Source organism: Lissotriton helveticus, chromosome 11 (assembly GCF_964261635.1).
Source record: "Lissotriton helveticus chromosome 11, aLisHel1.1, whole genome shotgun sequence".
NCBI lineage: Eukaryota > Metazoa > Chordata > Amphibia > Caudata > Salamandridae > Lissotriton > Lissotriton helveticus.
This window is the reverse complement of record NC_136072.1, coordinates 198,258,268-198,330,356: the sequence shown is the minus strand read 5'-3', so window position 1 is coordinate 198,330,356 and position 72,089 is coordinate 198,258,268. Positions and strand designations below refer to the sequence as shown.

Sequence of the window (72,089 nt, the reverse complement as noted above, 5' to 3'; positions counted from 1 at the left end):
GCGGCACAGAATGCTGAAATGTGGTGGCATTTTCAGTAAATTCTAAAAATAGTTCTAATCCATCTCATAAAAACATTTAACATACTGTGTTAAAAATTGGTTTGCACAGCACTAGTTTGTCACTCGGCCCTTCACTTTTCGACACTAGCTTCAACGTAGAGATATAATGGGGAAATAAGGTCCGTGTTCCCCAAGGCACTCCTCAGGATCTCACGCGGAATGCTTGCTGAGTTCCAAGGGAACTTTGAGGGGAACCCAAATGCTATATAAGCCATGGGCAGAGGAAGTGTGGGTTAAACACTATTCCAAGTGGTGAATGGGTATGGCCTTTAGTTATGTCCAGTGTACCGTGTGCAGGGGGTCTGACTTAGGGCCATGCCCAGCAGGTGTGACTTCTGCGTTATGGTGGAGCAGCATCGCCCCACTAGGTGGCAACAGATTTAAACATATAAAAAATAAAACAATAGTAAACCAATTTTATTATCATTTCATTTTTCTTCTTACCTTCTGCAGGTTGCCAGCGAGCTGCATCATAGGCATGGCGGGGCCATTCAATCTATTTTCAACTGTGGGCAGGAGGGGTGATAGGCACTGCTATGTGGCAATGACTGTTTCATTGGCCGTCTTAGGCCAGCTAATCCATCATGCGCACTTAGCATTTCTCCACCTGGCTGTGTTGCACAGCCGGGTCGCAAAAAGCTGCCGGCTCCCAGGAACTGTCTGAGTGGCAAACCAGGCCGCTCAGACCAATCCCAGCACTGCTCTCATGCTGGGAATATCATTACCAGCATGAAAGCAGCATCACGATTGGCATCTGGGAGCCTGCGCAGTGTGCACCAGCCCTGGAGTCGAGGATCAGGAGAGGAGCCATGCGGCGACCGTGGCAGCAGGTAAGTAAAGTTTTATATTTGTATAATTCTTTTTGTCTGTGCTTTTTTTTGTATCCCCTCCCAGCTGCTGGACCACTTCAGATCCCAAGCAGCCACCATTGATGCCGAGCACTTCAAATCTGAGTTTCCGTGGGTTGCACAGCCTGGCCTTTTCTAAGCCCTGCCTTTTTTATAGGTCAAATGGCATTGGCTTTCGATTTGCCCAGTGTTCTGTGGGTGTAGAATTGGGCCTTTAGTCTTCCCATGTCTGCCGCAGCACTGGCATCATTGATACAACTAATGTCATTTTTTATGCTATCTGTGACAGCCAGTGTGAGGTCATAAGCCGCAGCAGTGGAAGTAATGGTTTCATGCTCAAAACAACATACATTTTTCAGAAAGGTTTGTCCGGCAACAATAACCTCATTTCCGATCGACACTCCTTCAGGGGAATGTCATTTAATTAAAAAAATATATATTTGTAATCTTAAAAATTACCTGTCTCACTGGTTTATATATTTTCTCAGGACTTATTTTGCAATGATGTACTTCAATATCACACAGGCCTCTTTGGCATGGTTTCAACCATGCTGCACTAGCTCACCTCCAACTTACCTTGAACACAGAAACAGCTGCACATGGTATCAGGTCATGTGCAGCAGGAGACTTGGGCACAGTCCTGCGCCCGCTCCAGGTACACACAGAGCCTACTTTGCATGGCTTGACCAAAGATAAGGAGGCACTGTCTACAGGGTGTGGCCTGTGGAGATACACGTCACCCATGCAACCTGACCACAATCCTTTTGCACAACCTTTGTCCTCATTCCTCTGCAACTCCATACACCTTCACATCTTACTTTTCATTCTCATTGACTGCAGCCACAACATGCACCCACTCCCCCTGGCCACAAATCCTGATGAGCATGGTTGGATTTGTTTACAGCATCCCGGCAGCTTTTTCTGCACCTAACATGTATACCCCAAGAACCTATTGCATGCAGCGTTCATCCCTGTGTGGCTAGCTCTAATTGTAAGGAGCAGATTTTGGCTTCAGAACCCACCACTCACAAACTTAGGACACCAATAACATCAAATCACTCGCAAATGTTAACTAAGAGCATTCATTACCACAGGCAATGGGCAGCAGAATCTCCCCACACACAAGGAGCCATATTAACTATTAGATACACTGTCCTGATCTGTCCCATGGAGCACTCGTAATTGGATGTATCCAGTGCAAACCAGGACGCTGCTCCCAATTAAGTGAAAAAATTAAATTTTTCGTGCGGCATCACTTTGATACAATGAAGCCTACTTTCACTGCTTGTAGACCTGGCCTCATTTTCAAGAGGGGTCACGGATCCTAGAATTGGGGTACAGTGTTTGTCTCTGAGACTCCTATGTATCTTTTCTACGGGTACCCTTAAGGATGCAGTGATTCTGCTATTCTTTCAATGTGGTGCACAATCTTTGTGCTTCTCAATGACTTCTTTGCCCATGCCCACTCAAACAAACCTGGAAAGACCATCATATTGGGGTAGTTTGTCCTAGGACGGTGTTCCCTCATAAAGATCATTCCCTGTAGGGAGATAGACACCTCAACAGTTTGGAATTCTCACTCGTGATCTGCATAAGCCATATGAGGGGTCTGTGGTCTGTCTTAACCCGGAAGTGAGTCCCATAACAGAAATGGTCTCAGCATTTTTAGTGCCCAGAGCACAGCAAAGGTTTCCCTCTCAATTGCACTCCACTTCTGTTACTAGGGCAGTAACCTCCTACTGATGAAGACTACAGGTTGGTCTAGGCCCTCTTTATTTAGCTGTGAGATCACAGCCCCTAAGACATATTCTGAGGTGTCTGTATGAACTATGAACTCCTTGGAATACCCAAAGGCCTTGAGTACTGTTGCTGAACACATGGCATCCTTCAGGGTGTGAAAAGGTTTCTGGTAAGCCTCTGTCCAGATCACCTTCTTTTGCAGCTTTTTGCAGTCAGCTCACTCATGGGGGCAAAAATGGTGCTATAGGCCTTGACAAATCTCATGTGATATCCAATGAGGTCTAGGAAGGCCCTCACCTCAATCTGAGTCTTGGGGGTTTCCCAGGTCATGATAGTCTGAATATTGGCTTGGAGGGGCTGCAGCTTGTCCCAGATAGACAACAGATATATTCCCTAGCTGGCACTTGCTGGTTTTGATAGTCAGACCTGTCTGCTGCTTTGACTGAAGCACCTCCTGGAGGCGGAACAGGTGGTCTTCCCAGCTGGAGCTGAAAACTGCATTTTTAGACAGGTAAGTGGCACTATAAGCCTCCATCTCAGTCAGGACCCTGTTAACCAGCCTCTGCAAAGTGGCAGGGCCATTCTTTAATGTAAAGGGCATGTATCTGCATTGGAAGCAGTCCTCTGAGGTGGAGAATGCAGACCTCTCCTGTTGTGTATCATTTTAGGACCCTATTGTAAGTTTCCCGATTCATGCCCTTATATAGGTATAAATCACCATATCCTTATATAGGCATATAAATCATAACCAAATTTAGGCATAGCTCATGCAGTCCAAATACGGCAGGGCTACTTCCACTAGTTCCGAAAACCCACAACGATTTTTCGGAAAAACCCGCCTTCAGCAGTCAGGGACTTTCCCTTACTTGAATATTAATTTATCCAAGAACTCATGAAATTTTCAAAGAACTGAGACTCTTTGGTGACGTTATTATGTCCACTTTTACGTCAAACTTGGCACCTTCAAGGCATACATATGCCCACACTCGCCCAAGCAAACACACGGTGGTTTGGAGCAGTTCGACTATCTACTTGCCCGACACGCCCTGCTACAGCAAGTGCCGAAGGCAGCCGACCCTCCAGCAGACGCACTGAGAGAGACGCTGTCTTTTCTCCTGCCGAGAAATCCAGCTCCAGTGTTTCCAAGCTACCCTTGCGGGTTGTTGGGAAATCGAGTCACGAGACAAGCCTTCTCCATTCTAAACTAAGGTACGGAGCTGATTAGACCCTTAGAGAAATCTTGTTCAGATTCTTGGCAAAGAATACTACATTTATGCTACACCTCACTTACTTCTTCCCTCGTACTAAGCTTAGGTTAGGTACACCAGGGTAGGCGTATTTTAGAAGCACCAGTTGAGTACTTTTAGCCTCTGTTATTTATGTATGTATTTATATATATATATGTTATATATATTATATGTATGTATATATGGTTTAGGAACCATATAATCCCTTCTTGTGAATTTGAGAAAGTGTCTAGTGACCTCTGAGCTAGCTGGCACACCCAATTAAGTCTAGTATATTTGATAGAGACCTAGTCAACCTCAGTCCTACATCTAATCTATAGGATATATTATTCCAATGCGCAGAGCCTATTGGGAATATAGGAACTACACTACATGGTGCCCAACGTTTGGTAAGGCACTAATTTAACACTAGATACTAGAGTAACTCAGTTGTGCTTTTCACAGAGACCCCTTTTATCCTGTAAAAACTCCAATAGATGTCTGGAGTGGGTTAAAGGATAAAATATCCACCATAATTGAGTAGGACGAAAATCCTATGTATTAGTTTTTGGTTTGTTCAACGTTGAAGGATACAGTGTTCCAAAATATTGTGCACCTTATCTTTATTTCCTTAAAACTTTCTCTGCAGAACTTGCAACAAAATGCAAGATAGCGACAAAGAGAACAGTGGAGCTGCAAGGACTACAGCCCCACCAGGTTTAGACGAGACAGGTCTCCAACAAAATGACCCGGATGCTAAAATCATCCCGGAAAACGAGAGGAAAACTATAGCTATTAAGCTTATAGAAAATGGCCTATCACGCATGGGCGGATTTTGCGGATTGGCAATCCGCGAACTTGCGTATTTACGGATTCGCAATCCGCGAAGATCCGCGAACTCTAGCGGACTTGCGGATTTTTCCGTTTTTTGTGTTGGCGCGTGTTCGCGCCGATTTTGGGACAAGTTCGCAATTGCGAACTTACTTTTCGGCTTGCAACGGCCGCGACTATGTTGTTTCTACGTCTGGTTTATCATCACAGGTTCACAGCACCCTCTGTTTCACCACTGCCACCCTCTGGGACACCCATGCCACCCTCTAGTACATCCTCACAGGCACCTATTAGGTTTATTTATTACTGTAGATTATGGTGGTTGAAAAAAGCTAGCACACCTGCCCTTCTTCAACTGCCATCAATTAATTTGTGTTTCATTAATGTGTCAGTAATTTTGAAAGTTCCAGTCTGGCTGGCACCTGCTTCCTTCCTTATCTGTAATTTGCTTTTTGTTGCAGTGAAATTTTTTTTTTACAGGACCTTTATGGTGCTATTCTATGAGCCTGCTGTTTGGGTCATAGCAGGGTCATAGAATTGTTGCAAACTCTGGAGGGGCCCATCAGGAAGCACTACCTTGAATGTTACTAATGTTAAGTTTGAACTTTTGCACCTGCTCATTGCTTTCATTTTAGCTAAAATCGTTTTTTTTGCAATTTCGCGCGTTATTTGGGGCGCGAATCCGTGCGAGATCGATTTCGGAAGCCGCGAATACGTGCAAATACAAAATTGTTTTTGTTGCGACGTGTATGTTCGCGTGATCTTGCGCGTGTTCGCGAGGCGCTTCTAGCTATTCGTTTGCCAAGTTACCCTATCGGTCGTACACGGGCGCGGCCATCTTGTTGGCGTGACGTAATTCCGTTTCCGCCCGCTATGTGTAATCTCGCAAAGTGTGCTGCTCGCGAGTACAAGTTCGCGCGTACTCGCAAGGAAAATCTCGCGCGAACTTACCCACGCGGTCGTGAACGGGCGCGGCCATCTTGTTTCTCATTCATTGCTATGGTTCTGGGCATGCTTTCTCTATCCTCTCTCAATCTCTGCCATCCTTTGCTTGTTTGAAGTTTTTTTGATCTAATTTTACTTATTATCTAACCCTCTATTTTTCTAGCTCTATATTTTTGTGTTTTCTGCAGCTTTTAGTTACTTTTAAACTACTTTTTTAAACTCTTTTATTTTCTTCTTCACTATTCTATTTCTTCTTTATCATTTAAGTTTATTTCTGCCCAGACTATGGTAAAGGGAGCCGGGAAGCACCCTGAGAAGGGGAAGGGTCCCGCACCCCGTGCCCGGCTCCCGTGCGGGCGTTTAAGGGGGGAGCAAGTGGTCCCGAGGGAGATCTTTAGCGCGGAGGAAGTGGCGGCACTGATCTTCCATGTCCAGCGCCGCCTCCCCAAGACGATCCTGGGAGGCGGCAAGATCGCGACCGGCTATGGCATCCGGGAGCGCCGCCAGCGGTGGGAGAAGGTGTGCCGGGCCATGTACAAGATCTCTGGGGTCCGGCGCACATATAACCAGGCCACCCACCGCTGGACCGATGTCATGGACCGGGAGCGGGACTTGCTGGACGCGCTCGGCGTAGAGGTCCCCGGGCTTGGTGAGTAGTAGTAGTAGTACATTTACTACTCTGTTTTATCCTGCTCTGTTATTTGCAAATCTTTGTTCTTTACCAAGAGCAATAATGCTGCCGATTACATTGAGGTAAATTATATTTCAAAATCTTCTATGCATTTCATTTTCAGGTGCACTGCTCTCCTTCTCAGTAGCCTTGCTTGCTACTATGCTTCTTTGTTTTGTATGTTGTGTTCAGAAGCATTTCATTGGCCTGAGAAATTATGTATCAGTGTACTGTAAAGAAAAGAACTGCGTAATGCTAGACAGTAAGGGTCATATTTTCAATTACCGGCGCATCCCTGCAAAGTAGCAGGGATGCGGCAGTAATTGTGTGCCATGCCACCACCACCCATTGGCCCAAAACGTCACAGAAGCCTTACGCATCTGTGCCGTAAAGGCAGCGCATTGCTGGAGTTGCGTGCCAACGATGGCGCAGCTCCAGCAATGCTCTGGGGTACCCTATCTCCCCAATGCTGCATCAAGCCGTACGTCGGCTTCAAGCGCGCAGGGTTTGAGTCATGCATCATTGTCATAAAAATGACTGATTGACATCTTGTAGATTTCCCTCAGCCACTTTTAGGATTCGTTCCTGCGCAGGTACGCCCTCCCTTGCGCCGGAACGCCCCCTGATGGCGCAGGGCTTTACAACGTGATGCATCGCCCATATGCCCATATGTGTTTTTTTTTTTAATATATACGCCGCACCAACACCATGGCGAGTCTTTTGTTCTGCCGCTGCGTCAGAAAAGGCACGCAACAATGGAGGAAAATCAGCCGCAACTTCCGCAAGGGACTTATAAATCAGCCCCAACAGACTGAAGTCCAGTGTCCTTCCTTTAGACAGTCACATGGCTATCAGAAGAAATAGTGGCGGTGGTGGCGGGTGGATTGATAGTTTGAGTATTCACTGATCTGCAAGCAGGATGGACTTTGTCTGTCACGTGTTGTGCACTACTGCCTGCAGTGCCAGGCCTAGGCAAACCTCTTTAGTAGTCTGTTTATTGAGTTACATAGGAACTTTCTAAGTCAACGTTCCGCAAATCAGGCAATACGAATAACGTAGTATACCACATGAGATAGATCCCGTGGAATAGTTGTCTATCTATTTGCTATTTTTCCAAAATATGTTGTTATTGTTCTTTTGAAATGTTTGATTTGGTTGAAAAATCTCATCCATGTTTTATGGTTTTTCTTTCTTTCATGTTGTACATCAGCTCCCCCCAAGGGCAAGAGGACACAGGAGGAGGGTGCTGAGGATGCAGGCCAGGATCGGGCAGGCGAGGGCTCCTTTGCTGGCCCCAGTAAGTTTACATTTTACTAAACAGTACCTATTTTTTCCTAGCGTTCCTCATTCGATTTTTTCTAAATCGTCTTTGATCTTCTTGTAGACTGGATATAAATTCTTATCCTGCCTCGAATATGACTCCCTGTGGTATTACTAGACTATTCTTATTAGTCTGTCTGTGTAGCTAACTAAGATTGGACATTTGGCAATTCCATTGGACTCCCATTATATTCAGCAATACCTCTATGCACTGTCTCCTTACTGACTAGATAGTGTGGCAGAGTCATTCAGCTCCCGAAGTCACCGATTATAGATCCCCAATGATCTCTAGATTATCGTACGCAGGACAAGAGAGTAGTACGGAGTCACAGCACAGTCAAGAAGTGTCAGAGGCACTCATGCTTGCAAAAATGCCAAAACCTTTAGCTCATCCACTCTAGTCTAGAGGAACAAAAACCACAGAGTCTATTTAAGTGTAAAAGCTTTATTAAAAGTAAACACATTTATTGAAATCTACTTTGTCATAAAACTATTTAACTGTAAACGGAAAAGTGGTTAGTGCTGACGATTAATTGGACACATTTCTTGTGGTCGAGCCGAACTCCCACCTACTTTGAACTTGATCCTGGTCGTGTTCTTAGGACTCAGGAGTCAAGCTTCTGTCTGTTAGGAGAAAAAGTGGTGCGTGTTAAAAATCAAAAGCAAGCATTCATCAGTTGTGCATAAAAGTGCAGCAAGACAACAGCCTTCCCTGGAAAATGGGACATTTTTACTATGGAGTAGACAGTCACAAATTATTACATTGTATTCTGTTTTTTTAACATTTCTCCTAGACCAAATATTATATAGTAGTGAGTGGTGTATTCTAACTTTCTTAAATGTACTTTGTAGGTGTAACATCTGGTGACGGGGCCAGCGCGGAGGTGGCTGATGTGTTGGACTTGGACTCGGAGGCCTCTGGGGAGGATGCGGCGGTAGAAGAGCTGGTGGCCGTTCCTGTGGGGGATCAAACGGTGGTGGCGGAAACAGGTAAGCTATATATTCCTTACTTATTGAGATTGAAGACTGCATAGTGTGCTTTCTGCACGGGTGTATTACAATTACAAATCAACCAGGTAGTAGCCTCCTCGAAATGTACTTCGACTTAGCTGTGAAGTTTTTGGTGAGAAGAATCCCAATAAGTTCTTAGACGAACGTGATGGATGGGATGAACGAAAAGCGAAAGAAGGGTGTAAGTAAGTGGGACGCGAACTTGTATGATGGCTGGCAAAGAAGAACGATATGTGTTTGCTTGGACCCAGAGGTGGCTGGGAAGGAAAGAATATGGTATGGTGCATGGCTGGGTCAATGATGAAGCAAGGATGGGTGGAAGGACAGCAGCCTGGGTGGGTGAAACAGAAACTGTATGTGTGCGTATACTTTGAATGAATGGATGCCTGGAGCATGGTATTCTCTGACTCTTACATAGCAAATGTGTATCTAGAGAGAGTAGATGGTCGCCAGGTGAAGTAAGTGTTACCTTGAAGAGCATGTACCACCGCACCCGCACGTCCGTCCCAGTGCAGGGAAGGCAAGGAAAAGAAATTGTAAATGTGTCCAATACTACCATGAATAGTAGCAGTACTTTGTATTGCGTTTGCATTCACAGCATATATCTGGTTATTACGGTGGACACTCCGTACCTCTCTTAATAACTTTAGTTTACTTGTAGTACGTCATTCATGTGTGGGTGTATCACTGTGTTCACTCAATATTAAGCAAAGCACCTAAAGTCATCTCATCTGTCATTAAATACGTCCCATGTGAAGTGATAGATAATCAAATTAGTTAGCTTCTTCAGTTTCCTTTTCTAGTACTCATTTGCACTGTAGGGTGAAAGGTAAATTAATTAAGCAGTAGCCCTTGTAACAGAGTATTCTCAGTGCCACCCGTAATAGAAAAGTAATAGCTTCACCACCTGCATGTACTGGACCGGTACAGTAACGCAAGTCTGTCTCCATCATCATGGTGTGCAACTTTTTTTCTCGGGTGCAACTTCACTGTGCTGTGTCCATGTCATTCTGCCGGCTTGCATAAGATAACGTACCCATTTCCCTAAACAAGAGAGAAGAAGAAGAATAAGACTGGTGTACTGTCATAGTCGACTGTAATGGAAGTCCATAGTGGTCGTAGAATTAGTTCATTAAACTACCACTACTGTTAGAGCAAGGATGCAGAAGTGGGAGGGTTACATAGATACTGTCCTCAATAGTTATGTACTGTGCTTTCAATTTGCTACTTGTACTCTGTGACCCAACTTTCGGCTCAATCACTTTGTGTTATTAATAAGGAGCATTGGTTACAGACTATGTCTTTCTTTCTTCATATAGTTGCTCCTTCCAAATCAACAACAAGGAGGGAGCAGGCTAGATTGGCCCGGCAACGGAGGCTGGAGGCCACAGTCGCCGAGTATCGGCGGCTGGTGGCCCTGGAGGAGGAGGAGGACACGCAGTCGAGCGGGGCAACATCTTCGACTGTGACCACTGCATCCTCCTCCGTGACTAAACCAGCGGGACCGAGCCGGGCTAAGAAAGCCGACCGCCACCGCCAAGCACCCGAAACACCAGCTGCCCCCCACAGGAGCTGCAAGGAACGCCAACACCGCCTACGAGTCCGCATGTCCAACCTGGAGCAGGAGGTCCTGAGGTATAAGACCTTGGTTAAGGGCCTCCGCTCCGAGCTTGCCACCCTCCGCAAGGAGTATGATGCCCATGCCGCATCATGCACCAGCACCAGCACCCTCCAGTAGTGGAGTGTCCCTTGCCCTTTTTTTATAGACTTTTGGGGGGTGGGATTTGGGAGTTGGGATCGTTTTGGGACGTTTCAGAGACAATCGTTGGGGTTAGGGTGGGTGAGGGAGATTATTTTGTTAGGGATAAATAAATATATTTTTCAACTACTTTATCTGACCATACCTGTTTTTTACTGCTTTTCAGTCTGGTGGGTGGGGGGCGGGGGTGTAACAGTAACTTTGTTTTCCTGAACAGTCGTAGGACTTTAGTAGTACAACCGTCAAACTCTTGTCTACTCCGAAATAATACTCCATTATACTACCTCCCACCAAACGCTTATCTTACCTGTAATTTGTGTTAGAAATTAGGGCTAGGCCCAGGGCTGGCTCCAGGTGAAATGGGGATTAACGTTGTCATTCCTGGGCGGGTGACATTTCCTCATTGCGGTGTTACTAGTGGTGTGACACAGTGGCAGTTGCATGCCTATGGAAAAAAAGAAAACGAAACCTTGTTTGTACTCCTTACTGTAGCATTACAACGGTTACGGTACGATCGAGAAAATAGCAGGTGACAGTACACTAGAACAGTGCCATAATGTAGCCTAACAAATGGTAAAGTATTGCAAGTATAACTAGTACTTGCGTTGAATTTATTTGACATTGGCTACTACTACTAGAAGATATAGTACTGAAGCTGAGTAAGTCTAGAAGATATCCTCGTATTCCTTCACCAGCCTGTTGCTGCTATCACCTTATCCTCCCCAGCAAGTGTGTGGAATTATTGATGTCATTTTAGTCAGACATCAAGCAAAACAACACAGCCCGGGGGAAGAGGGTTAGGGTTTGTAAAATGGATGGGAATGGGGGTTTCTTTTTGGGTAGGTTTTGTTGAGAGAAGAAAAAAAAAGCAGAGCATGGACAAACAATAATTGAAGATACAGAGTTTACAGACAATCTTTGGTTACAAAGTAAAGGTAAGCACATGCAGTCACACTCATAGAATAAAAGACAACAATGGATACTGTATCTGTATTGCGTATGTTGTTGGAGTTGTCCTGTTGAAATTGGTAAGTAAGTTGCATGCAGCAAACAATTCCTCTTATTGGCGGCACTCCTCCATTCCAGCTGACGCTTCGTCCATCAATGTGGTGGTGACCACTGACAGAAGAGACACCCTGTCCACTGCCTGCCTGGCGGATGTTGACTGAAACCCGGCCTGTAATTATTGAACGGAAAACAGGAAGTGCTATTACAATACCACTGATAAATAAATAAAAGGTATGTACGCTGTGTGGTTCAAAAAGTCACACTTTGATTTCCCTAATAGACAGTACAATATTTTTGAAATTGCGTGTTCTGTCTGAGTCACCTTTTTAAGGATCAATAAGTATGGCCAAAATATTATAGCGGATCTTTCCCCTCAAGGTGGGTGTACTACTGTGTTTTAGAACAAAATTTGACCTTCCCAGCAATGCTCCCACCAAGACCCTTACTAAAGCCAGTCGCAAAAATGTAGAAGAACCCAATCATATCTCCAAAAACGATGCCTAGCAGAAAAATGGTTACAAAACGTACTTTGAAAGTAACAGTAGACCCAAATACAGACCGTGGATTGTATTCAAACCACTTGCCTGCAAGCAAAAGTATCCATAGCCAGCATCGCTCCAACAGTGCTCTACAACAACAGAACCGCGTTGCAATAGAACCCCCCTAAACACATGCAATCCTGCTGCTAGGGCTAACCCTAACGAACCCTAACTTACAAAAAGTGCCAAAACTGGTGTTTCCTTATGGATTTTGTCCAACTAACTTCTAGCCGGTATTAGACCTTCCCAGGAATGCCCCAGGCAAGACCCGCCAACCCACCCGCAAAAAAACACCCGACACAACACCACCAAACAGCGAAAAAGCTAAATCTCATACTTACAATGTCTCTCGGCCTTCGGTCCAAACGCGGCGCTGTGCAGCTAGGTCGTCATCATCATCATCAATCATCATAACTCCTGTTTTCCACCACGGATTTCCTGAAAAGCAAATGCAATCAAGATTAGACTGTCGCAGCAGTGCTTCGACAGAGACCCCGGCCGCAACCCACCCACGAACAGCAGGAAGCCCCCCAAAACGCTACATTGAGCAAGATGTCTGAAGAAATGGCAAAAAAAAGGCTGTTCCTTATGGATTTTGTCCAAAACACTTGTATCCGGTATTAGACCTTCCCAGGAATGCCCCAGGCAAGACCCGCCGGCGCCAACCCACCCGCAAAAAAACACCCGACAACACCCCCAAACAGCGAAAAAGCTAAATCTCATACTTACAATATCTCTCGGCCTTCGGTCCAAAGTAACGCGCTGTGCAGCTAGGTCGTCATCATCATCAATCATCATAACTCCTGTTTTCCACCACGGATTTCCTGAAAAGCAAATGCAATCAAGATTAGACTGTCGCAGCAGTGCTTCGACAGAGACCCCGGCCGCAACCCACCCACGAACAGCAGGAAGCCCCCCAAAAGGCTACATTGAGCAAGATGTCTGAAGAAATGGCAAAAAAAAGGCTGTTCCTTATGGATTTTGTCCAAAACACTTGTATCCGGTATTAGACCTTCCCAGGAATGCCCCAGGCAAGACCCGCCGGCGCCAACCCACCCGCAAAAAAACACCCGACAACACCCCCAAACAGCGAAAAAGCTAAATCTCATACTTACAATATCTCTCGGCCTTCGGTCCAAAGTAACGCGCTGTGCAGCTAGGTCATCATCAATCATCATAACTCCTGTTTTCCACCACGGATTTCCTGAAAAGCAAATGCAATCAAGATTAGACTGTCGCAGCAGTGCTTCGACAGACACCAAAAATTACACACAAACCCCCGGAACCCCGCCAAAGAGCACCTCAAAGGCAAGCAAGTCAGCAAAAACGGCAAGAAATTTCCACCTCATATTTGGTCCAAAACACTTTTGTCCATTATTAGAGCTTCACAGCAATGGGCCCAAAACCGTCAACTCACCCGCAAAGAAGTACAACACCCCCACAAGTGCTGAGTCTTTCTTCATTGTGCGTAATCCAGCACTCTGCTTGGAGGGAAATCGCAGTCTGGAGGAGGAGGATAGAGGAGCATGTTCTTCAGAACTTGTGAACCTGAGGAATGTAGACTGCGGCACCTTCAAATCAATAAGCAAACAAGTGAAGACAGTTCTGATGATGGTCTTGTTTTTGGGATTAGGTGATTAAAGTTTGAATTAAATTAACTGTGCAAAACAAAGAAAGAGAGACACAAAGCACACAGGAATAAAAGTGAATAAGGACGAAAAAGAAAGTTCTTGATTGATTGTCTCATTTTCAGGGCTCGGTGTCAGGGAATAAGAACAAGATTTCGTCATCATACTCTGCGAATTCAGGCTGGATGAGGTCAGTGGCACCGAACAGAGAAAAAATCCCCTCATCTACGTTGCTGTCCTCATCGTCTTCATGTGGCGTGCTTTCTCGCACTTTGTAATCTGGTGGTATGAGGTGCTGATTCATCTTGATCATTGTCAGCCGCTCCACATTTTTGGGCGATAGGCAGCTCCGTTTGGCAGTTACAATGCCACCAGCAGCACTGAAAACACGTTCAGAAGACACACTTGCGAGTGGGCAAGACAAATAGTTTATAGCCAGGTTGTAGAGCTGTGGCCACAATTGTTTTTTGCCATGCCAATACTGCAATGGCTCCTCATTAAGAAAGACCACTGTTGAGTCATTCAGATAGTCCTGCACCATCGACTCAAGGTCATCAACTGTTCCTCCACTTTGCTTACTTTTTGCTGTGCCTGTGACATTTTTTAGAGAACCATACCCCATCAAACTTAGCCAATCCTCCTCCCCAGCCACTGTTAGTGTTGTCATTGTGTGTGGTGCAGATGATCCAGTTGCCGGTGTCTTTAACGGCTGAGAGGTCACTTGTGCCCCAGCCACAGGTGCAGAAGTGGATTCTTGTGACTGCGGATGGCCTGCTGATGCTGATGCTGATGTACTGGCTTCTCCTTCAATAACCTGCCGTTCTTTTTCAAACCTCTTGGCTGACCAGGCTAACCAATGTTTGTACTTTTGAACATCTGCATCAGCGAAAGGAAAGAATGCGTTGTCTGCCAGCGCCTTTTTGTAGCGTGGATCCAGAATAGTAGCACAAATGTAATGCTGATCTGAGTTGATGTTTTTAAGACGTTCATCACCACGTAGGCGATGTAATAATTTCTCAGACAAAATGAAATGGTTTTTTTTTTTTTCATCTTTTTCAAACTCAGAAGAAACCGCCATCAGTTGGTGCTCCAGTATGCACAACAATGGGATAGCTTTTCCCAAATTACAGTCCTCCTGGCTGACTGCACGCGTGAAGAACTCAAAAGGACGAAGCATGTCTGTCAGGCTTTTAACTATGGCCCATTGCGCCTTACTCATCCGCAGGTCCTCCTTCTGAGATGTAGCCTCTGTCAAGAAATAGTGATCGAGTACCGTATACTGCTCATGCAGACGCTCAAGCATGTAGAAGGTTGAGTTCCAACGTGTTGCCACCTCCTGGATGAGTGCTTTCACTGGCATTCCACGTTGAAGTAGCAGTCTCCGCAGATGCTTCCGGGCCTTAAAAGAATGGCTGAAATGGTTGCACATTTTGCGGCAGGTGGCCATTACCTCGAACGCTGGACTCTCTTTATCACTCAAGAATTTTTGAACTACCAGGTTGATACAGTGCGCCAAACACGGCACTCTAACATGGTGACCCTGTGACATGGCCTTAACTACATTGGCGCCATTATCCGTGGAAACATAACCAATCTTGCGTTTTAGGGGGGATAGCATTGACAACACCTTTTTGTCAAACTCTTCCAAAAGGTTTTCTGCTGTGTGACTTTTCTCCAAGGCAAACATGGCTAGTGTTGCATGTTTCCGAGCAGCTTTGAAAACTTGGTCCGGGTCAACACCTGCGTTTAGCTTTGCTATAACACCTGAAAAAGAGACCCAGTGTGCAGTGATGCACATGTAATCATCGCCTGGGCCACTGGTCCACATGTCTGTTGTCAGATGTATTGTGTGAACAGCACTCTTCTGCAAAGCTGCCCCAATCGCCTGCAGCACATCTTCATGTAGTGCTGGAACCGCAACTCTGGCAAAATAGAACCGGCTCGGAACCTTCCATTTAGGGCAGAGCGTTGCAACTAATTCAAGAAAACCTACCGCTTCTACAAAAGAAAAAGGTAGAAGGTCCACAGCTAGCATTTTAGCCAGCTTAGTGTTATACAGACGCGTCAGTGGGTGGTTGCGTTCATATGGCACGTCTGAAGTAAGCATTGTTCTAATGTTGGCCTGGACCAAGCATTTACGGGCTGATAATGACTTCGTTGACCCAATTTTGCTCGCTGGTGAACTTTTGTGCGTTGGTGTCTCACTCGCTCCAACACTCTTAGTGTGCCTCACATTGGGTGTGCTGCTGAGAGGGGTACTGGGTGTAAGGGAAGTGTTTGACACGTCTTCTTCCTGCTCGTCAACATCAGATGAAACATCAACGTTTCCTTGATTTTGGCCTTTCTTGATCGCAGCTAGGTGCGCAAACCATTGGACACCGTGCTTTCTGTCAAGATGACCACTCTGGCCGCCGGTACCATAGTTGCTACCTGGCTTACCACGACTAACTGCAAGCTTACAAAGGGTACAAATGGCAAACCTTGGATTTTTGGGACAAACAGTAAAGAAGTCCCAAACTGGGGACTTGAAGTGTCTGTGGGACCTGGAGGAGGCGGCGATACTGGTGGTGGTGGTGGTCATGAAGCTAATGCCAGATGAAGTGGAGGATCTGGATTGGCCAACTTTTGTACGTTTTCCACTTTCACCGCCACTAATTAAGGTCGAGGTTGACGCAGGTCTCTTCTTGCCAGAAAGAAATATGGAAGCGGGACGAGTTGGTGTACTACTTAACTCCAATGATTGTGGTGTTTCCACTGCCTCCTCATCGACAACATCATCATCATCATCATCACGCGCAGCAGCTCTTCGGGCTAGGGTCAAAATGTCTGTTTGCTGCATGCCCGCTGGGGCTGCAGTGACCTTTATGATGACTGGGTCGTCGTTGGCAGAGTCTTCATCAGCAGCAGTATCCGCCACTTCTTGTTGAGCCTCATCACACTCCATAAGTCTGAGACTTTGGACGAGCTTCCTTTTACGCTTAAGTACCTTTGTTGGATCATGGTGTGCCTCACTCTCAGACGGCTGTGGTGCTGGTTCCCAAGTTTGATCCGTATCATCAGAAGGAGGTGTGCTTGAAGAGGATGTAGACACCACCCTTGATCTCTTCCTTGCTAGGGTTGTGGAAGACAATGAAGGATCATCAGGAGGAGTGGCTTCCTCAAATGATACCTCGCCTTGATTGTCGATTTCCTGATGTGCCCCTACTTCGGGAGGAACAACTATTGTGGGCACTTGTTGTGACCCTCCATGCACCTCTGCATGCGCATCTCCTTGCGCTGCCTCTCCTTCCACATGTACTTGGGCTTGTACTTGCACATGTGATTGTTGTTGCCGCTGTGGTTGTTCAACACTCGTCAGATGAGCTACAACAACCTGTGTTGATTGAGGGACATTGCTGCTGCTTTCTTGCGATGAGCCAACATCACTGGTCGATGGTGATTGAAGAAGTATACTGGCTGCCTCTGCAGCACTCAAGGGCTTGGACTTAAGTTGGCGTGGTGGTGGTGGTGGCACTGAGCCCAATGGAGCGGGGGTGCTGCTGCCAGCTTGGTCCCCAGCAGATCCCGCTGCAGCTGCTGCAGGCATACTTTTTTTTTTACTCACAAAAAAAGGGGCGGGCGGCACACCAGTGTCCTTGGTAACTTGCTTCTTCTGCTCCTTACTGGCACCTTTCTTGCTAGAGGAGCTACGGGTTACTTTTTTTGGGGCCATCTTCTTCAGAGCAGGTCAGCAGGCAGCAGTTGCACGAGTTGCAGAGGGTTCTGTGTCCAGACGTGACGTCGCGTGACGTTATGCTGCACACACCGCTGCAGGACTTCTTCCTGGCACTGGTGGTTCTATTGAGTCTTCTTGTGCACCTAAAAGCAATGGAAGACAGAGGAACATCAGTTCAGTTATACACCCCAAAAAATCGACAAAACACAGAAAAATGAGCACAATCCCATGCCATCCATGATGTTTACATTGAAGACACCCCACAGAAAGACTAGGGACATGCAAGTATGCAACACTCACTACCCCTGGGCATAAGGGATGAAAAGTAGGCAAAATAAGTGCAGGCCTCAGACACTGCCTCTCCTCAAAATGGCCCCCTTACACCCCAAGCACATGTTGCCTGTACCAGCCAGCACTCAAGATGGCCACCACCACCACCCACATGGCCAGTCCACATCAACAGTACACCCCCAAAAAACAGAAAAACAGCCAGAAATCACCACAATCCAATGCCATCCATGATGTTTACATCAAAGAGAGTGAGACAACACCACAGGCACACTCAGTCCATGCACCACCACCACCCCTGGGCAAGCAAAAGGCCACACCAGCAGCCCCCCAAAAACGACAAAAAACAATAAAATAAGCACAATCCCAGCCCATCCATGGCCTCAATTATGTTTAAATTCAAGAAGACACCCCACAGAAAGACTAGGCCCATGCAACACTCACCACCCCTGGGCAAAGGGCCACACCAGCAGGCCCAAAAAAACGACAAAAAACAATAAAATCTGCACAATCCCAGCCCATCCATGGCCTCAATGGTGTTTAAATTCAAGAAGACACCTCACAGAAAGACTAGGCCCATGCAACACTCACCACCCCTGGGCAAAGGGCCACACCAGCAGGCCCAAAAAAACGACAAAAACCAATAAAATCTGCACATTCCCAGTCCATCCATGACCTCAATGGTGTTTAAATTCAAGAAGACACCCCTCAGAAACACTAGGCCCATGCAACACTCACTACCCCTGGGCATAAGGGATGAAAAGTAGGCAAAATAAGTGCAGGCCTCAGACACTGCCTCTCCTCAAAATGGCCCCCTTACACCCCAAGCACATGTTGCCTGTACCAGCCAGCACTCAAGATGGCCACCACCACCACCCACATGGCCAGTCCACATCAACAGTACACCCCCAAAAAACAGAAAAACTGCCAGAAATCACCACAATCCAATGCCATCCATGATGTTTACATCAAAAAGAGTGAGACAACACCACAGGCACACTCAGTCCATGCACCACCACCACCCCTGGGCAAGCAAAAGGCCACACCAGCAGCCCCCCAAAAACGACAAAAAACAATAAAATAAGCACAATCCCAGCCCATCCATGGCCTCAATTATGTTTAAATTCAAGAAGACACCCCACAGAAAGACTAGGCCCATGCAACACTCACCACCCCTGGGCAAAGGGCCACACCAGCAGGCCCAAAAAAACGACAAAAAACAATAAAATCTGCACAATCCCAGCCCATCCATGGCCTCAATGGTGTTTAAATTCAAGAAGACACCCCACAGAAAGACTAGGCCCATGCAACACTCACCACCCCTGGGCAAAGGGCCACACCAGCAGGCCCAAAAAAACGACAAAAAACAATAAAATCTGCACAATCCCAGCCCATCCATGGCCTCAATGGTGTTTAAATTCAAGAAGACACCCCACAGAAAGACTAGGCCCATGCAACACTCACCACCCCTGGGCAAAGGGCCACACCAGCAGGCCCAAAAAAACGACAAAAAACAATAAAATCTGCACAATCCCAGCCCATCCATGGCCTCAATGGTGTTTAAATTCAAGAAGACACCCCTCAGAAACACTAGGCCCATGCAACACTCACTACCCCTGGGCATAAGGGATGAAAAGTAGGCAAAATAAGTGCAGGCCTCAGACACTGCCTCTCCTCAAAATGGCCCCCTTACACCCCAAGCACATGTTGCCTGTACCAGCCAGCACTCAAGATGGCCACCACCACCACCCACATGGCCAGTCCACATCAACAGTACACCTCCAAAAAACAGAAAAACAGCCAGAAATCACCACAATCCAATGCCATCCATGATGTTTACATCAAAGAGAGTGAGACAACACCACAGGCACACTCAGTCCATGCACCACCACCACCCCTGGGCAAGCAAAAGGCCACACCAGCAGCCCCCCAAAAACGACAAAAAACAATAAAATAAGCACAATCCCAGCCCATCCATGGCCTCAATTATGTTTAAATTCAAGAAGACACCCCACAGAAAGACTAGGCCCATGCAACACTCACCACCCCTGGGCAAAGGGCCACACCAGCAGGCCCAAAAAAACGACAAAAAACAATAAAATCTGCACAATCCCAGCCCATCCATGGCCTCAATGGTGTTTAAATTCAAGAAGACACCCCACAGAAAGACTAGGCCCATGCAACACTCACCACCCCTGGGCAAAGGGCCACACCAGCAGGCCCAAAAAAACGACAAAAAACAATAAAATCTGCACAATCCCAGCCCATCCATGGCCTCAATGGTGTTTAAATTCAAGAAGACACCCCTCAGAAACACTAGGCCCATGCAACACTCACTACCCCTGGGCATAAGGGATGAAAAGTAGGCAAAATAAGTGCAGGCCTCAGACACTGCCTCTCCTCAAAATGGCCCCCTTACACCCCAAGCACATGTTGCCTGTACCAGCCAGCACTCAAGATGGCCACCACCACCACCCACATGGCCAGACCACATCAACAGTACACCCCCAAAAAACAGAAAAACAGCCAGAAATCACCACAATCCAATGCCATCCATGATGTTTACATCAAAGAGAGTGAGACAACACCACAGGCACACTCAGTCCATGCACCACCACCACCCCTGGGCAAGCAAAAGGCCACACCAGCAGCCCCCCAAAAACGACAAAAAACAATAAAATAAGCACAATCCCAGCCCATCCATGGCCTCAATTATGTTTAAATTCAAGAAGACACCCCACAGAAAGACTAGGCCCATGCAACACTCACCACCCCTGGGCAAAGGGCCACACCAGCAGGCCCAAAAAAACGACAAAAAACAATAAAATCTGCACAATCCCAGCCCATCCATGGCCTCAATGGTGTTTAAATTCAACAAAACAGTTGTATCATGCACCCATAACCAACCCTGGTCCTACTGGATACTGTGGCTACCCACAATATAATTTATTTAATTTTCTGAAAAAGTTCCAAAATTGTACTTGCAGCAACTGTAATGCCCCAAACAAACTTACTTGTGAAAGTTGATTTCTAATCCAAAAGTGATCCAAAGACAGTCAAAAAGGCCTCAAATCCAAATATCCAGCAGCACCCACAAAAAGTAATCCTTCCAGCTCCAGATCCAAATGAAAGTGACCAGGAGATGGACAAAGCACTGGGAGGAGCCTGCTGGACAGGAACAGGAAGTTGGAGACTGTGGGGCACTTCCTTCCTCCCCCCCCCCCCCAAAATGGACTCCTTGCAAAAAAAAAGGCCATGCAAATGTCAACCTGAGGAGTGATTCTGATAAAAATCATAATTTTCTGAAGGTTTATCCTGTTTGCTGGTGATTTTCTTGTGCGAAATTGCAAAATCTCTATTTCGCAAGTGCGAGATTGTTCCTTTCCGCCGCAACTACATGTTCGCAATTGCGAACTCTCGCGAGGTGTGCTGTGCAAGGTGGCAAGCCGCGAGTACGTATTCGCGGGCGACAAACTCCCGCGGGAACACGCAGCAAGATCTAAAATGGCGCGTCACTCGCAAAGAAAAACAACTCGGCAAACGCTAAAATGACGGAAAGTGAACGCCGTGCACCACGCCGCGCGCCGCAACCAAGCAAAAAATCCGCCGCGAGCGGATTCACGGATTTTCGACAAATTCGGGAGCGTTCGCGGATTGCGGATTTGCCGAAAATCCGAAAAATCCGCGAGCGGAGCGGATTTTACGCCCATGCTTAGTGGTAAGGTTATATTTGTCATAGAGGCACATGAATATCGGCAGACAGAGGTATTCTATTCATGGATTGTCTTTCCACAGGCAAATCCAACAACACATGTGTTCCACTTCTACAAGATGGAGGAACATCCAGCGGAATACGTTCCTTTCGAGAACGTTGAAATTCCACAAACTTACCAAGAGCATCAGCTCTGCTTTAATGGCACCCTACAACATCAAAATCACATTACCAGGCTCGGTCCACTAGGTAGACCAGGAGCTACATGGCCGGTATTAGCCAGCTATACACCACATCCTGACATTGAAAAAATGACAGGACCAGAACTGTTAGCTCAGCTAAAACAATTAATTAAAATACATAGACAATTGGTATAATATGTCATGCGGACTTTAACAGTCATTAGGGGAACACAAACAAAATTACACCCCAGACTATACAGTCAGTAATCGGTAAGTTGCCCGCAAAAAGGGAACAAATGCCATTCTGATTAACCCAGAAAATTACTCAAATAGAGGCAGTATTTCCCGATAGTACACCTCATGAGAAACACAGGATTCTAACAATCGGTTTACCAATGGGGATTGCACCACACGTAGAGGACTGTGACACTTGGGGTACAGTCTTTGCTTCAATCTACACAAAAACACATGGTGTCCCATCTATGGCGGTAATACCAGACGATCTGAGACAGATTCAAAATGAATACGGTCCAGAACCGGCCTTGAATCTAGGTATGAAATTACTGAAAGATTTCAAACAGGTCTCAGCTAACTTATTAGCTAACATTAAAGGTGAAGCAGCATCAGTGGCAATCCGCCAAAAATAAAAGAACTTGATATTACTGAGCAACCCTATGAACTTGTCAGAATTATTGAAAAATCCTATGAAGAACTAGGAAGAGATAGTTTGGGAGGGAAACCTGTAAAACCTGAACTAACAGAAAATCCTGAAAACGTTTTTTATCAAAAACAATTTAACTACTCCTAAAAAGAAATGGGAAAATAGTAGACAGTCACTACCGAAAGAGAAGCGCACTCAGTCCAGAGGAAGGTCTCCTCCACAGGAGCCCTCTGAAAAGAGGTATAACCTCAGCAATAGGGAAAATTTGAGAAAACCTGATAGATATCAAGATACTGATACACGGTCCTCTCGTACCTTTCAGACTTCCTCGCAGAAATCCAAATGAAGAGGACGATCAGAACACAAAGAAAAACGCGTGAAATCCAAACACGAACAAAACGTTCCAAAAAATGAGAAAAGCCAATTCTCCAAAAAGAAGGTAGCAAGTCTAAAAATCAGACATGCCGAGGATCTTGAGGACACAACTCGAGAACGGGGAGTGGGCCCAGACAATGTTGGACAGCGCAGCAGAGGTCACCATAGCTCGCAGGATCCTGAAAGATCATCTGGAGACAGTGGATCTGAATGAATACATTCAGGTTCAAATTGACGACACCAGGGTTAGTGTACCCCATAAGTTATATGAAGTAACACTCCGAATAGAGGTGGATATAACTAGGAAAATAAAAGCACTATTTTTGGAAAAATTATCTAAGGGCTATGACATCCTTCTAGCTGAAAAAGACTGGCCACCCGAATTTGTCAGGGAGTGCCCACATGGCGAAGAGATCATTATCAAAAAACAGTTAATCATAGAAACAAAGGGTGTCTATGGGTCTGAAAGATCAACTCAACGTCCTGTTACTAGCATAAACTCCTCATGAAAAGTAAAAAAAGAGGAAAAAGAAACTAATCCTATGTGTGACTCAAGCACAGCAAGATATTTCCAGGGTATAAAAGTACCCATCAGTTATCGTCCGATACCGCCCTTGTCATCATCTGGGTCTCCTCACACCAAGGAGAATATTCTTGCAGCTACTTGATGTTTAGAGTGGATGCTCCAGTGTGTATAAAATTGGAGAGGTGAGAGGAAAAGGAATTTTAATGGTGCCTCTCAAGCTTCTAATATTTAAAAACAGTGCGAAAAAATAGCAGGTTTAATAAATAGCTACTATCTAAAATTGTAGGTCAACATGTTTCAGCAGTGAGTGGACTTCTAAGTGTCTGCTGCCTTCTTCAGGACCAAGTAATCGCTACTGCAAAGATTGAAAATGTGAAGAAAAGTAAAAAAAAAATGTACAACTATGTCACCTGGACATCCTAATTGCACAAGGTAATTCCTACGGGGTACTGGATGGTGTCCAGAGGTCGAAAATAGTTATGCCAGATTACAGGAAGCAAGGAAAGAAAACGAAAAATTGGTGTCAAAGTTTTTATATACAACCAATTACCGCTACAAATGCTGATAAACCATATGCATCATTAATACACATATTTAGCCCATGCATGAGCTGTGGATCTGCTTACCTAATGGGTAGGAGGATAGGACATCGCCTCACCTGGCTGCAGCTCAGGTAAGTAGAGCACCGCTCTGATAAAAACAAAAAGGAGTGGAAATCAGGGATGTAGATCGTGTTCTCCTGACTCTCCTTCTCAAATGAAGAATAGTGCACCAACTAGTACCATTTTCAAGTATATGTAAATGCGAATAAATGTCACTTGTTGGTATCCCCGCTATTGCAGAATATGTACAATGAGCTATACACAACACCCCACTACCCCAGAGGGTCTCCATTATTATATGCGCTATGCTTGTGTGATTCGCTTCAGAAAAATGCGTCGCTATTGCTGTCAGAAGATCCTTGAGACACATAAGAACTCAGTGTGTGTCATGGATACAAAAATAGGGGGTCCGTCTCTTTAAGAGAGCGTTTGTTTCCGTGGACATTTGCCTAGTATCGTCTCTCCTTGAAACATACTACGATCTAATACATGTCACGAAAACACACTAGTATATTTCAGTAAGTGAATGGTCAATTAAACACAAACTATAGCTTCTCATGTCATGTACTGGTTTAGTTCTCTCTCACACTCGACTAAACTCTGGACAATGTCGAGAAGAGACAAAGCGGTAACCAACGCCAGGACCGAGTGAAACAGTCGCATGTATGCATTTCTCCCAACTTTTCAGCTAGACAGATAATTAAAGCGCTCCGGACCAGAGAAGAATAGAAAAGACAAGACCCACGGCTGCTCACCTAACCGTCGGTATTCCGGGCGTCCCTCCGAGCCGACTCGGGAAGGTAACCAGACGGTCCGCGGCGCCATTTTTTATTTGGAAAGCCTCATCTCGATAGTGACGTACATGCGTAGTACGTATGTTCTAGTGAAGGACAGTGGGAAATGTAGTCCTAACTCTTTAGCATTGTTTCTGTCTGCAAGGTATGTTACAATCAGTCGCGCTATGAACGGACTATTTATTGTGCATGTAAATATCGGTCAATGCAATACAATTGCAGCCAACATTGTTAGTATTATTCAGAAAGCGCACATCGTGGCATTCACCCTGCTTTCTGCTGAACCAAGTTGGTCAGCTTTGTTCAAAAAGCGTCATCTCAATAATAACGTCTGTGTGTAGTACGAATGTTGTTCCGAAGGACAGTGGAAATTATAGTCCTAACTCTTTAGTATTGCTTCTGCCTGCATGGTGTTATGAACAGACTCTTTTGTGTGCGTATATATGTCAGTCGATTCAATAAGATTGCGGCCAACAGTATTCGCATTTTTCAGAAAAAGCACATCGTGGCGCTCAGCCTGCTCTTTACAGAACCAGGTTTGCAAAGCTTATCACTAATACACATGGCACACATATAATGTGGCTGATAAAAAGGTTCCGAATTTCAAACTCAAACGGAATATTCATAATTTGGCAGCCACACATTTACAGAATAGGCAGCCAATGCCATAAGTATCTTGTGATGGCTCTGAATGGTATTATCGTAAGGGATGTGTGCATGTTAATCTCACCCGAAAAAATGTGGAGAGATAGAACGATAAGGGTGCCAAGCAAAGTGAGTATAGCTCGTCTTATAATACGAATACGCGGTAGTTTACCAAGCTAGGAAATAGGCATGTTTAGATGTGTTTAAATGGAAAGCCAAATCACAGTAGAGTATACATAGTCTGTGTCTCTATCTCCCATGGTTGCAGAATGATGACCTCAAAAGCGGGGGAACCCAGACTATGTATCATAATTATAAAGACATCCATGGAATGTCTTCATTCAAACCTTGCTTATCAGTATTCAGTCTGTACACCCACTTTTGTTCCTTTTTGAATAAGTATTAACTGATGTCAGCTACGTGGTCAGGGATGGAGGGTTGTTCTATCATGGTCCATGTAAATTCTGTGGGTCCATGGCCTACCTCCAGAAAATGACTCGTAAGGCGAGTTGCTTGTTTTTTGCATCGAATTGTGCTTTTATGCTCAGAGATGCAGACTCTGATTTTCCTTGTTGTCATACCAACATACTTGAGATGGCAAGGGCATGTTATCAGGTATATCAGGTTTTGGCTGTTACAGTTGGTGAATTTCCTCTGTTGCCAAGGACGGTGAGTCCCAATTATCTATACTCACTGATTTTGAGGTCTGAGGGCAGGCCGCACACATGCCACAAGGATGGTGTCCCAAAGTATGCCAACTGCACCTGGGATCTTACTCTTTGGTCTGGTTTGAAACTGCCGACACCAGGGTTAGTGTACCCCATAAGTTATATGAAGTAACACTCCGAATAGAGGGGGATATACCTAGGAAAATAAAAGCACTATTTTGGGAAAAATTATCTAAGGGTTATGACCTCCTTCTAGCTGAAAAAGACTGGCCACCCGAATTTGTCAGGGAGTGCCCACATGGCGAAGAGATCATTATGCCAGCATTCTCTAATCATATTCATATTCATAAAAAATACACCTATGCCAGAAAATGGGCTGTTGCCCAGGCTCCAGCATTATATAAAAATCTTGTGGGATGGGATGAGGACTCTCCACATCACAAAATCCAGTTAAAAAATCAACATACTGCTCAGAGGCAGTATCCAGTAAATCAGTAAGCTAAAAAACAAGTCAGGGAGATCTTAGATCAATTTGAATACCAGGGGGTGATTGAAACATGCACCTCGTCAATGAACAATCCTTTGTTTCCTGTCTCCAAACCAGATGAAACATATCGTCTAGTTTTGGATTACAGACATTTAAACTCTTGTTGCAAAACTTTTGCAGTACATAATTCACAAAGTGCAGCGCCCGTCTCCCCCAGGGATTCAAGAATAGTCCAGGATTATTTTCAGCCAGAGTAACAGAGTTACTACAAATGTTTGATGAGGAGGCATTATCTTATGTCGATGACATCTATCTTACAGATGATGATTTGGACAGGCACTTGAACAGGGTGAACACCATAATACTTGGGGTCGCCTCAGAAGGGTATAAATTCAACTTTAAAAAGTCCAGAATTGCCCATCTCAACATCCTATTCTTGGGATACCAACTTTCGAGTGAAGGCACAAGCCTGAAAGCAAACTTTTTAGAAAAATGTGCGCTGCTCCAAACTCCAAAAACGCTGAAAAACCTATAGTCAATTCTAGGATTCCTAAACTTCGGAAGAACATACATTATGAATTACGCAGAGAGGGTTAAACCTCTCTACGAACTAATCAAACCTGATTTCAAACTAACTAATTGGAGTAAAAAAACACACAGAAATTTTGTATTCAGTACAAACAGACATGTTGGCAACAACACACTTACAAACATGCGACAATGTACGCAACCTTGTTATCCGAATCATCCCAGGAAGATGCGGATTCACATACCTAACCTTTAATAAAGGTGAAAAGGTACCAATAGCTTACAAATCACACTTGTACACACAAGCTGAAATGAAATTCACCTCAACAGAAAAAATTCTGACAGCGGTTCAGACTGCTGTAGCAAAGGAGAGAGCCCTAGCACAGGGTAAGCGCATTAAAGTCGTTACACCTGTACCTGCCTTAGAGGCAGTGACGAAGGCCAGCATTCCAAATGCAAAAGCTCTACATCCAAGATGGATACAATGGGTTAATTCTCTTGCTGCAACAGACGTTGAATACGTTTTTGACCCTTACTTGAAGACACAAGAATTTCTCCAATACGAACAAGAATGTCCTCTGCCTAATGAAATTCGACCTCTAGAACATTACGGCTGTATAATTTATACAGACGTATCAGCACAGCCCGCTATTGGGGATAAACAAGCTTACAGTGCTGCGTGCGTGATTGTTAAAGGTCACTGGCACGATGGTAAATTCAGACCTATGGTAACAAAAACTCAGTCACTAGGAGACTGTACAGCTCAGCGAGCTGAACTACAGGCATCCAAGATGGTGCTTGAAAATACTGATCGCGAATTTCCCACACTAATAGTGTGCGATTCGTATTACTGAGTCCAGTCTTACAATGAATACTTGCAGACCTGGGTTCAAAATGGTTTTAAAGATGCAAAAGGTGGCACAATCAAGCATAAAATGCTTTGGGAACAAGTAGTTATTTTGCAGAAAGAACTACAAAAGACTCACGTGATTCATACACTGAGTCATCAGCGTGATGGCGTTCACGTTGAAGAGAATTCATTGGCTGATGAAGCCGCGAAGGCAGCTGTGCAAACGGCTTCCGTAGTTGCAATTACTCGTTTGAAAACGAAAATAGACAGCGAAATAATGCAAGCAGTCACTGCTTCAATAAAAGACAGTGGTAAAACATTACCGAAGGGCTTTCCACTCAAGTACTCATATATAACTGATGCGAATAATGTTCCTTTTGCTCAAATCCCTGGAGTGGGGGATAGAGTAATCCCAAACATGGAACACAGGTTAGGACTAATCCTAGCAGCACATGAAGGGCTTGCCTCTGCTCATGCTGGTGTTTCCACCCCAGTTTCATTATTAAAACAGCAATACTGGTTGCCGCGCATGAGGAAACAAACCAGAAACTATGTTTTGGAATGTGAAATCTGCCAGAAAATGAAAGTTTCAACAGTGAAATGCCCGGCTCAGACGCCCCTTCTGATTTCGGATAAACCACTAGCGTGTGTTTATCTGGACCACTGTGGTCCCTTACAAAGGGATGGCAACTATAAATATATCATGGTCGCAGTGGATTCATGCTCGAGATTCATTTGGATGTGGCCTCAGTGCTCAGCTGACGCTCGAACTGTTATAAAAGATTTGCGAGTCTTTATCGGCACATACGCAATCGGCATGCTACATTCTGACCAGGGTCCTGCGTTTAGCTCTAGGGCTTACAAGGAGGCCATGGCCAGCTTGGGCGTTGCATTGCGATTTTCGAGTCCATTCCATCCTTAGGTAAATTCGGTTGTGGAGAGAAAAAAACGTGACATAAAGCAATCTATAACAGCTAGGGTATTAGGTTCGGGTGATGGGTGGGTCAAACATCTAATAAATGTCCAACGTAGTCTTAATAACCTGCCAAGAAATTCTCTGGGTGGAATCACTCCATATGAAATCTTTTTTGGTACTAGAATGTTGGTTGAAGACATCAATCATCACACTTCAGTGGTGGAACAAAAACCCTTTGATATCAAAGATCGTTTGGCTGTTTTACAGGACTTAAATGAAACAAGAAGAAGTCTAAGCAATACCAGCGAAAAGCCATCTGTCCCAGCAAGACCTGTCTGGATTCCAAAGATTGGGGATCTGGTCAGGGAGAAAATAGCAGACAAGAAGGAATTTGGGCCTTCTTACAGAAAACCAGTACCTGTACTAGCAATCCACAGATCAAGAACAGTACTACTGCCGCCCCTTGCTGGAAAAAAGGAGAACCGGTCTGTGTCAATTGACCTGGTAAAACCACACCATGTGGCCAATAATAAGTAGTAGGCCCAGTGGACTCCCAAGATGTAGCAGACAACCAAATCTTGCTTCTATCCAAGAGGTTCAAACTGAAAGACTTATCACCTTTGATAACATGCAGTGAGAAAAGAAGGACTATGCAACAAAGCCATGAAACTTGTGCTTCTTGATACCCAAATAACAGTTTGTCAAGAAACTCCCGTCTACAATGATGTAGCATCTGACTATACAAACACGTCAAGGGAACAAGCAACTCCAGCGATCTCAAAGAATCCAAATGCGATACCAACAATTGACAGAACTGCCTCTGGCTATTTTATCAACTTTGATAACTTTTCTGAGGATCCCAGTGTACCTGAAACTACGCCAGCTAACAAATCTTTCAAGGAAAAAATAAAGGAACTTGGTCAAGAGCTAACAAATACATATCTGGTTTCACCATGGGTTAAACTTTGGATTGTGTTAGGTGTACTTTATCTCCAGCTATGGCTCATTCTTGTGTTAAGTTTGGGAAAGCTGATAGATGGAAAACACATTAAATTAGACACAGCAAGTAAGAACATCAACTTGCTCCTGAAGCCACACAAATCATCTCATCGTGAACAGCGAGACCTGTCATCAGTGAACATCACAGCGGTCCCACTACCTGGTGGAATAGCATGGGATACAACTGACTATAACATTTATGGCCCTGTTGAGTTGCTAAAGATTCCTCATCAATTTAAAGTTTCCTTGAGTGGTTTCATTTCACCCAGCACATTTTCTGATGATTGGGACTTTGAAACTGTTAATAACATGATGGCAGACTTGAAAATGTCAGCAACATTTACAAAACATGAATACTTAGAAGGTTCATCAAATTATGAAGAAATGTATTGTTCTAATCATTTTGGCCATCACGCCTTGCATAAATCTGCAAACCCTAGAAATGGTTTAACTTATAATCAATGGGAACATTGTCCAACACCTCCAAAAGGTAGTTCTAGAACATTTCTTAAAAAATTTCCATATTTCACAGGTTTTAATGTTACAAACCCAGAAGGTTTTTACTTTAAAAATGTGAATAAGACAGGCATGAAAAGTATCCAAAGACAACATCAGGGATAATAACAACTTACAGTGTAGGAAAACTGTGCCTTGAATGGCTACAAAAATCCACACTTCCAGAAATAAAACAACACTTATCTTTGCTTAAAGATGGCGTTGATCTACAAGAATTCTTACTAGGATTTCGTAATCCATGTCATAAATGTTTCATATTCGCCGGTATATACGCTGCTTACAATGAAGCTTGGAAAGTCACGCAGATGGAAACAGCTGAAAGAATACGAGAAATTGATCGTATTAATTTAGAGAAACTCTCTGTAGTTTTTTTTGCAGAGTTTTATATAGCGCGAACTAGACCCGAACCGAATCAGGTATCAGAGCGCTTTACATAGCACCAGTTACGTTACATGAGGACACACTTTCATTTTAGGCACGGGGAGATTAAGTGATTTGCCCAGAATCACAGGAGGTTTTTGGCGTCGTTACCGAGACTGGAACCCAGATCCCCAGGTGCGAGGTCGAGCGCCTTAGCCGTTAGGCCAACCCCTCTCCCCAATTGTTGACAATGGGTTCACAACTCTGTCGTCCAGAATATATTCTTTGGACAGCATTGTATCATCTGCCATAGACATAATGGAACAGGACTTGCTAATGCTACAACATGGCCAGTCTCAATTACGTTCTATAATGCTACTAGGCTGGACGTTGCAAAACCTTTGTTCTGGCTATGTGCCCTGGCGTTTAATCAACACTACGTCATTGTTTACTGTATTTAACCTTACAGATAAACAAATCTCGTTAGCACAGAAGGGAGCAGACTATACAGTGCTGAGCATTGAAAAAGTGGAGAGATTACCATTGACCATTTCTGAGAAACCATCAGTTGAATGGATAATACATGGCACCATCACAACACCAGTGACGACTTTCCATTTTCAGTATTGCTTAAAACACATACCAGCAGGCATGTATGGAAGGTTGGGTAAAGAATACATTAAGTCGACCTGGGATTTACCATACACACACAAATGTTGGAGTGGGGGAAAGGAAGTATTTCTTAGTGGTAAAAATTGTGAAAACTCACTAAGCGGTACACTATTGTGTCAAGGTATTAATTTACACGGAGCCTGCGAAGGTTCTTCCAATAACCTTTCTTGCCACCTGCAGGGTTCACCTACAGTGGTGATAGATCCAATTTTCAGGCAGCTTTCCAATGGTAGCTACGTTATGTTAAATGATCACAGCTGTTGTGGAATGATGCCAGGAATAAGCTATCTCGTTACTGTGTCAGCCAGGGTCACTTGCTGTATGCAAGTATTGTTTCCTAAAACCAAGACAGACGGGGAGTCGCCACTATGGCTTTCACTGAACAGCTCTTCTATACAAATTGATACTTTAAGCAGAATGAAAGCCATTCTTTTGCAAAAAAACTGTGCCACTGACCTCGTCCAGAGAGACGTATGATCTGGAAGTTGCAAGGTCCTCTGCAGATATACATGCATTACTATCAACAAACTACCCAGTACATTTCGCAGAAATGTTAGCTCGTATCTTTAACATGTCTGATACCAGCGGTATTGCACATGTATTTAAGATGATTTTTTTGGGACTGTTAGCACCATTTGAAGCAGTCCTGGGCATTTTTACTAACTTCGTCCACTCTGTGTTCGGCAGCCTGCCTCTCATTTTGGGACTCGTAGCAGGGATCTCTTTTTTATTCCTCCTGCTCCGTTATGGCAAATCCGGCCACCAGTGATACCCAAGCCAGCATGGAAAATGCGCTGCAGGCTATGAGGTGGTACCATGACCGATAATACCGATAAGACGGAAGTCATGGAATTTGGGCCAGGAAAATCTCTGTGGAATTCTGCCTGGTGGCCGATAAGTGCAGGAGAATGCCCGAAGCAGGTCCCTAAAGTGAGAAATTTGGGGATAATTTTTGATACCCAGCTCAATTTTTCAGCACAGGTAAATAGTCTTACATCGTCCTGTTTCTATCTCATAAAAAAATTGAGAAAAATGTTCCCTTTCATTGGCCAAGCTCTGCAAATGACGGCGGTAGTGAGCCTTCTGCTGTTTAAATGAGACTATTGTAACGCGTTGCTTCTGGGAATTGATAAAGCCCAGAGTAACAAATTATAGTCTTTGCATAATTCAGCTGCTAGGCTGCTGCTGAATATTCCTAAAGGTAGCTCCACGTCAAAGGGAATTAGAGCCCTGCATTGGTTCCCTGTACAGCAAAGGGCAGAGTTCAAGGCTTTATGCATTGTGCGTAAAGCACTCTACGGGGGAGGCTAAGGATATGCAGAAACTTTTCAGGCCTTATACTCCAGTTAGGATGCTAAGATCTAGCAATGCCTGTCTTATGCAAGTAAATAAAATTCGGAGAGCAAGATGGGGTGGAAAAGAATTCTCCCACCGGGCAGCTAAATTATGGAATAAGCTGCTATCTACTCTTCGATTGCAGCCTAATCATCAAACTTTCAGGAAGACCTTAAAGACTCTGCTGTTTCCACAGGCATAGTTTGACATCTGGACAACATCCCCTCACCTACACTAGCGCCAAGACGCTGTTTGCATTCGTGCGCTCTATAAATATGAATCCTATCCTATAAATATGAATCCTATGACAGAATAACACAGATCCTTGGATTGGCTCGTTTGAGAGATCTGAATACCACATGGTTCCTGTCATTCAGACCAATCTGGCAAGATTGCATCTTACCTGTTCTACAATGCCTGCTTTGTGGAGAGGAATGCGTGTTAGATGTCTGTCTAACACTACCATCGGTATTGCCAACGGATGCTGATGCATTACTGGGTCCGGTAACGGCTCATGTGTTGTGTTACCCCCAGCGGCTACCAATCCTGATGACGGCATTCATTGAGATCTCACCAGCAAATCCAACTGGAGGTGAGATACGCAGATCAAGAGGCACACAGGTACCATCTGATATGAACACTGTCTACTTGCCCGACGCGCCCTGCTACAGCAAGTGCCGAAGGAAGCCGACCCTTCAGTAGACGCACTGAGAGAGACGCTGTCTTTTCTCCTGCCGAGAAATCCGGCTCCAGTGTTTCCAAGCTACCCTTGCGGGGTGTTGGGAAATCGAGCCCCGAGACCAGCCTTCTCCATTTTAAACTAAGGTACGGAGCTGATTAGAACCTTAGAGAAATCTTGTGCAGATTCTTGGCAAAGAATACTACATTTATGCTACACCTCACTTACTTCTTCCCTCATACTAAGCTTAGGTTAGGTACACCGGGGTAGGCGTATTTTAGAAGCACCAGTTGAGTACTTTTAGCCTTTGTTATTTATGTATGTATTGATATATGGTTTAGGAACCATACAATGCTCTTACAGTATTATTTTATTCTCCTATTTATACTGTACGCATTATATTTTACAAACTGATTTACTATTGTAGCAGTTCATTTCTTATGCTTGAGAAAGAAGACTGTTCAATAAAACCTTTATTGAAAACGCCCGTCTTTCTACTTTCTCTGCACCTCTAGTGAAATGAAGCATGCACGATTGACTGAGTGAAATATCTATCTATTGTTTCCACTACTCTGAAGATAGGTTTTGTCTTGGGGAAACAAAGTTGTCATGTTTATGCGGTTGTCAGAGACTAATCCCTTTTTGTGAATTCGAGAAAGTTTCTAGTGACCTCTAAGCTAGCTGGCACACACAATTAAGTCTAGTATATTTGATAGAGACCTAGTCGACCTCAGTCCTACTTCTAATCTATAGGATATAATATTCCAATGCGCAGAGCGTATTGGGAATATAGGAACTACACTACACTCCTTAACCTCTTCACTTAAGGAAATCTGCCAGTACCCAGATGTCAACTCAAACTTAGGGACTTGGTAGCTTCCAACCTATTTATGAGCACATCAGCTCAGGTGATGGGGTGACCATCAGTCTTTGTGAGTGATGTTGAACCCCCTATAGTCCTCAAAGATCCTGAGTTCTTGGGGTGCTTGATAGGGAGGCTTTGGGTACCAACACATTGGGCTTGACCAAGGGCTATTGGAGTGCTCATTCGCCCCTAACTCCAACATTGTGGACCCTTCCTCCATGATGCTAACTCTCACCTTTTCAGACAGTCTGTAAATTTTGTTTTTCACAAGCATGCTGTCCCCAGTATCAATATCATGGTTTCACAGATAAGTGAGTCTAGGCGATTGGGAGAATAAAGAGGCCCTCTGCTCTTCTGGGGTGAAGGTAGGGGGCAGGTTGACAACATTCAATGCTTCATCCTGCTCCTTAGAAGATAGGAGGTCTGGGACAGATTCACTTTCCTCTTCCACCCATTGTCTGCCACCAAGAGGTATAGCACCAATACTACGTGGATATTACTTAGAATTGCCTTTACTACGCATCTTTTATTTCGCAGGTACTATGCATGTTTCTTTAACGCATCCTACTACAACGTAAATACTGTTACTTCGCAATTATGTTGTAGAGTCAGGAATGTATTGTTCACTGCCATAAATAAAGGATTGCAAATTAATAGTCTGCACAGTTATTCCTCATTCGGAAGGGAAATGTGTAAATGAACAATATTTGGGGGGTGTAACAGCACAGAAAAGGTAATTATGTAGGGTGAACGGCGGATGCGGGGCATGGCACACTCCGGATCATCATACATTCGTTGTAAGCTTATTTTTAATATTAAATAAATATAAAAAGAGTGTAGATTGATTAGTTTATTATTTTTTTAAATGAGTATTTTAAATACATGTAGATTACATTATTACTAGGGTATTAATTATGGATTTTAGGATGAAATAAGAATATTTTGAAAAGTAGAATAATTACATATTTTAAAAAGCATAAAATAAATCATGTGTAATTTAAAAAAAATCACGTTTATAAATAGGTTACAATGTATGGAATTGTCCTTTTTCTATTTTTGGGAAAATTCAGTACGTAGATGCTCTTAAGTAAATCTGTCATAAGGAGGATCATCAAGCGAGGGCGAAGAAACATGTAATAGCGTTGTAAAGGTAGGAGCTTTAAAAAGTTTATTTTAAAAGTTAGTAGAGGGACGGATAAATGTAAAGTGAGAGGAGGGTGGAATGATGTATTTGTGTAGAGTATTAAAGGAACTTAATTTTTTTAAAAGAATGTAAAGTAAAAAAGCATGAGGAATGCGTGAAAAAAGCATCCTAATTATTTTAATTTGTGGTAAATCGGGAAACGGAGAAAAATAAGGGAAGAGAGTTGTACAAGTAAGAGGTTTATTAAGTTTAATTTAAAAGTTAGTTATTAAGAACCAGCCCATTTAAAGAAAGGATGGTTAACCGTAATTTGAACAACCTGTAGTTTGGGAAAGAAGTCAGGAGGGTAATGTTCAATGCAATAAATGGCCTCTCAATGGTGTCTCTGAATTGATCTGAGAGACGCCATTGAGAGATGAACTGAGTGTTACCATAACTACGAGGAGAACAACCGTAAACGCAATGGAAACCATATGCGCTAAAGAGATAAACGAGAGTGCAAGTTCGTGAATGCTGTTTAAAGACGAGGAGACGTTCACACGACATCTTCAATTAGCAAAAAATGGAACAAACAGTCCAACTTTACGAGCAAGGATAGAAAATATCTTCTTAAACAGGATGCCTTAGGTATAACATACTGCAACAGCAAGTGAGAGACAACCAAGTCTGCTTAATAAGAGAGACATCGCCCGCTGCGGCTGCTCATAAACCAAATAAGATGATGATTATTTCTTCTCAGAAATCACCAATGCTGATTTAATTTACAAGCCCTGATGATTATCCTGGTACTCAATGCCTAGGATTTGAAACGCGTCGGCATACGTTCAAACACAGAGGATTGATGAATTAAACTTTATCTTGTGAATTGAGGATAAAATTTCGCTTTCCTGTAAACCTTAAACTTTCCCTGGGTATTAATCGATACCTGATTTGACAGTAAAGAAGTTCAGGATCACAGCCTTAGTACACCCACCAATTTGGGTGGTGTTCGTTTACATATTGGATATCTTTGACGATTTGTCATTTTTTGCCTCTAACGATAATTATGGAATGTCATGTATTGTGTCAGAAACTTATGTTTTTTGTGAATGTAATATTGTTTGAAGTAATTGTTTACGTAATTTAAATGTTTTGATCTTTGTCTTTTTCATGTCGAAATAATCAATGATAAAAAATGAAAAGGTATAAATAAAATACCTTTACAAACAATAAGTAGGGTGTTTGTACATAAAGCTAAAATTCTAATGCTTTAAATGAATTTGAGGTACAGGCCTACCCCTATTGTTTGACTATATTACACGTCCAGCCTGCACCTCAAACCTGGGGCCTAACTCCCTTTGTTTCTTAACTTTCTAAAAGTGGCATTTTCAGAATTGTGACTTAAAATCTGATTTTGCCATTAAAGAGAATGTTAAATTACAATTAATTTGAGTCCAAACATGACATTCCTATCTGCTCCCAGTCAAAAGTTAGCACCTATTAAATGTACTGCTTTTAAATACAATGCATCTTATCCTATAGGAGATAGGCTTTACAGTAGTGAAAAACAGATTGAGGAGTTGTTTTACTACTGAGACATGTAAAACTTAAAAGCACATGCCTCACTTTTTAAATACAATGCACCCTACCATGTGGGCTGTTTAGGCCTCCCTTATATTTGTTAAAATAGAAGATTTGGACCTGGCAAAAGTTTTCTTTTAGTAGTACACACAAAGGAGGCCTGAGGACGTTTTAACAACCAGCAGGGGGAGACTCCCCTCTAATGTAATGTAACAACACAAAAAAGCACCCCTGGGTCTAGATTGAAAAAGGAGTCCCTTTTAAAGGACGGTTTGTGGGTGTCATCCTTCATCATTGGGTGTCATCCTTCATTATTGGGTAACCTCCGCGCACTGCAAACCTAGTCGCAGTGCAGGATACAACCCCCTCACTGAGAGGGGGGAGCTCAGGGATGTTTTATGATGTTGTCCAGAGGTATTCTTAAGCCTTCAGATTAACCTGGCATGGGGGGGAAGTGCAGAAGGAGGGTGAAAGTGAGATTAAAACTAACTCCTTGGTATGTCTGGACAAACTTTAATAGGAGATCCAGAGGTCAGGATTAAAACAAGCGGGCTATGGCAGGAGGATTCAACCTGTCATAGACTATAACTGGTCGACATGTTTCAGCAGCTGTGCCCTCCTTAGAGGTGACGTGGCTTTCTTCAGGACCAAAAAAGTGCAGGTTAAGGTGAGTCAACCACTCAAACCAAAATCTGTTGGTGGTTAAAGAGCATACACCCAGCTAGTAGGTATTTGAACTGTTCAAGAGTTCTGCTTGGCAACGCCTTCCCGCATATTCGGGTGAGCTCATGGCTCCTTACTCTCGGCGCTGACACTTCTCCCCTTCCCAGTCTCACGTATCAGTGCTAGGAAGCTGTCCTCAAGGATTTGGATGCCACCTCAAGGGCATGCACCAAGGGTAAGGTGGAATATAGAAATACAGGAGCTGCATGAAGTGTAGTGTCAAAAGAACTAACATTTACTGAAAATCTTTGTTAATGTTAATTAAGGGTTCTTCTATCCATTAGGCAGTAGAATTTGTTTTGAAGAACACAAGAATAGCGTTATAGAAACCACTGCTTAAGTGAAGTTTTGGGTACTGAACAAAACCAAAATTGCCCAGAAATTCGCCTGTTATTTTCAGCTGGGCAAGCCACAACTCACACCCCCACGAGGTAAACAAAAAATGCACACTATGCTCAAATCACTGGAAAAAAACTTGCACAGTACTAGTTTATAGTTTAAAGATGTATTTGTTATTTTTCCTGAAACAGAGAAACATTCATATTGGGCTAGGAATGGTCTGTTTAAAGGATGAGAGAAGGTGGACCTGGGTAAAAATTGTTACTTTAGCAGCTGGAATTGATAGGCCTGCCTAGGAAAGACACTGGCACTGCCACAACACCACAAGAAATTGCGACTGTCGCAGGCTGTACATACATTCCAAACTCCAGGGACAGCATGCTATGGATCTGAATCAGAATACTCATCATCTAGATCCTCATGGAACAAGTCCCATTCATTTTCAGAGTCTGTTAGGTCATTGTCTGCCCCCTCAGCAATAAGCATCAAGAGCATCTCTCCCAGTTCAAAAGCCACCACCTCGTATTCATCACACTCCAATGGACCATTGCCCTCTCGATCGTGGATGAACTCCCAAATGCGTCTCCTATGCTTGGCCGAGACCTGCTTGAGGAACTCGCTTTGGGCCGCGGCTGTGGCTCTCTGATATGTCCATCTGGATAAGCATGCTTGTATAAACAATTCCCTCCAAATGGACAACTCCCTCTACCCTCATTAAAATAATGGCATGACTTGTTGCTAATGGCCTCCTTGTAATTCTGGATGAGTTTCTGTTTTTCCTCCTTTTCCTCGATCCAGTATTCACTTAGAACAACAAATGTGATTCGGCATCTAGGACATGTCTTAATGATCTTGCTCTAAAACTTGCTTGGCACTCCTCCACTTGAATGCACTTGAGGCAGTATGTGTGGTTGCAGTTGGAGAGGATCCCAAATCGCCGCTCACTGGGTTTAACCTTTTCATGAACCACTTCGATGCAAACTCTGCACACCATGTCCTTACTCCACTGTACAGAAAAAGAGAGGTCCAAGTCCTTCTCATGTGCCTCCATGCAGCACTTTATGTGCTCTGTCCTCTGAACAGTGTCAACTGGATGGAGCACCTGCAGCCCACACATATCACATTGGCATTCTCCTACTGCTGCATAGGGGCATAGCTGTTTCTCCAACTCTGGGCTGCTCTCCAGATTGTCATGCTCATCCTCCGTTACCTTTGCTTGCTCAGGAGCTTCTGGAACATATGGTGTGACTGGGGCAGGTCCACAGTTGGTTTGCCCGGGTACAAAATCCACTGCGTTAACCCAGTCTTCAATGCATTGCACTGACACAGTGTGTTGGGACTTTTCCACTTCAGTCACAGTTGTGCTCGGCTCTGCAGTCGTGCTCACTTCAGTACATGAGACCGGGCTCAATACTGGGACAGATGAATCCACAGAAGTCCTTCCATCAAGTACCAGCTCCTGGTCCTTTATATGTTCATATCTTGGTCTCCGTAGACGCAGCACCCTCGCTGGTAGTACCTGCAGTCAATTGTAGGATGACTACTATAGAGATCGTGGGAGTATCTGCAGCAGTGGCGTAGCTGGGGGGGGGGGTGTCTGCCCCCCCAGAGGCTCTGTTTTTTGAGCAGGTGGAGGTGAGCAATTTGGTGTCTGTCGACTACCACCACCCCTGCGAACAAGTTGTCTGTCGGCTGCCAACCCACCCCCCAACAAGTTGTCTGTTGGCCACCACCCCCGCTCTCACCTGCACCATGAGACAAACTTAGGGGCTGCCACGGGGCAACATTAGGTCTAACCACGTCACTGAGCCACAGTTGTAACCTTCTATGCAAACTCCATGTATGAAATACCTGCAGGCTACCTGCTGGGTCTAGCCTCCCCCGGAGGGATAGTGGGAATGATGGCGCAGGTGGTAGGTCCCTGGGTAAAAGAGGAAGAGGAGCCGGCGGCCGCTGCTGACTGTATCCCCAGAGCCACTGCATTGAATATAAGACTTCTATTTTAAACACAAAATAATAAGAAAAGCACTGGAGAATTAAAAAAATCTCCAGCACTCATCATAAGTAATTGACTTTGTTTGTAAATCAGACAAAGAGAGCCCTCCATCGTTTGTCTAGATATTTCCTAGCATGCTGTTGTCGTGTATTTTGTAACATTATAAACCGCATTTTTACTCAGCTGTGTTAATTTTTGTTGTTGTATGGTGCTGAGTGCATTAATGAATTCACACATGTAATCAATAGATGATCTAAAGTATGTTGTCTTGTTCCATTACAGACAAAGGGTGTTTCTAGTTGGACAGAAATGCAATTCACGATTTTCAAGTGAATAACTCCAACTTTACAGGTTTGTGGCAGGTGGCCCAGCTTAGTTAAGCCCACAAAAAATATTTTTGTGGCATTCACTCATCCATCTTTGCACCGCCTATACTTTGATTTGGAAAGATCTTTGATGAATTTTGATTTAAACCCTGCTCACCACCTTGTTCCACGTACTTGCTCATCATTCCGATTTTTATGACTGCAATGAGGAAGAGTGGGACTGGATGCACTTAAATCAAAGAAAAGTAAACATGCCATTAGGAGTACCATGCCATCATGTGAGTTAGAATACATTTTAGGTTTACTACGTACATGTAGATCAAAGTCAAGATAAAAAAAGTTGCTTATTGATACCAAAGGTTTTTATACTTGTGAGCAGTGATTTGCTACTTTATAAATACAATTAAATTAAATTCCATATTTTTAAAGCACAAACTTATCACCTCTAAGGGTATTCAGGCACTGGGGGCCATCGAGGAGTTTCAGAGTGCTATTGCCTAGGGTCACATGATGCTAAGCTGAGCTGCCGTCGCGATCAAATCGCGAGGACTGCGCTCCGGAGTAAGCCGCTCTGGCAATAATAAAGTGGCTCCTGCATTGTTGATATGATACATGTTAAATTTAGTGAGGCTGTCTGACATCGGTGTTGGTAGCCAGAGTAAAGTTTATGCTCATTTTGTGTCTTTGAAAAATGTTTTCTTTTCTAAATATTCTCATTAATTTTTCCTTCATGGCTATGAAACTGAATCAATATTGTCACCAACTGACTTATGGCCTTACCTAGGCCAGAGCAGGTTGCACTCTGGTCCTGCCAGTGGTGCAGATGTCATGAACTTCACCATCCTGGTTGTGGACCACCTGAAGTCTCCAGCTATCTCCCCACCAAGCAGGAACTCTCTAAAACTCCCAAATCAGGATTTTTTTTATTTTTTTCTGAACAAAATGTAAATGTTCTTGATGTGCAGGGAGCTTTTTCTCTAGGCATGGGGGCCAGCTAACATTTTCCCAACCTGTATCTGCCATGCCTTTCATGGTGAACGTGACAAGGAAAATGATTGATGGTCATCTCTTCCGCCACAGGATGGGACAAATATCACTATGACATTTTTCCTGTGGCAGACAGGGGTCAGGGGTTACTGCCAAGTAGTTTTGATGACTCTATAAAGAGTGGGGAAAACGCAGGTTTGACTGGGTGGGAGGACCATTGGTTTACAGAGTTCCTCCCTCTCCACCAAACCCTATAAAAAAAGACCCTAGGGTCTCCTTTAGAGATTGGCAGAGAGGGAACTCCACCACAAATGTGTTGGGATGCCCTATCAGCCAAACAGACAGTCTTCCTATTCTATTAAGTGTCATGTTTCCACCATAGGAACCCACTGTTGACTCCACCCATGGAAACCCTACACTGACAGCCCAAATAACTTGGAACAATCAGTATAAGTACCTCGGACTAGCCACCCTATGATGAGTAAACATTCTGATGTACTTTTTTCTGTTTAGGACCACCAGGAAATGCACATAGAAAAAAAAGAAAAATGTCACCCACACCTTGGGGGGAACTCTCTGGGTGGTCTGCTTTAGGAGTTTGTTTTTGAAAAATAAAAGAAGTTTGCTGCGCTGCCCATGAAACCTTTAGGCTGCTCGATAACCTGTCAATGCCTTCAGACGAGCGACTGTGGCCTTGGCATCTCTGATTGTATAGAGATTCCTAGCAGGCAGGCAAAGATCTCTAAATATCTCTAAATATGACCTTCGTCCTCCTGGCAAATGGCAATCACATATCATAACTCTAAATTGTGCTTGAGTATTTATATGATAACAGAGAAAAATTGGATCTATAGACACAAGTTACAAACAGAGATTATCATAATACAAAAAGGGTTTTCCTGTGGGTATGAGGGAAAGAGATAGTTATAACACCATAGAGAAGGAATATGTAATCCTGATTAAAACAAAGAAACAAGATTTTTACAAAGGAAATTGGGAAGTGATGGTTAGCACCCTCCTTGCCAGAGTGTGTGCGACAAGGTAACAGAACCCGTTCGGTGTATGGTTCCAGAAGATGTTCGGGTCATATATTTAAGAAACATTTATATGGCCCAGGAGATAACAGAGATGGGGAGGTGGATTTCCCCAGGGAAGGAGTTATTGGGTTTACTCTCTGAACAATCCTTAGGTAAACTAATATCCTCCCTTAAATTAACAAATGCAGCCTGCCCAGACAATCTTCCAGCAATTGTTTGGAAATCTAATCCAAAATGGCAGGCTAGCTTGTTCACTAAAGTCTTCGATTTTATAACACAGATGGGAAGGGGAAAACGGGCTCAATAATCTAGCCCATACATAAAAAAAGAAGCTAGATGATCACAGGAACTTTTTCCATATTAGCCTATTCGATGTGGGAGCAAAATGATATTCCAAAGTAATGTTACTGTCCATAAAGGATTGGATAAAAGCCAACAATCTTGTGCTCATGGAAAAAAGAGGCTTCAAACAGGGTCATTATACAAATGACCACTGTTTTAGCCTGTGGGCCATCAGTCAGAATGCAATGAAAATGGGTTTTAGCTCCACCTTCAACCTGATGAATCGCAGTATCTTGTGGTATGAACTGCGGAATGTGGCTATTCCCCATAACCTTCTTGTTATCCTACAAGACCTACATCGAGATAATTGGGCTACGGTGGAATTACATTTAAGCGGGGCCTTAGGAAAAAAGATCCTGCTTGAAAATGGGCTGAGACAGGCTGTGTTCTTGCTCCTATGTTGTTTTTCTCTATTTCTTGCAGATTTCACCCAAGTTCTCTCTGATCTCAAATCCTTCATTCGCTATGTTCCCTAGAACATGTAATGCCTTAAATGATGTGAAGAGAAATGTCTTGCCTTCTCCATGAAGATTCTTTACCTGGCCAAAGGGGACTTGTAAAATAAATTGGAAACATTCAGTAAGTACTCTGTGGCAAATACATTTTGATAAGGGAAAAATAATACATTATGGGAAGAAGGCGAATTGTATAAGTGGTTATCAGGAGACAAAGTTGTGGAAGTGGTAATCTCCTATACGTATTTAGGGGATGACATTTATTAATGAACAAAATTGGGCCCTTCATGGAGAAATTGCGGATGCTCAGGCAGTATCCACGATGGGAGTGCTAGTAACATTAAAAAATGCATTTGGAGGGCCATCTATGACTCTCTATGACCCATGTATTTACTTTGTATAAACCAATAGAGCCTACTATGCAGCAGAATTACTGTATCTCGGCTTCGAGGTAATGTAAGATAAATGTGTAGGTATATGTTTGAAAAGATTGTTGGGGTTACCTCAAAGCACAGTGGGTCCTATGATAAGACTATAATTTTCTTCCTCATAAATCTAATATATGCTTCTGAGATAAACTTTCAGTAGTGGAGGAATAAATCATTTCAGTTCTCTGTGCCAAAGTAGTTACCCTCTAATTAAAATGGGCAAGGAGGATCAAAAACAGATTAGAAGCTATTGCTAAACAAAATATTGGGAATTTTAAGGCCATGGTCCCACCTCATCTTTCGAAGTAGAACTTGAAAGTTGCTTGTAAGAGGGAATCGATGTTTGCGGACTTATGCTATTGAACTACAAAACCCTCTACATGTTCTATGATGGAGTCTTAGGATAGTCAGCAAGTATACCCATATATATTTGCATTGCAGAATCCCCACTTACGCTTGCTGCTATTAAAATTCCGGGTAGGTTCAACCTTCGGTTTTAAAAGTAGGAGAAATGTTGCCACATTTAGGATATGAAAATTAACTGTACTTGTGGGTTATGCTGTAATAACTTTAATGTTCATTTATTACTTGTTTGTCTGCATTTTTGCAGAGTTAGATGTCAGATTCTTAAAGCACTCTTTTTTAAAATATAAGTACCATCGTTTTGAGGCGCTCTCTCTACTTTCGGACATGAAGTTTTTTACTTAACATGTGCTTTGGCAACATTTTAAATAATAAGTTAGGGGTAGAAAGTTTATAATTTTTAATGAATATGTTAAAGTCTATTGATCTCCATGTCAGTAGTATGATTGCTCTAGTACAGGGGTAGAAGCAGTTTTAGGTTTTTTTAGTACATTAGGATGATAATTGCAATGTGGGTTTCTGCTCTTAGGTTGTTTCTGTGTGGTTTTCGGTACAGGGTTGTGTTTCAAGAATGTGTTGAACAGGTTGTGGAAGGTTGGGGCCATTGGGTTTTAACATTGCAGACAATGTGTATTTATTTTTTATTTTTGGTCCTCATATGTGACAACTTGCAAAGGTATAATATCAGGTATTGATATGCAGTTCTGACATTCCAAGCCGGCAGCTTGCCAGGCAAAATCATTCCTGATATACCTTTCTGCTCCATTAGGAGAGGTGGTGAGATCACCCGCTCAGTCTGTCTCTAGAAGCGAGAGTCTTAATCCTTGGACCTGAAAGTCTCACTATGTGATTGATTTGGGCACAAATGTAGCTGATGGCTTCCAGGTTCATATTCTTTTTAGTGACCCACTTAAACAATTTAGTCTGCCAATGTGGTAAGCTGATATAAACCATTCTGTACAAGAGGGGGAAACGGGTGATACCTACATAATTCAGATTTCCCTGCGTGCTATAATTATCAAGGTGAGCAAGAGTTGTTTTTTCATCTTCCTACCTCTTCCCACAAGATCATCATCTTTTAAAACCCCAGATATTATCAGTGGTAGGCTTACCTCAATTCTTCTTTCCATAAGGGTAGTCAAAGCCTTACCCACATCCTGCCAGTAGACTTGAATTGCTTGGCATTGCCAAAACATATGAATATTGTCTGCTTTCTCATTCTCACACTTTGGGCAATGCTAGATAGTATCTCCTACTTTAGACAGTTTTCATGGGGCACCAATATACCCTATGGGAAAAACTGATGATTTTTTTCTTAATGGAGCATATCTAACCAAAGGCCAAAGGGTAGCCATAGATACTTGCCACAAGGATGATACACCTACTGTCGGTAGTACTTCCTTCCATCAGTCTTCTGGGAGGGTGTTAGAGCCGTCTTCTGCTTGAATCAGCAGCCAGTACCAGGTTGAGATTTCTTTCTTTTGCTCATTGGTGTCCCAGATTTTCTTCACCCAGTCCATGGAACAGCCTGCCTCTGGCTGTTCACGTGCCCAACTTGTTAAATGCAAGTACTTAAACCTTAATAACGTGTTGTTAGTTTCCCATGAAATTGTATTCTCTACCCCAAACAGGTCCCCCCATTTTCCTATTCCGGCCTCGATGAGTGGAAAGGCCAGTGCACCCAATAAGCATGATGGGGTTCCAGAGGATTTCCAAATTAGAACCAGATGACAATAGTAGGAAATTCTGAGGATTTTCCTAACCTGTATCCACAGCTTACTTTCCTCAGTTAAAGCCTTGAGTTGCACGCTCTTGAAGTATTTGGGGTGTCCAAATTTAAAGAGAAAGTGACTGCTCTGTTTTGCCAAATCTTTGATGAGAGCTCCAAAACATGACTGCCCCAATTGAGAGTTGTTTGTTAACAGAGTTTTAAAATGCTTTAATTGGAAAGCCCAGCAGTACATTTGAAAATATGGGAAGGCCACCCCACCATCTGTTTTCTTTTTACTCAACTTCTTCCATGTAATTTTAACGGCCTTACTTGCCCAAATAAAACTGCCCACTTCATCCTGTAACTTTGTCATCCATTTTCCCTCAAAATGCAGTGGTAACGCATTAAACAGGAAAGTACATTTTGGAAAGAGCATCATCTTGATGAGGTTAGTTCTGCTGATGATTGATAAGGGGAGGTGGGACCATAGTTTTAGGCGCTTTCTGGTTTCTTACGGGATTTTAACCCAGTTTATTTCTGCCATGATATCTATATCTTGCGTCACCTGCACAACTAAATATCTGATCTCCATCTTCTCTTGTTTTTTCAGAGTAATGTCTAGTGGTATATTCCATGCCATGATCTTGGTCTTCTCTTCGTTGACTGAATATCCCAAAACTTTCCCGAAATCTATTAGAATATCCATGATGATGGGATAAGCCCCTATGAGGTCTATTGTGTAGATCATTAGATCATCTGCATATAAGGCCCCTTTCTTCATCCATTCTTGACACTGAAATGGTACGATTCTCTGTTCCTGCCTGATTCTCCTGGCTAAGGGTTCAATATATAGGTTAAAAAGTAGTGGGGATAGGGGGCAACCTGCCTGGTTCCTCTACCTATCTCCACCACAGGTGTTAGAGTGCCATTAACCAGGATTCTTGCCTTAAGGGATCTGTATATATTTTGGATTTCATGTAAAAAATTATTCCCTCCTCTATTGAGTTTTAGAACTTTGAATAGAAAGGGCTAGCTCACTCTATTGAATGCATTGGCGTCATCTACCGTCATTATACCTAAAGGAAGTTGTTTGTCAGTGGCTAGGTCGATTGCACATACCAAATCATGTACAAGCTCATGTAGGTGTCTATTTGCCATAAATCCCTTTTGGGGGGTGTTGATCTGCTCTGCAACACTACACCCAATCTTTTGGCCAGAATGCTTGTAAACAGCATGTAGTCAATGTTGAGTAGTGAAATCGGCCGATATGGTTCACATTTATTAGGTTTTTTATTAGGTTTAACAATTAATGTAATTTGTAGCGTCATTCCACGTGTCAGGTGTAGGGATTTTATCCACATATATAAGATTAAATAAGGAGGTCAGCTCAGGAGCTATTTCTTCCGCTAAGGCCTTATATATCTCAGATGGGATACCACCTGGGCCTGGCGCTTTCCCCTTTTTTAAAAATGTTTAATTGCTTCAAGAACTTCCTTAAGACTTATTTCCTTATTTAGATGTTGTACTTTGTCTTGAGTAAGTTTTAAAAATGGGTCTAGAGTTAGCCAACTATCAACCTAGGAGTCCGATGCTAGGCAATCTTCTCTATACAAATTTCGAAAAAATGTGTATTTATTGTGTAATTGATGAATCTCTAAATAATAAAGATTTTCTGACTTACTGATTATTTCTTATATTGAACTGGTGAAAATGGGTGCAATTCTGTTTGCGAGCAACAACACATTCCATGCAACTTGTTTGTTCTATTTTAACAGTGTTTTCTATGTCATTGTCTATTTCTTACTTTGCTGTGTATCAATGAGCCAAAGGGTTAATGTGCCTTACAACTTACAGATTCTGGTAGGGGTGATACCATAGCCGTGCACTTCAATACAAAATATATACTGGCAAAGCTAATAGATCTGTTTTTTTGTTAGGGGATCATTTGGTGAATGTTGAGCGTTTTTGTGTGCACTGCACAATTTCTGTTCTAAAAAGAAAATCATTTAATAACACAACATATTGGGTCACAATACAGAAGCTGGAAGTAGGATGCCTTTGATGAAAAACTCCATAAGCAGAGTTACTCAGCACCCCTAAAAAAGTGTGTTATGAAAAGAAGGTAGAAGGGGAAATTTGTTTGACCCTATAAGGCATGGCAAGCAAAGTATTATATAGGAGATCATTTTGAGAAAGGCCCAATATATTGAGTGCTTCTGAAGAAAGCATACCCGTTTTTAGTGTGTGAACCAAAAGCCAGTAATTCCAACATGTTATCATAACAGTAGAGTAAAACTAATCAGTGCACAATAGTTGTTTGTTAGTGAATAGTACTGTGTATTTATGACATATCCAGTCACCCAAATAGCAGGCACTTCCCAAACAAAAAAAAACAAGAATTAAAATGTCTAACAAAATCTCACCTGATACCTAACCCCAAAACCTGACTGGAACACAATTGGAAGAATGGCCATGAAAGCAAAGAAAGCTGATAGCTGAAAGGAGCTGAGCCAAAGCCTGCATTCTCTTTCAGCATTTCATGTGCTATTTGTTTTAGGCACCGATGATACGAGATGTCCAGACAGTTAACACTGATGGTATCCAGTTCTTAATATGACCTCAATATGATCTTTCTGTAGAACAATCCATTACTTGGAGAGGTAGTGCATGGGCTGCAGACAGTGGAGAGCACTTAAACACAGTGATTCACCTGTTTCTTTTTTTCTGTGCAGAGGCAGCCATAGTAAAAAGGCAAATAGAGTCTGACTCCTTGCTGGGGCACAGACACACCCTTCTGTACACCAACGAGGAGAAAGGTGATGCTGTACTTTTTCTAAGGCTAAGAAAGGTCCAAATGTATGTATGTATGTATGTATGTATGTATGTATTGGCATACTTGTATAGCGCAATGGCTGTCACCCAACGGGTATCCTGGCGCTTCAGACTTTTGTAATCCATACACAATGTTTCCAGCTACTGCCCAGCTTACATTGTTCTAGGAAAGAGGTGTGTTTTTAGAGCTTTCTTGAAAGAAGGGAGATCACCCATACTTCTCACGCACAGCGGTAGAGAGTTCCACAGTCTCGCTGCGGTGAACCTGAAAGACCGACCTCCCATCCGGGTCCTCAGAATCTTGGGAACTACTACCAAGCAAGCTGAGGCCGAGCGGAGAGATCTGGACGGGGTGTACCAGGAAAACAAGTCCTGCAGTGGAGACGGACCCTGTCCATGAAGGGCCCTAAATACCAAACAGAGGGCTTTGAAATCAATCCGCTGAAGGACTGGCAGTCAGTGAAGATCCCTAAGTGCCATAGCAGATGAGTCAGAACGTCAGCGCGAAAAGGCCAGTTTGGCAGCAAAGTTCTGTACACGCTGCAGCTTTCCCACCAAAGTCGTAGGCACCCCCAGAAGTAGTGCGTTACAGTCATCAAGCCTACTTACTACCTCTGGCCTAGCCTGCACCGGGAGCAGGGGTAGAATCTTCCGCAGCGTACGAAGCAGTGCCATACAGGTGGCCACCGTTTTATTCACGGACATGTCCAGCTGCAGGTTGGAACCGAACATCACCCCCAGGTTCCGAATGGATTCAGCTGGTAAACTAGTGCCCTGAAAAGAAGGAGGCCATAAATCCTGTGGAAGAGGCCTAGGGGTACGATCCATTGAACAGTGCAACACCTCGGTTTTGGAGCTGTTAAATTGCAAGGAGTTGTGGCTCAACCATTCCGCCGTAGTAGTCATGCAACGGTGAAAGATCTCTTGTGACACAGCCTCCTTTCCCTCAAACGAGAAGATAAGTTGGGTGTCGTCAGCGTAATTGGTGACTGCTATGCCGAAAGATTTTATCAGCTTGATCAGGGGACGGAGGTAAAGATTGAATAAATCGGGTTTATGGCCGACCCCTGAGGCACGCCCTGCCCACTCCTTCTGATGTTAGATTTGAAGGGTGGCAGGGCCACCACCTGGTGCCTATTACCAAGGTAAGACACCAACCAGTCAAGGGCCAAGCCAGACACCCCCACTTCCTCCAGTCTCCTGATCAAGATCGTGTGGCTGACCGTGTCGAACGCGGCCGACATGTCGAGCAGCACTCAAAATGCTGGTCGACCTTGGTCTTCACGCGTCCGAAGATCATCCAAAACCGTCACCAATGCTGACTCCGTCCCATGGGCTGGTCTAAAACCAAATTGAGCCACGTCCAAGCAAGCATTGGTCTCTAAGAAGCTGGAAAGATGTTTTGTGGCCAATTTCTCAAAATTTTAATTGGAAATGGAAGTAAAGAAATAGGCCTATAATTTGCTGAGCAGGTGGGATCCAAAGTTTCCTTCTTCAGGAGTGGAGAGACCACCGCCAGCTTCCAGCAATCCGGGACTCGTGCAGACCTGAGGGACTGACAACAGATGGAAAAAAGTGGGGGGAAAAGCTCTTCACGGAACAGTTTCCAAAATGTACGTGGAAGTGGATCAAACGGCGAGCCCGAAGAGACACCGTTAGCCAGTGCACAAAAATCCTCAAAGGACGGCAGGGGAAAACTGTTCAGCCGGACTAGCCTAGCATCTCTCTCTGTGATAGAAGTCGAAGTGAGATTAGGCAGGGACTGAGAGTCAGAACCTGGCGGTGTAGCAAGATTGCTCAGGATGGTAGCAATCTTGTCCTCAAAGGCCTGTGCCAACAAGTCACATAAAGATTGAGAGGCAGGAATATCATTTGCAATGCAAGCAGGACGCGCCAAATCTTTGACGATCTTGAATAAGGCCTGAGACTTGTTCGCGGCTGACAATAACGATTCCTCTAAGAATCTGGCATTGGCACGTCTAATCTGGGCTTTATAGATCGCCAGTGCCTGTTTAAAAAGAGCTCTATCTGATTCAAGGTACTGCTTTCTCCAGGCACGCTCAGCCCGTTGCACTGGAGTTTACGCTGAAGAAGTTCCCATGAGAACCACGGCATGGCGTGTTTGGTCCTAGCTCTAGTTTTACGCAGCGGGGCCAATGAGTCCAATGAGGCCAAAATTCGCTGGCTGAGGGTCTCATAGCTCACATCCACACTATTTCCCAAGGTGAAGCCATCCGGAAGCAGAGTAGGCAGAGTTGACTGGTTAAGGAGTGTAGACCATTGTCTACCCACCTTAGTGACTCCTAAACTGCCTTTCTTCGCTGAGGCGGCAGAAAGTGAGAGGGAAAAATGGACAAGCGCATGATCCGTCCAACACTGGGGTAGGATATTCCATATGGTCACTTGGCATACGTCTGCAAAGATCAAGTCTAAGACGTGACCCTTTAAATGGGTCTGAGAGAGTACTAGCTGCTGCAGCTGGATGTTGCTATGAACAACACAGGGTCTTGACTCTTCACCCAGCAAGGCTAAGTCAAATGTAAGCAATCAACAACACAAATGCCAATACTGGAAATGATTTACTATTTTTTTAGGCATCACTATATGAAAAAAACATATCGGTCCGTTTTTTATAACGTCACTAGTTTGTTTATTTATTTATTTCACTAGTCACTTTAACTTTTTGTTTCTGAAAAATAACTTTTTTTATGTGCATATACAACAATATACAATAAAACATCAATTACAAAAAGATATAATCACTGTACATATTTACAACACATCCAACAACCACTATTGACTAGTCCATTCATCACACATTCACACACGTATATATATAACAAAAAACATATAATATGGCCCTTTGCCAAAACAAAATGTATCAATAAACAATTTTATGAACCTTATTACATATCCTAATGTGACTATGTTACATGAAATTATATAATAAGAACTACATTTCTTTTTATCCTAGCACAGTCCTTCTAGCCTTATTATTAGTAAGCCGGATTGTTTACTGAGAGAATATCGAGCGTTCAAAATCGCCAGGTGACTCGAGCACCGCCAGCGATCTATCAGCCCGACGAGGGTACAGTTTGTGTAAGACCGGGCACTAGGAGCCCCACCAACGCGTGAATAAGCGTCTTCACACCAGCTGAATGAGAACATCTTATAACCTCCAAAGGGATTGCATTTCCGTAGACAAAAGAACTCTTTGGTCCTGAGGAGAACCCCGCAACCAGGGGGTTCGAAACGCGTCGACCTTAATTGGCCCTGAGTCAATAATAAGGCTAGAAGGACTGTGCTAGGATAAAAAGAAATTTACTTCTTATTATATAATTTCATGTAACATAGTCACATTAGGATATGTAATAAGGTTCATAAAATTGTTTATTGATACATTTTGTTTTGGCAAAGGGCCATATTATATGTTTTTTGTTATATATATATATACGTGTGTGAATGTGTGATGAATGGACTAGTCAATAGTGGTTGTTGGATGTGTTGTAAATATGTACAGTGATTATATCTTTTTGTAATTTATGTTTTATTGTATATTGTTGTATATGCACCTAAAAAAAGTTATTTTTCAGAAACAAAAAGTTAAAGTGACTAGTGAAATAAATAAATAAACAAACTAGTGACATTATAAAAAACGGACCAATATGTTTTTTTCATATAGGGATGCCTAAAAAAATTGTAAATCATTTCCAGTATTGGCATGTGTGTTGTTGATTGCAGCTGGATGTTGCGGCAGGCCTGGACCCAATCTTTAAAAGCTGAGTCAGTCGTTCCATCCGGCCACAGATTAAAATCCCCCAACACCATAAACCTTGTGTGGGAGTTAGATAGATCATGAATAAGATCAATAAGCTCAGACACAGCAGGCAGAGCACTGGCCGGGGGTCTATAGCACAGCAGCTCAGTATGTAGAACACCTCCCTGACCATTTAGGGAGAAACCCAGCAGTTCACAACCTGGAATTGCCTTAATATCGAGCTGGGACAAATCTAGTGTCTCCCTGAAAATCTGCCCAACTCCTCCTCCTCTGGCCCTCACCCGGGGATTGTGTCTGATTTTGTAGCTAGGAGGGCAATCTAAACCCAATTCCACCGTGCTATTCGCTCTAGTCCAAGTCTCTGTCATGAAGAGTACGTCTAACTCATGAAACTCAATGAGTAGCGCAATTTCTTCAAAATGCTTGCTGAGAGATCTCACATTCAGCAAGCCACAGGACAAGGATTCTTGATGCCTAGTGATGGTATAAGGCTGGCGACTGGGAATAGTGCCGGAGTTCAGGCTTAAAAGTTCATCACGGGAATAAGTAAGAGCAGCTCGAGACGAAGAGGTAGCATTTCCGGCACCCGGCGCATCCCGTGCGCGAACGGGCGCAAACGGGCTTACCTCTGGCGCACCTCCGGCACGCTCCCGCTGCGCGCCATAGCTGCACGCTAATTGACTATCCATCTTAAGTGGCCGTACACGTGGGAGTCGTGCAAGGGAAACAACTAGTCCCCCAACAAAGATGGCGCCCGTAGATCGGCAGCCCCAGATTCCCTCTCCCAAGATGGCGGCCTGAACGCCGCGAAGCGATGAGTGTCGGTGCCTGACTGCCCTAAATCCTGCCAAGTGCAGGGTGAGCCCAACTATTATTGTGCAGGTAAGAGCTACTGCTACAATGTTGCCCCCAGACAGCCCAATACAAAACAGCAAGCGCAGGTATGCAGCGCGATCTTAATCTATTTAAAAGTCAAGCGCAGATATACGGTGCAATTAAATAATAATTTTAAGGGTTTAAAATCAGTGAACAACAAAGTGCGTGCTGCGGTAAGCAAGTCTACCTGTCAGCGGCTGAATCCGAAGTTTAAATAAGCTCCTGCGAGCTCTTCCAGATGTGGGAGTCGTGCAAGGGAAACAACTAGTCCCCCAACAAAGATGGCGCCCGTAAATCGGCAGCCCCAGATTCCCTCTCCCAAGATGGCGGCCTGAACGCCGCGAAGCGATGAGTGTCGGTGCCTGACTGCCCTAAATCCTGCCAAGTGCAAGGTGAGCCCAACTATTATTGTGCAGGCAAGAGCTACTGCTACAATGTTGCCCCCAGACAGCCCAATACAAAACAGCAAGCGCAGGTATGCAGCGCGATCTTAATCTATTTAAAAGTCAAGCGCAGATATACGGCGCAATTAAATAATAATTTAATAATAATAAATTTTGGCGACTGTCCCGCGAGTGAAGAGAGCGCGCTTGGGAGGTCGCTCCTTTGGACTACTGGCGCCACAATTGTGGAACTCTCTGCCTCTTATATTTCGGGGAGCCGCTAGCCTACTAGCTTTTAGAAAGGACCTTCAAACCTGGTTGTTTACCCAGTAGGTCTTTTTTTTTTTTTGTTTTTTTTTTGTTTGTTGTTTTCTTTCTGTCTGTGACACTTTTTCTCTTAATGTGTTATGTTAGTCTACTGCAGCCTACCTTAAATAAAAGCGCCGGGACACTCTTTTTGAGTAGCCGTGCGCTCTATAAAAACCATCATAACATAACATAACATAACAAGTATAAGGGTTTAAAATCAGTGAACAACAAAGTGCGCGCTGCGGTAAGCAAGTCTACCACTGCCAATAACTGTCAATAACATCTGGGTCCATTTCGGGGCTCAAGCACACAATTCTATGCCCCCGCAAGGAGACAGGCTCCTTTTGGATTTTTCTTAGCCTAGATTGCAGATTATAGAAAATGGGCAGCAGTTTTTCCTGCATTGTTATTTAAACTGAGCCAATATCTGGAAAATAAATATCGGAGTATGGTAGTGAGCTGTGTGTTTCTATCAATCAATCAGTGCTTGTTAAACATGGCTACTCACCCGTGAGTGTCTCAAGGCACTGAGGAAGAAGAGGGGGCGGGGTGCAGGGACTTGCATGTCCGACTGGGCGTTGTGGTTCATTCGAAGAGCCAGGTCTTGGGATCCTTCCTGAGTTGTGTCAGAGACGGGGAGAACCTGTGGTGAAGAGACATGGCATTCCAGGATTTGGTGGCGAGGTAGGAGAAGGATCTTTCTCCCGGTTCTGGTCTTTCGGATCAGAGGGACGGTGGCCAGGGCCAGTTGAGCAGGGTAGAGGAGTCTGGTGGGTGCGTGGAATGAGAGCCAGTGGTTCAGGAATGCAGGTCCAGTATCGTGGAGGGAGTTTGAAGGTGACTCTTTTGTTGGCTGGGTGCCAGTGGAGTTCTTGTAGGTGTTTGGAGATGTGATTGTGGTGGGGGAGGTGGCTGTGGTAGGGGAGGTTCAGGACCAATCTGGCTGCGCATTCTGCACGTTCTGAAATTATCTGAGGAGTTTCTGGGTGGTGCCTGTGTAGAGTGCGTTGCCTTAGTCGTGTCTGCTGCTGATGAGTGCTGGGTGACCGTCTTCCTGGCCTCCTTGGGAATCCATTTGAAGGTTTTCCGAAGCAGGCGAAGAGTGCAGAAGCATGATGAGGTGACGGTGTTGTGTTTAAAAATATAATGTTGTTCTTGATACTGAGGTAGTGGCAAGCTGGATTAGGAACGCATTGAGGGATTTTTCTGAAAAAAGGTATGGTACCTGATTGTTCTATGTATTGATAGTTGAATTTCTACTCTGGCCAGTCAAGGTGTACGTATGTAAATGTGTGGGTACGTGCTATTTTTGTTGCCTAAAACTATATATAGGTCTTTCCGGAAATGGAAAACAGTTGGGGTAGGCCTAATGAATTCAGAGATGTCATTCCAGATCCTGGGCATATACATGGAGAATGCTTCTTGTCTTGTTTTTTTCTTTTTTTCATGTATTGTCACCACATTGATAGCACCTTGTGCTGGCTGTAGGTAGCAGACCTGCCTGTCCAATAGAGTGGGCGCTTGCCATTATGGTTCTGTAGATGATGTAGCTGGGTTTGAAGATGTGTGGAACAGAAATTGGAGCCCGTGTAGTGCCATTATTGTATGGGTGATTTAAACATATTTCTTCAGGCCCTTGATAGTGTGCTGTGGTGTGTAGGATGGCCCTAAGAAAGGCCGGTGAGGAATGGAGGCCATGGAAAAGCATATTGTCACAATCCAGATGTGAAAGTATGATGGGCTGACCAGGAGTTCTGAACTTTTTTTCTGAGGGAAATAGTTTCACTTTCTACAGGTGAGAGATTTTGCCAGGCCATTTTGCTTTTCTTTGCAATGTGTTTCTTTTGTGTGAGGCCAGTGTCCATGGTCCACCAAGTGACTTGGCATTGTGTGAAAGTTGTGGTTTGAATCAGTCCAGGTTCGTGTCATTGAGCCCAGTTTGGACTAATAATTGCTTGTTGTTCTTGGTGACTACAAGGAATTCTGTGTTGGTGGGGCTGAGCTATAGATAGGTGGTGAAATTCATGACTGGTGAAGTACTGGTTGAGCTGTTTGATGTTTGTAGTAGTCTTCCAAGTAAGGTTATGTGCCATAGGGGTATTTGTACCTTTGCTGCTGTTTTCTGTGAGTCATAAGGGATTTCATGTAGAGTTTGCAGTTCATGTGAACAAGATGGACCCTGAGGGACTCTACATGTTATGGGGATTTTCTGGGACATGGAGGTGCCCATGAGAATGAACTGGTCTCAGATGGATAGGAAGGAGGAGAGCCAGTCAGTGACATTGCCATGAAGCACCATTTGAGACTACAGGCCATGGATGAAGAAGGAATAATAGATGGTATTGAAAGTAGGTGACAGGTCAGGCAATGTCAGGAGGCAGGGATCACTTTTTTCCGTGGCCAGGAATGCATAATATGTGACCTGTAATATACCTGCCCTCTGTTTCAGGGTGATCTGATGCTGGATTGGTAGTCGAAGAATAGACTGACATGATCTTGGAGTTGTGCATAGACTACTTCTTTAATGATCCTGTCGAGGAATGGTAGGTCTACAATAGGCCAGCAGTTGGCAAGTTCATCCAGTCTGGGCTTCTTCAGCAATTGGTGGATCTGACCTGCCTTGGGGACTTCTGGGAAGTTGCCTTAAGTCAGTGAGGGATTGATAATAGTCAACATCACTTGCAAATGAAGGAGCCTTGAGGAAGCTGAGAATGTCAGCAAGATCTGCACGAAACAAGGAGTTGAAGGGCGACCATTGTGGGATGCAATGCCACAGGATGGTTGTCAGAGGATAAACAGTTTTGTTGCACTTCAATTGCTCTTATTTCTTCTATATTTAGTCACTGAAGAAGAGTTAATAAAAATTGAATAAATAGCTATTGTCTGTCATCTGAAACCCACATCTTTTCACTATTAACGTGGATCCAAATGTACAGATGGCAGTCTAACACCATTATCCTAATTATCTGTCTCCTAGACATCATTTCATTGTGTAAATGTTGTCTGTTGTTTAAGAGGAAAAGCAAACATGTAATCAGGGTATAACTGGTTCATGGTAGGCGGTTCAGACTGGGTATGACAGAAGCAGAGAAAATTTTTTGGGTGCACTCAGGTGAGCTCATGCTGTTTTGTTAATTTTGTGCTGGGTTGCTAATTCACCATGAGTGTTTGTCTCTGTGTTGTGTGAACAGGTGAACACAAAGACATTTGTATGTGGGGTGCTTGCAAGTTAAAACAAGAAGTCAGCATACAGCCTCATTATATCTACAGTAGTATTGAAGTGACATGGTGTCAACAGGAGAGGAACCAATCGGCATCAAAACAAAGGGGAGATTTTGGTACTGCTGTATGACAAATGTTTTGATTCTGCATGCAAGGACTGGAGTTGATTCCTGAGTGTACAAATCAAAGACTCACAGTGAAGATTACATGGCGGTGAAGGAAAAAGGCCATGTTCTTCATTGTCATGAGTGAAACTGAAGTGATTATCTTTGACAAAAGTTCTCCGGTTGATGTTTGTTTCATAAGCAGGGGAGCAAGATTAAGGACTGATACTATGCAACTGATGAGGAAAGAGTTGGGAGAAAATGGTATTACAAGGCTACAATTCAGGTGCTAGAGGAAGGAAGACTCATGGTTGATGATAGACTCAAAGAGTGTAAGTAAAAAGGGACACAAGACGATGTAAAATGGAGTAGAAACACATAAACACTCGGAAGGGGGGTTGTGCAAATATCTGGTGGTAGAGAGTTCCAATACAGAGGACTCAAGTGGGCTGAAGATCAGCACTTAGAAGCAGTGCAAGACATCAAATTATAGTAGGTAGATCTTACATATTAGTGTGCACTGAAATAAAGTGCCAAAGAAGTAGTTAGTGGGCAAACCTTTCATTTCCTTACATACTTGTGTCAATAGTATGCATATGGTCATTGAGCATTGATCTATCTGGTTTGGCTGGTGTCTGCTGAGGTAGGCGTGTGTCTGGCTAGACTGTACGGCATTGAGGTTCTGAAAATCTGGATTCGTATAATTATACTGAACTCGAGAAATAAAACTTCGTCGAAAGATGACGAATTTGGTATCAAAAGACCGAGAATGACGAGTACATCATGTACATGTATTTTCAGCATACTCGAGTGACGATTTCACCTCGAAATCGTCATTTACATTCTGAACCCTTGGCTCCCATTTATATGTTGCCCTTTACATAGGCCTTAATCCAGTTGAATTTGATTCACAAGGACACATACTCCTTAATCGACTTTTCCCTGACCTCAGTACAAGTTGGAACCATTGCCCCAGGCCGAACTCGTTAGGTCAGTTCCCTCCCAGTGGCCGAGCAAGATAGCATCTAGGCTCAACAAACCATAAAACCATTTCAGCGCGCACACCTGCCATATCTCGCTCACATCTATCTCCACTCTTTTGCTTCACTTACTTTATGGTGGGGAGGTGCCCGTTTTTATTAGGGGACTTGTGATATCTGATGAAATGTTGGGCCTTGCCAAATGATTTGTTGTCGGCAGCACGAAGTGAAATATGGACATGTCATCATGACTCTGCTTTTTCTTTGAACCAGAATATGTTAACTATTTACTTTACAACCAAGAATGTTTTGCCTAGGGCCTAGAATCGTGTATAAAAAGAGAAGCCTGACTTTGTAAAAGTGTGCAGTCTCCTGAGAACATACCCGTATTGTACTTCTAGGACACCTGTTACCTTGGTTGCAGCCAATAAACTAATCTTTGACTTCACCTAGAAGACTCTGAAGTTTCTGTAGGTCTGGATCAGGAAGAACCCGAGGTCTCTGGGTGTTGATTCCCTGGCACCGCTGGGTTACCGGTTCTGTGCTGGTTCTTAAAAACCCAGTACCTCAGTTGGTGCCCAACGTTTGGGGCAATTCCAGTGGTACCAGTCAGCCAGAAGATCGTGAGGAGCTTCGTGTGGAAATTCCGGAGGACGGCCAACCACCTCATCGACCCCTGCATGTCGACGTGGTCCGAAGGTCTTTGCTGCGAGGTTCCCCGCTTCCCGACGGCTACAAGGACTGCTGCCCTGGCTATCGCCCTGATTTGGACCCTTGAAGTTTTTGGTAGAGCGAAACACTGAGACGAGTCTTCTGGTGACGTCATCGATATTTTCAGTTAAGTATAAGTGGAGCGTCTCCCAGTCCTTAGTTGGACTTACTTTGTGGTATCTTTGGGATACAAAAGGTTTTGTATTGGTACTTGCAAGCACCATAACCGAAGGACTCGTGTATTCACGAGAAATATCGTAATCGATAATCCTTTGAAGTTTGGAACTAGACTAGAGAGCGAAGATGCCTAGTCTTAGACTTGGGAATTTGTTTTGTCTTGGTAATAATAGGGACTCCCGACTGGAGGACTCATGTCCGGTTCCTCCAGTTGGAACTCCGACTTACGAACTGTATGTAAAACATGGGGTAGGCCCCATCACTTACAACGAAGTATGGATTAAATACACCAGGAAAGATGGTGTTTTAAAATGGCCCCAATATGGTAGCTTTGATTCTGAAATCTTAGACAACCTTGAAGTTAAACTCTTCAAAAAGAAAGCCCGGCCGGCGATGTTTGACTCTTTCTGCTTATGGCGTAAAGAAGCCAAACAAAAAGAAATTAAGTTAGCTAAGAAAAATAAGAGAGAAGGGGGACTTTCAGTAATGCAAGCTGCTGTGCAGTTTAAAGATAATGAGGAAGAGCAGATGAATGAGCAGTTGCACAGGCAATGTAAAATGGCAATAGATAAGTGTTATCCAGTTTTGCCGTCTCTTCAGCAAGAGGCAGCAAAAGAACGTGAAAAAGACCCATTAATGTCGCATTTGCTAAATTCACCACCCCCCTATGCGCAGAATGCCACAGCACCCCCGCAACCTTTAGTTGCGCAAACTACGCCTCCTGCTCCTCCACAGCACTCACCAGCTGTTCTTCAGCTGGCTCCTACTTCTTCGGTGCAGCCTTCTCCAGGCCCACCGACCACTTTTGTTTCACCTGTGTTTTCTACAATTTTGCCTACTGCACTTTTTACGTCTCCTAATGCTCCCTCTACGATTTTGCCTAGTGCCCCCTCTATTTCCCCTGATACCTCTTCTGCTATCTCTACCCCCGCCTTATCTCACCCCGTTTTTCCATCTGTTTGTCCTTCAGTTTCACCTTCCATTCGGCAGAAAATGGCCAGCACTGTTACTAATCTTCTTTTACCTCTTTTCGGGTCGCCTGCTACGACCCCTAACATAGGAAGAAGACAGTTGCGAAGTCAACTGCCTGATTATCAAGAGAGAGATTCACTGAATAATTTAGCTCGGAAATGGGTCATGGACACTGCAAAATATGATGTACAGTCTGTCATGGAAGTCTTCCATCAATGGGAAGCAGCGACACAGAGATATGTTTTCGAACAGATGTGTGTTTTTCTTGGCGAGGATTTAGAAGACAATGATCAAGACTGCATCCCACAAGAGATGTGTCGTGTACGGTTTAAGTTTGGAGAGGGTATGATTGTAGGTCCAGATGTGGAGAAAGCAGTTGAAATGTTGTTATCATATCGGAGTAAGGGAAGCAGTTCTGGGTCACCATCTGAATCTAATACATCCAGTAGGAAAAAGGCGCGACAATACCCTATGAGAGAAGTTCCCCCACAATGGAGGGAGGGTGACACGACTGCTGTCCCACCTATTCTGCCACATTTCCAGCGTGTATGGGTACATGTCCCATGGAAGCGAGCTGAAGTTTTAGCACTCAAACAAACATTACCAGATCCACGTAAAAATCCTGCAGGGTACTATAAAGAATTGTCACAAACTGCTGGGTCATGTATAATGAATTTAGCCGATATCGATATGTTATTTGGGAATGTTGTTCCACAGCCTTTATGGGGTAAAATTCGTCATGTAGATCATGACCAGGAATTGGGTGACACGTGGGCTAATATTACTGCTGCAGATGCCCGACAAGTTGGTGGCGCCAAGCCTGAGCCTTTGATAGCAGAACTCCCTGGTAGAATAGTAGATTACATGAAAACGATAATGCCTGCAATACGCGTAAATTGGGATAAGTTGTCTGCATGCAAGCAAAAGAAAGAAGAAACTGTTTCAGATTTCTTCACCAGATTTGAAGAAACATTCGTTGACCACAGCGGTAAGCATGGGCGGATTTTGCGGATCCACGATTCGCGGATCCAGCGGATTCACGGATCGTGGATCCGCAAAATCCGCGGATTCAGCGGATTTGCGGATTTTGGGGGCGGGGCTTCCTCGAGCGTGTGGGCGGGGCCAAACGGACGGGGCTTCCACGCGAGCGCACATGCCTCTTGTGTGTCTAAAAGGTGACAGACCGATCAGAGCAGCAGATTAAGAGACAGAAGCCCCTGGTCACAGGAACAGCACGGGGGTTGCGCTCGTGAAAGTCAAAGATGCCCAGCCTCCCGTTTTGTTTTGGGCTGCTGAATGAGTCACTGCATTTGCGCTTCAACTAGTTCCAGCGACCAAGTGTGTGTCACTATGCAATCGCGCCGAAGTGCGCAGGGGTCCCTTGAGTGAAATGTCCATCATAGTGGGTAAATGGCGGGAAGACGGTGCACACCTCGAGTGTGTGGGCGGGGCCAAACGGACAGGGCGTCCATGCGAGCATGCCTCTTGTGTGTATAAAAGGTCAGAGACCGATCAGAGCAGCAGATTTATTATTTAATTGTGCCAGGACCGTCGTGCCCGAATGAACCCTGCCCTTCATATTTATTCAAGAAGACACCACTGTTGAAGTAATTTACGATGGCGCCGGCAAGCTGCCAGCGCCATCCTGCAAAAGTTACTTAATTAGCTTCAACAGGAAGCTCCAACTGCTAAAATAAAGCAGGCGCTCGAGCCCCTGCTGTATCTTATCTGTTAGAGCTTCCTGTTGAAGCTAATTAAGTAACAATTGCAGGATGGGCGCTGGCAGCTTGCCGGCGCCATCGTTAATTAGGCGCGCTTGAACTTTTGACCGCAAAATCCGCTCCGATCGCGGATTGCGGATTTTCGGCAAATCCGCGAGAGTTCGCGGATCGCGGATTTGCCGAAAATCCGCAAAATCCGCGATCGGAGCGGATTTTGCGCTCATGCTTACACAGCGGTCAAGATATGACCACAGAAGGTGGTCAGAGATTGTTTGTCGATAAATTCGTGCACAATCTGCTTCCAGAATTGTGTAAAAAATTAAAAGATTCAGAAAGTTCTTGGGCAGTCTCATCTTCAGCCCAGATATTGGCTACCGCACAATATTACGAGAATAGGGACAAAGATGAGAAAGATAAAGTAGAAAAGAAAACTAGAGAACTAAAAACGAAGGTTTTGCTACAGCAAGCCTATCCGCCACGTGGTGGTGGTAATCAAAATAATAATGGTCAGAATCACTACCAAAATACTTTTCAGCAGCCTCAACAGTATCAGAGAAACTCGCAAAGATTCGATTACACTCAACCCCGTGTAGGTCCCAACCAGTGTTTATATTGCAAACAAGAGGGTCATTACAAGTATAATTGTCCTGCCCTATCACAACGTGCAAATGGAGTTTCTGGTGTTAGAGGTCGTGGCAGTCAGCAAGCACCTAGAGGTAGAGGGCGTGGAAACGCCCCTCAGGACACACGTCCCCTTCCACCACAAAACTCTATGAATAGGTTTGATCAGCAAAATAACGTATCTGACAGGACCGCTCAATACTATGTTGAAGATTATTACACAGAAAATGAGCAGTGGGAGAATGATGATTGCTAGGACAGCCATAGACAAAGAGAGGGAGTTGTTTCAGTTCCAGTAGATCAGAGTGGACCTTACGTTGAGGTGATTACATCAGGTGTGTCAGAACCTTTTCTGTTGGATACTGGTGCTACAAAGAGTTCTATTATGCACTCCAAACTCCCTGGCGCACCTTTGTCTGGCGAAATGAACGTTTCTGTAGGTTTTTCTGGCGCCCCGGTTAGAAATCCGATTTCTGACCCTTTATCTCTTTCTGTTGGTCCTTGTGAATTCGGAGCACCCCTTATTCTGACAACAGGTTGTGGTAAAAATTTGCTAGGATTAGATTTGCTAAAAAGATTGTATGCGACTTTGTACTGTTCTCCTTCAGGAGTACAACTTACTTTAGGCAAGAAAGTGGTTTCTCCTATGTATTTGTCGAGAGATGCACTTCCAGTGGAATTGTCACTTCTCCCAGATATTCTTTGGGCTACTGGTCCTAATGATGTAGGTCTTTTAGAAATTCCACCATATGTTGTAACATTGAAGTCGAATGTCAAAATGCCACGAATTCCCCAATACAGAATATCTAATAAGGGTGAAAAAGCTTTGCTAGCGATTGTTTACGAATTGATTGAAAAGGATGTGATTGAAGAAACACGAGGCAATGTTTGCAATAGTCCTGTTCTGCCTGTTTTAAAACGAACTGACCCTTCTCAGCCACCTGTGTACAGATTCGTGATTGATCTTCGAGAAGTAAATAAGATAGTTGTGCCACAATTTCCAGTTGTCCCCGACATTACCACATTATTGACTATGATTCCAGCTTCTGCTTCGTGGTTTTCAGTGATTGACCTAAAGAATGCTTTCTTCAGCATCCCAATTGCTGAGGAGAGCAGGGACATTTTTTCCTTCAGTTTAGGAGGTCGAAGCTTCCGCTTTAAACGCGCTCCTCAAGGCTACTGTGAAAGCCCCTCAATATGCAGTCAAGCTCTGAAAACACAGCTTGACACGATTGTTTTGCCAAAAGGTGCCACTCTTGTACAGTATGTGGACGATTTGCTCATTGCTGCAGATACTGAGAAAATTTGTAAAAAGGCCACATTGACATTATTGCGTCATCTGTGTGATCTGCATCACAAGGTGTCACTTTCCAAGCTTCAATATTGCCGACAAGTAGTGACCTACTTAGGTCACCTCTTATCGAAGGAGGGAAGGAAGTTGACCCCAGAAAGAATTCAGGCAATAGCGAAATTGAGTGTGCCAAGAACACAGAGAGAAGTATGTGCTTTCTTGGGCATTACATCGTACTGTAGACAGTGGATTCCAAATTTTTCGTTATTGGCCAAACCCTTGGTGGCATTAACGTGTAAAAATACACCCAATCCCATTCCTTGGTCTGAACAGTGTCAGAAAAGTTTTCTCGAATTACGCACAGCATTATGTTCGGCTCCTGTGTTAGGTACCCCCAACTACAGTAAGCCTTTCACATTGTATGTCCACGAGAAGGAGGGCTGTGCATTGTCTGTGCTGACTCAGTTATTCGGAGATAGACAGCGGCCATGCGCCTATTTTTCGTCAACTTTGGATCCGGTAGCACGAGCATTGCCAAGTTGTTTAAGGGCCATAGCAGCAGCAGCTGTTTCTATTTGACAGTCTGCAGGTCTAGTAATGAATAATACACTAATCGTGATGGTCCCGCATGCAGTAGACACATTGTTAAATAGGACCAAGACACAGCACTTAACTAGTGCTCGACTGTCCAGCTATGAATTGACGCTGCTAGCGAGCCATGTGCATATAAAAAGGTGCAGTACCTTGAATCTAGCCACGTTGTTACCAATTGCAGAGGAATCGGATGCTTTAGAACAGCACGATTGTTTCCTCACAACAGAGGAAGAGACAAAAGGGAGAGTGGATTTATTTGACACTCCTCTTGCTGAATGTGATGGTACATTATGGGTAGATGGTTCATGCTTTAAGCTCCCAAATGGGAATGTGACTGCAGCATATGCTGTCACAACTTTGCACACAGTCGTTGAAACTGCGCGAATACCACATGGTTCAGCTCAGGCCGCAGAATTAGTCGCACTTACGAGAGCATGTGTATTGTCTAGAGGAATGAGAGTGACTGTCTACACTGATAGTCAGTATGCGTTTGGAGTGGCTCACAGTTTTGGACGATTGTGGAGAGAACGTGGATTCCTGACTTCGCACGGAGCTAAGATTCAGCATGGTCAGTTGGTGAATGAGCTTCTTGAATCACTGACCTTGCCCCTGCAAATGGCGATTGTGAAATGTAGTGCTCACAAGAAGGTGACTGATGATGTTGGTCGTGGAAATGCATTTGCTGATGAGACCGCTAAGGAAACTGCAAAGAATGTAATAAGCTGAATGTATGTTGCAGGCCCTGAAAGATGGACTGGTGAGGTTGGAATATGTGAGGACACGATAGAGAGTGTGAAGTCCATCCAAGCTGAGGCCACAGAGAAAGAGTTGAGCAGGTGGAGAGAAAGTACAGGGAGAATGGATTCAAATGGTTGTTGGGTTGATTTGACAGAGCATCAGAGATGGTTGTTACCCGATGCATATGTGCTTGCAGTGGTTACAATGGCTCATGGAATGGCTCATATCAGCGTGAAAGGGATTTGCGAGTTGTTGGCCCCAGTATGGAAGAATGCAGGGATTCCCAAGTGTGCAGAGAATGTTGTCAAGAATTGCATGGTATGTCTGAAGCACAACCCTGGTAGGGGAACCCCAACTCCAGCTGGTCATTTTGCACCTCCTACGTATCCGTTCGAGGTTTTGCAGCTAGATTTCATACATATGGAGAGGTGCAACAACTTAAAATACGTGCTTGTTGTTGTTTGTGCCTTCTCAAGATGGGTAGAAGCCTATCCCCTAAAAGACAATACTGCCTTGTCCACAGCGAAAGCCCTTGTAAAAGAGTACTTCCCCAGGTTTGGAATGCCTAGAATGGTCTGGTCTGACAACGGAAGTGAATTTGTGGGTTGTGTGATGAAAAGAGTGTGTGAAGGGCTAGGCATTAGGCAGAAGTTCCACGCTGCAAATCACCCCCAATCAGCTGGATTAGTAGAATGTTATAATGGCACGCTAAAACTTAAATTGGCCAAAATCCAAGCGAGCACAGGTCTTAAATGGCCTGACGCTCTACCCTTAGCACTCCTATCCACCAGAATGACTGTGCATTCGCGAGTGAAACTCAGCCCTTATGAAATTGTCTTTGGCCGGCCAGCCAACATATGGGGAGTGCCTAGGCCCACGAAGTTCAGCGAGCTGCAACACCCTATTTTGCTTGATTACTTGTATGAATTGACGGCTAAATTGCGTGTTTTGCATCAACAGGTCCACAACACCCTGCCTCCGGTCTCTGAGACTCCAGGTCACTCCATTGTCCCTGGATCCTGGATTCTCATAAAAAACTTTCAGAGGACAAAGAACGACCAGCCCAGGTGGACCGGGCCGCACCTCGTCCTTCTTTCCACAAGGTCAGCAGTTCGAGTGGAGGGGAATGCCAACTGGATCCACGGGGTCCATTGCAAGAGAATCCCTTCGCCTCCGCCACATGACCAATGGGTCCAGAATGGTGGCACTGACTCAGAGCTCACAACTGATGACCGTGTAAAAGAAACTAACCCTGATTGTGAAAGCGAGAACATTTTTCAAGAAACTGTGCCACCACCAGAACAATTGAACTCTTTGGAACCTGAACTCCTGTTTCAGGACCAGACAGTACCAGGGAAAAGACGTTACAATCTGAGACCGAGAAAAACGAACTGATAAGAGTGATTCTTTTTTATGATTTTGAGACCAAGACCTATGGACTAATAAATTCCTTTTTTTCTCCCAAATACCTTTTTGTGCAGCTCTCCCATTTAGGAAACTTGCTTATTTTTGTTTTTTGACCCGCCATCCGGGTTCCGCTGCTAGGGCTGCAATTGGTTAAAGTCTTCGGAAGTGCAGCCAACGACGTTAGGTCGGTGGTTCTGGTCGGTCCAAGGGAGTTGCCCTAGACTGACAGAAGCACTCCTTAGCAGAATCAACCTCCTCGTCGCGGGCAGCACCTTAGAGAGGATGGAGTTTCCTGATGTGGAGAGACCTGCCAAACAAATGAACTTTAAGCAGAGCCTATGTAACACAATGACAAAGAAAAGTTTTATAATATTGTGTATTTTTATGCTATCCAGCGTAATGATCTTTTTGATAAGTTATGTTTTACTCTCTTTCCATGTAACATTTGCGCCCACTGCATCACCCATACCTCCTCCTACTGTTTCCTCTCATTCTTTCCACCCTCTGCCTGACCACGAATCCAATAGAAGGTTAGAATTCATTAATAACTCCTTCGTTCAGTTATTACACCAACACCAACTTGTAATGAACACAACTAACTGTTGGGTGTGTGGTCTCATGCCTCACACAACGGATAAAGGTATCCCCTATTTGGTCCTGCCATTTAGTCACAATGGTTCAGTATGGGCATACAGGACAATGTTCATATATGCACGAGAAGTCCAACCCCTACGTTCTGTAAAAGACAACCTCAAGACTAGCGCCCTAGTCAAAGGTATAGTTGACATGATCAAGGAAGTAACTTCTTATGAAGATACTCCGGATGATGAGATACTTGCATATGTAGGTTGGAACGTGACCGGATATGGCACTACATTAAGTGAGAAACAGCAAGCCAAAAGATCGTCCCCTATCTGGATCGTACCCCATCAAGGTCACCTGTGTCTGCAAGGTATTGGCAAGAATCACAGAGCTCAGCTAGGGAAGAGTATCTGTACAGAAACGTATGTTTTTGGATCTCAGACTTCCCCTGCGTTTTTAGCCGCTAAGGGTACTTATTTCATCTGCCATGATAGGGCCTATAAATGGTTGCCCCCTGACTTCTCGGGTTCATGTTTTGTTTCATTCCTGTTACCTCCCACCTACACAGCAGCGGCGGATTACCACCGGACAAGGGTAGTTAGAGGTGTTTTGAGTAAAGAAGACACTGCAGGTCAAGAATTTGGGGACTTTGCAAAGGGTTTTCTTCCGTTCTGGGGATCCATGGCTAACAGTAGAAACATAAGGCAATTAACAAGGGTAGTTGAATCCACCGTGATTGAAACTGCTGGTGCCCTTAGTAACCTGACTGCTGAGCTCCAGTCGGATCGACTTATGACCCTTCAGAACCGGGTCGCTTTGGATGTAATACTTGCGGACCGAGGTGGAGTATGCAAATTGATCCAGTCTAGTTGTTGCATTTTCATCCCAGATAATGCTCCAACCGTGTACAGGGCCATCTCCAAACTACATAAGATTTCTGAATCCATTCATGTGGATAAAGGAGATTGGTCGCTAATGGGATGGTTCTGGGAACTGATATCTGCCTGGGGATGGAAAATTCTGATGGTCATTGGGATGGTCTTAGCCATTCTTTTCCTGTTCTGCCTATGCATACAGTGTGCTCCTGCAATATGTGGCCTCTGTGTTACATCATGTGTAAGGAAGCCTGTGTCAAGAGATGAACTAAGCACTAGAATGATGTTACAGCAACATCTCAATGACTTTACGAATATCGATCTGGACTCAGACTAACATGAGGATAGATTAATTGCCTATGTAAGGGCAAAAGGAGGGATTGAGGTTCTGAAAATCTGGATTCGTATAATTATACTGAACTCGAGAAATAAAACTTCGTCGAAAGATGACGAATTTGGTATCAAAAGACCGAGAATGACGAGTACATCATGTACATGTATTTTCAGCATACTCGAGTGACGATTTCTCCTCGAAATCGTCATTTACATTCTGAACCCTTGGCTCCCATTTATATGTTGCCCTTTACATAGGCCTTAATCCAGTTGAATTTGATTCACAAGGACACATACTCCTTAATCGACTTTTCCCTGACCTCAGTACAAGTTGGAACCATTGCCCCAGGCCGAACTCGTTAGGTCAGTTCCCTCCCAGTGGCCGAGCAAGATAGCATCTAGGCTCAACAAACCATAAAACCATTTCAGCGCGCACACCTGCCATATCTCGCTCACATCTATCTCCACTCTTTTGCTTCACTTACTTTATGGTGGGGAGGTGCCCGTTTTTATTAGGGGACCTGTGATATCTGATGAAATGTTGGGCCTTGCCAAATGATTTGTTGTCGGCAACACGAAGTGAAATATGGACATGTCATCATGACTCTGCTTTTTCTTTGAACCAGAATATGTTAACTATTTACTTTACAACCAAGAATGTTTTGCCTAGGGCCTAGAATCGTGTATAAAAAGAGAAGCCTGACTTTGTAAAAGTGTGCAGTCTCCTGAGAACATACCCGTATTGTACTTCTAGGACACCTGTTACCTTGGTTGCAGCCAATAAACTAATCTTTGACTTCACCTAGAAGACTCTGAAGTTTCTGTAGGTCTGGATCAGGAAGAACCCGAGGTCTCTGGGTGTTGATTCCCTGGCACCGCTGGGTTACCGGTTCTGTGCCGGTTCTTAACCCCTTCGATGCTCATGACGGAACGGTTCCGTCATGAGCTACGGTTGAGCTGTGCTCATGACGGAACCGTTCCGTCATGACCACGCCCGTTTTTATTAGGGCCCAGCACCGGAGGGGGAATCGCGGTCGCGCTGAAGAGGTTAAAAACCCAGTACCTCAGTATTTGGGTAGCAAAGTATATGATCTTGTCAAGTAATCAAATAAGTAAATGGGGATGACCACTAGAAGGCTACGTCAGTAGTCCACTCAACTGAATGCCAAGGAATTCCAAAGTATTTTGGCTGTTTTGAATGGTTTGGTATATGTGAATATCTTACATATGTTGCTGCACTGAAATCATGCTGTGCTAAGTGTGCTGGTAATGAAGGTGTGCGATTTTTATTGAAGGGATAAAGAACATCAAGGTTTCTGTCTGAAGAAACACATTTTGAAGAGTCCTATGGAAGACATATAGAGTCATTAAGTAGGGTGGGTGCAGTTGAAGAGGAGAAGTGTAAAACCTTAGTTTTAGAAGAATTCAGCTCAAGTGATCTAAAAGCCATATGGTGCTGGGTGGTAGTGAAAGATGCTTGATTGGATCGGAGGTGTTGGAATGAGATAGTTTGGATGTCATCAGCTTAAACATTATGTAAGAATTCATATGAAATTATAACATTGCCAAGAGAAGTTGTATAGAGGGACCAGTGTATTGGGCCAGGGATGGAGCTTTGTGAGATACCCACTGGAATCGGGGATGGCGCTGATGTCTTTGAGTTCCAGCTGACTGTGAAGCCGTGTCCAGAGAGGTAAAGTGAATAATTTGTCTACTAACCCTGTATTGCCTAGAGAATATGGAAAGTAGAGTAAAATAAGATAATCAACAATACTCATGGAGACATATAGATCCAAGAGTTTTAGGATGGAAGAAGTAAAACTGCAATGGGCATTGTTGATAAAGTTAAAGAAATGTGAGAGGTCATCATCATCATCAAACTTTATTCGGTTTTTCAAATAAAACCATAAAAGTCATACAAGCATCGATAAAAACTTCACTTAAGTACAAAATTGCACTACAGTACATCCCGTGTGGTCTAATTACAGAGTAAGATGTATTAATCCCAATGCCAAGGTTAGTCGCAGCTTGATGTAAGCCTACTAGTGGCCCTTAAAAAGCTAAACGTGTACAAGACGGTGTAATTAGAGAGAAGTTGTAAAAAAATAAAAGCAGGTCTCACCCTCCTAAAACAAGCCTTATTAAGAATAGGGATAATAAAAGACTTTCTGGGAACCTCATAAAAGCTACAAAACATTAAAAAACGCATCATGTCCTGAGGAGACTTACCTTCGCAGCCACAGGGCATGATGCGCTGTCCTCTGTGAACACCATGTGGTTGTGCCAGGAGATAGTGAAAAAAAATCTAACCGAAATCTAGTCAATAGAAAGCGATCATGAATGCTTTTGAGACCTTAAAGATATGGTTCAGTAGTTAATACCGTTTTTAGTGCGATATACCTAAGCACACTGGGCTTGCACAGCTCTGTTTCCTCTCTGTCACAGCAACGCTGTCTAAGAAAACACACTTTAGCACGGGTTAAGTCCCTCTTACATATGGTCTCGGGGTTATGAAATAGTGCTGCCCTTCATAGCCCACAGAGGCCTACTCTTCTGTACTAGAGCCATTGGAAGCGAGTGACATAGTCATTAGAAAGACAGTCCTTTAAGATGTCCTTGCTAAGAGCATTTTCTTGCTTGGCCCAGAACTTTAACAACAATGCAGGTGGGCGGAAAGCCAATTCATCTGAGAGGAAGGCTATCCCCAGCTCTTCATGCCCAACATAGGACGGGGTACTTTGCTGTACTGAAAGTACCCAACTCAGGAAAATATTTTCTGCAATTTGCAGGGCCTCCAACCCAATATGACCCCATATCTCGCACCCAGAACTGGCCTTTGCAATGCATTTTGTTCTGTTAATCTTCAAAAGGTCCCCTATCAGCCCCCTCCCCATTCTAGAAGCATAATTAAAGACAGATGTAGTTGCTCTGACCAGATCCCCTTTCTTACAAGTGGTCAAAGGGCCCCAACTCAAGGTGCCGTCACGGACTACACCAAGATAGGATAAACATTTGTCTTGGGTATTGACAAAGTTCCTATCTTAAAAATAAACTGCTTAGCCGTGCGAGTTCCCATCTGCATGACAAAGGATTTAGTATGATTAACCATCAGGTTCAGGTTCTCCATGAAATGGACAAAGGAGTTCAACAGGAGTTGTAAACCCCTGGCTGTCCTCGCCATGAGGAGAGCCTCGTCTACATATAGAAGAACCCGCAGGCTACACTTACCCACCTGTGGGTAATCAGCTTTTTTTTTTTTTATATTTCTTTTTATTAAATCATAAAACACACATACAAATCAAAAAATAAAATCTCAGGGAAGCCAGAACATTACAATATTTTGGTGCGAGAAGAAAGGATTACATTGTCACATTGAAAACCTCAGGGATCGGTGGTGTCGGGCACATCTTCATCAAGGTTAGGCTCAGGGGGGGCACAGGTATCACCCCTATAACTGTTCCATGGTCCCCAAATCTTCCCCCACTTACGAGGGCATTCCCTGGCTACGTATACCGACTTTTCACGCACCATACACCAGTCTAGGTCCTCGGCCCACTTAGTGACCCCCGGCGCCTGGCTGGCGCCCCAGAGCTGAGCGATGTTGCGTTTGGCAATCATGTTCGCACTGTCTCTGGGGCTCACTTAAATCAGACGGTTCCCAAACATTCAACAAACAACGTCTAGCCTCGGGCTTTATCACTGTGCCCAACGCCTGGCTCATCTCCACATGTGTGGTCGACCAAAAGCTCTGCACTCGATCACAATGCCACAGCGTATGCATTAGGGTACCATCTTCCACACATCCCCTCCGGCACGCACCACTATCAGCACGTCCCATTCGAACCAGACGCTGCCCAGTAATATATGATCTATGCAGGACCTTCAGCTGAACCAACCTCAGGCGCATCTGAATCCCCACCTCCCTAGGAGAGGCCACCTGCTATCCAGTCCTCATCGTCTAGTTCCAAACCATCCTCCCACCACTGGGCCCTGATCTTCCGCAGCGGATCCTCTGAATGATTCACCAGCTTACGGTATATCAGGGAGATCGTCTTTTCAGGGATATGTCCATCTAGCACTCGGTCCTCCAGAGGCGCCACCGCCGGAAGAACCGTACCCTTAGGGACATGTGTATCTAATGAGTGGCGCACCTGTAGGTATCTAAAATACTTGTTTCGGTGTAGTTGGTACTGGGCCACTAAGGACTCGAAC

At 44.0% G+C, this 72,089-nt stretch overlaps 1 pseudogene; it reads right to left on the bottom strand.

Annotated features, from left to right (window-relative positions):
- Positions 1-38,107: 38,107 nt before the first annotated feature.
- LOC144790767 (E3 ubiquitin-protein ligase makorin-1 pseudogene) lies at positions 38,108-71,495 on the bottom strand (annotated as a pseudogene).
- Between the last annotated feature and the right edge of the window lie 594 nt (positions 71,496-72,089).